This window comes from Amblyomma americanum, chromosome 7, assembly GCF_052857255.1.
Source record: "Amblyomma americanum isolate KBUSLIRL-KWMA chromosome 7, ASM5285725v1, whole genome shotgun sequence".
Taxonomy (NCBI): domain Eukaryota; kingdom Metazoa; phylum Arthropoda; class Arachnida; order Ixodida; family Ixodidae; genus Amblyomma; species Amblyomma americanum.
In genome coordinates this window covers 64,860,664-64,921,286 of record NC_135503.1, presented here as the reverse complement: position 1 = coordinate 64,921,286, position 60,623 = coordinate 64,860,664, and the positions used below count along the sequence as shown (strand labels likewise).

Genomic DNA, 60,623 nt, shown 5'->3' with positions numbered 1-60,623 from the left:
CGCACAGAATGCGAGCGTAATTGCGGAATTCCACAAACAACACAATAAAAGCGTTTCATAGTGAGGATGGGGATATTGTAACGAGAATTATTCACCTAGGTTTATTTAACAGCATCATGACAAACAGATTGCGTTACAAACAAATAAACAATATAAAATCACAGATTGGTACCATTAGAGCTGGTGTGCCCCAAGCTCTATATTAGATCCGGTACTTTTCTTAATTTAGATGAACAATATTATGAATATCCCGAATGTTATCCATGCTGACGATACTATTTTGTTTTTCGCAGACAGTAACCTGGACATATTGCAAGAAATAGCATACAGGTGGTTTAGAGGGCTTGCGGTTTGGTTAAAAGCTAGTTGCCTGGAATTGAACATTTCTTAATAAAAATACGTGGTTTTCAGGGCCAAAAAGACATCTCTTCAAGCAAGCTTGAACTTCACATTCAAACAATCTAGGCCAAAACGTGAATGTTCTATAAAATTTTAAAGCATTGCTTTCTATCAACATCTGCTGTGGAATGTACATGCCGACTAAATCAGTGAGAAAATTTCTTCCTGTGTCGATAATCTGAAGCTGCGTACTCCTTTACCAATGAAATTTAAGCTATTGCTGTATTACTTTTTTTGTTTCCTCTCACGTTCAATATTGCTAGCTTGCATTGGGCACGACCACTGAGACCAATGAAGAAAGTACACTATTTCGAAGAAAAGAGCGGTGCGAGCTATTGGAAACATATCTTTTCGTGGTAGCCCTTCAGAGCTCTTCCTTACACACCAACTAATTAATACAGAACAAGCTTACTAGAAACGTCAGATATATATCACAAACGTTCTGAATGGGAACAAAGGGATTTTTGAAACACATAAATAATAAAGGCTATAGGTTTAGAAGTTCGCAGTTTCATGCTCCGAAATCCCGCACAAATTAAGGATTTCAAAGCTTACTCAAATTATTCCAATGATTTTAATCTGTTACCTACAACCTTTTTCCTTAGCGATTGAAAATACGACCGATCAGAAATTTAAGAAATATATACTCAACATGATCCTTGAGCAACAGGCCTGAAGTATGTATACTCCTTTCCTGTTGTGCGTTTTCTGCTTCTGCTCCCTAAATCCTCTCTGAACTTGATGTCATGTATAAGCACTACTGTGTAGACAGTGTTTCATTTTTTACACTAATTCCTTGTAAGCCATATCGCATTCTTCAACCGCCGAACGTGTATGATTGAGATTTACATTGCCCAACTGCCTTGTAATGCGTATTGAGGAGCGTTTTGATGCGCCTTTTGCCCGTTCCTTCTTAATTCAATTACCTGAATCAGAATCTAATCAATGAAGAAAATGCCACTTCTCACAAGTCAAGTTACACAGAACGCAGAGCCATTTTGTTTCTGCGATAAGGGAGTAATTACTCATTACCACCGACCCAAGCACAGCTACACGGCTACGGCGTACCTAGCAGAATGTTGGATGATGACGTAATGAATGAAAAGAAATGTTCAATAAACATTTTTACTCAACGAATTCTTGTTTATACGGTCGACGCTGAGTGTTTTCGTGAATTCCTAGTCCGCTAATTGTTTGCAAAGATATTAGAAAGCCACAGGGAGAAGAAGGCACAAAAATAAACCTCAGTTGCTTAGCGCTAGCTTCAGACTACTGATGGTGTATGGCTTACGAGGGTATAACGTCCCAAACCGGCTCAGGCTATGAGGGTCGCCGCAGTGAAGGACACCGAAAATTTCGACCACCTCGGGTTCCTTTAACGTGCACTGAGATCGCACAGTACACGGGCCACTAGAATTTCGCTTCCATCGAAATGCGACCGCCGCGGTGGGGATCGAACTCGCGTCTTTAGGGTCAGCAGCCGATCACCACAACCACTAAGCCACCGTGGCGGCTCTCCATTCTGATGAAAATCATCAGATATAGAACTGGACAAAACAAAACGGAGGTTATGAATGCAAGCGAAGAGTCGACACCTGGGAACTTAGATCCACTGTGACCTATATGAGGTAGCATCCACAACAAGGACTCTGAAAATCTTATTTATTTTTCAGCGTGCACTCATCATGCACGAATATTTCAAATATTAAGCTCTGGAGCGACGACGCAAGCATTCTACGACATGGCGTGCATAAATCCTCACTCTTGATCAGTCAGCTCTAGTCATTGGCTAAAATGAATTTCTACACGCGGATCCTTTTGATTCCTGCACGACCGAAGTTCGGTGTGGACAATTTAGCAAAATAGGAAGGAGAAGCCACACGATGAAAATGTTTGGCCATGGTATGACCGCTCTAAGGAGGAGTAGATGACCCGGGGAGTCCTCACACGAGAAGCGTCTTGATGCTGGGTACCAGTCATTGCGCACGGCCACGGTTTACATAATCGTTATGATGTTGTCTTGCTACGAACAAAGCAAGGGCAGTGCATGGCGACGCAAGCATGTGTCCTGAAAATCAACTTTTTGCAGCAAGACATAGCCAGCTTGGAAGCATTAAAAACGAGGACAGATGACGTGACAATTAATCCACGCACACACCGTTGTGTCCCTGTTCTCTTTTTTTTACACGATATAATTAGAAGTGCCACCATGTGCAGCAACAAGCCCACCAGAAGTGCAGTTACGTAATGTTTGTGGGTACGCTGTTAAAAGCGCCAGACTAATCCCGGTTTAAAGACCCTAGGCACTTTTGAACTACTCGCAATGAACCCCAGGTATATTAGATATTTTGTGTAAACATTTCTGCATGCTAAAAGCAAGCTCGTCTCCCTTTTTCGAAATTCATGTCTGATGTTCGTCTTCATCCTAACACAGATACCCTCACGGCCTGCTTTTCAAAACCCGGTCCGAGCCGGCTAACGCGCTCTTCCACGAGACGCGTGGGGGGGGGGGGGGGGGGGGGGGGGGGTCTGAGCGAACGCCACTTGCAAACTCCTTGACACTTCAATCTTACCCTTAAAGCAAGTGCAGGCGTCGGCTGAGGATTAGTCCGGTGAGGTTGTCTCTGAAATCCCGCGCTAGCTGCGTTCCAAGGGACCTGCCCGCCAAACAAAAGACCCAGAAAGCGGCTTAATATTCCTGAGAAGTGTCTGGTGTCCTGAAGATAGAGTGTCATACATAGGCTTGAGTGTGGTGTGAAATCGACAACGTTAAGGCCGCCAAACTTGTGTGTCAAATGATGATCTACGAATCAGCGAAATCAGGAAAATCTGTGTAGTAAGGAAGGTGACATAAATCTGTAATTCTACTCTGTCATCTATGCCGTGTAGTGAAATGTACGTTTCAGAGAGAGGCGGTTTGCAGCATTGTGTTTTCCTGCGAACAGCTCTTTTACAAACAGGGAGCTCTACATTAATTTCATGAAAGCAATGTCTATGGAGGAGCCTAGCATAGCCTCAACAGCTAAAGCAGGTGAAAAATAGCAGCACTACTTGCCAGCTTTCCTAATTTGTTAAAACGCCGCTAGGTCTATAAGGGTTTTCCCCCCTCCTAGTTCGTTGCACACATGAACTTTCTCTTGCCGAGCTTTTCTGGCACTGGTTGACCACACTCACTGCAATGCTTCTGCGCATCCTTTCCCGCTTTCTAACCGATTTTAAAAGCCTCTTGGTAGCATATGCGAAAAAAACTGAAGTTTGAAGTTTATTTACTTTCCTTACAAGAAAGAAGGTTAATAGGGCAAAAAAAAGCTGTGCGAGTAGCATCTCGACGCGGCCCTAGTTCATAACATCCAGCATTTGTTTCCGGTACTACTTAAAACTCTATCACGTATGCTTATCTGCAAATACTTTTAAACAGTTTTGACCTGCTTTTTTTTTGTTCCTTGCCGGTGGTACTGTGTGCATTTTTTGTGTGTATTGTATCTCATCCTGAAAAAAATCCCAAGCTGTTAAGGCATTATCTATAATTAGAAATAATTGACAAAAATAATCGTTAAATTAATAAACGGACATCTATATCAGTACGAAAAGGGTTAATAAATATTAAGGACGCTCGGCTTAAAGGGCACTGAGGAGAACTCTATCATTTTTTTTTTGTTAGCAAAATCTGATAGTTCGGCATTTCATGGCTTTGTTGCCGCTTGTCCGGGCGCGAAAGATGCATTTATTTCAATGAAATTTGGATTCGAAGATGAAAAAGTTTTTCCCGCCACTCTGATTCAAACTCAGGGAACTCTTATGACGCCACGGCAACTCTTAAGACGTCTCAGAACGGAGTGACGTGATACGTGACGTAAACGCAGACTCCGTGATTTCTGCCGGCTAGCGGTGCGGTGCGCAACCGTTCTTTGCCAGCCTCAGAGATTCGTGGCACCGTGAGGTAAGGAAAATACCTCCAAGGTGGCGCCTCTTGTCCTAGGAAGTCATCACGCTTGTACTTGCGAGATTGGCCTGTGGCGGCGACACCTGTATTTTGGTTCTTGCTATTTTCTACATTACAAGAGCTTTGTTTTCAGTAAGGGTGGCGTTTTGGTGATCAGGAGCTGCTATTCTACTGATACAAGCCAACTTCAATTTCTCTTCAGTGTCCCTTTAAAATTTCAACGCGGGTTCAACTTCGCTTAACCCTCTGTGGCGCGAGCTGCCAGATTTTGCCCATAATTTGGGTTTTCTTTCAGCGCCTGCACAGAAGCACAGGGTACATTTTTGACCCTGTTTGTATGGTGCTGCCAGCTCACGAATTAAAACAACAGCTTTTTAATGCGAGAGCATCAGGAGTGCCATGACGGCGAAAACTATCTGGTATCGGCGTTAGCGTCGGCTTCTGTGAGGAGCCTTGGCCTGCCAACTGCGGCAAGTGTGACTGACAGGTTGAAGCTCTGCACCTTTCGCCTGCCGCTACATCACCGGCCACCTGATATCACACTGACTAGCACGGAACACCTGCTACAGTGAAACACTGATGCTACAAAATTCGCAAGGACACTTCAGTGATAGGTGATGGCGATTGGGTTCCAGTGATGGTAGTCGCTTAATGAAGTTAAAATTATAGGTAGTGGTTGTAGTGGTACAGTTGGCGCTCCAGGTTTTAAATCTAAAGCACAAAGTACGAGAAGGTAGCGAAGAGTACTTCGACATTTCCTCCACATCAATGCGATTGAACGCTCGTCAGATTATTTTATAGTTTCTAGAGTTGGCATTTGATGAGCGCAAGATCAAGAGCAGTGGGGGAGCGCACTAGTGGATGCTTGGCACCTGCAAGTTTCCTCTTGGACGCCGTCATACCTGGTGCTTCTCAGATATTCCTGGTAAGTTTCTCCATTTCCATCTTTCGACATCAATGCTCCTAGTTTATAGAAAAAGAAATCACCGCTATATACTCGCCGGTACTGACCAACTATACGCATACGCATGAATAGGTGCCCGCCAGCAGCCTGCACATATATGTGGTTTCGATTGCCGCTGGGTCGCCACCTAATCAATGGGAACACGTTCAGGCGGCGAAAATGTGTTGTATTCGAAAACAACAAAAGTGAGACAAAGCCTCGGCACCAACCACTACCCCGTGCGCAGCTCGTCAAGAAAAATGCGTCGATGATGCTCCGCTACTTGGAAGAAAGCACACACCAACTACGAGTGCAAACCATGCCGAATCCCGCTCTGTATCCAGAGCTTTGTCCTTTTTTTACAAACTGTGGTTTCAATGAGCAGAGAAGTAATGGTTCAAGGACAGCCTATAAGGGACTCAAATACAATAAATATTTCCCCATGTTCCTTTGAATGAAGCCAGAGGCTATTTTTGTCCCATTTTTTAAGAGCGGCTGTTGCACTGGGGGGGCAGATTTGACCTAGTTTTTTTAGCGCCACTGATGGACGTCCAAGCTTGGGAATTGTGCTCAAAGTATGGTGTTGTTCTTCCTAATTCACGGCGGCGCAATTTACAAAAAAATTTTTTCTCAAACTTATTGCCGCCTACAAAGAATCAAGGTACCTCATGAAAAGTGTTGTATTGTCAGCGTCAGTGAAACTGGAAGATATCTTAAACGCGAACAGCAAAACGAAGAGATCTGGCTTGAGGAATACTCGCCTTGACTTCTTTGTGGAAATACCAAAGAAACCCTTCTCTAGATCTCTTTCAACTTTTCATATTTTAGATTTTAGTAATTCTGTGTTGTCGTTGCAGTCGCCACGTTCGAATTTAATTTCGCGCTGATGGTACTTACAAAAATTTTACTAAGCTTCATCTATCCGGAAAAATGCTTGTGGCAAAGCTATCAAGCGCATTTACAGCGCTGAAAATGCTTTCAATCACTTCAGTCTGCTCTTATACTTTATTTATTTCGACCACTCCTAAAGGCTTCCTTTTGAGGGTACTACAGTAGTGCGTGCGTGCGTGCGTGTGTGCGTGCGTGCGTGTGTGCGTGTGTGCGTGCGTGCGTGCGTGTGTGTGTGTGTGTGTGTGTGTGTGTGTGTGTGTGTGTGTGTGTGTGTGTGTGTGTGTGTGTGTGTGTGTGTGTGTGTGTGTGTGTGTGTGTGTGTGTGTGTGTGTGTGTGTGTGTGTGTGTGTGTGTGTGTGTGTGTGTGTGTGTGTGTGTGTGTGTGTGTGTGTGTGTGTGTGTGTGTGTGTGTGTGTGTGTGTGTCTTTTGCGCGCGCGAGAGGGTAGGAGACATTGCAAGGCTAGAAAACCCGACAAAAGTGCACAACCCAAAAAGGATAGTAGTCATGAAGCACTTAAAATTAGATAATCGAAACTGCATGCCAACAAACGTAATTGAGTGGCGGTATAAAAATACAACTGCGAGATAATCAGGTACACCGTTGAGAATTACACGGCATGATAATAAATTAAAATAACAATAAAGTGCGGCTGAGTAATTCATTATAGATATTCAAAAAGACAAAGGAAGCTAGCTTAAAATCGGTAATTTCACATCTGATTACTGAAGTCGACCTCCTAATTGTTGTACTTCATCCTGAGCGGAGTGCTTTTGTTTCCGACAGTGGCGTTCTCACAGAATGCACCACGAAGAATTTCTACACAGAAAGGATCGAGTATCACTCAACCCCAGCTCACCATAAGGTGAGTGCGATGCCACGGGAAGAACTCGTCTAAGTACTTATTTATACCGTGCGTGACAGACCCATAATTATGTTATCCTTTGAATGCAATATTACCACTCGTTTGGCGAGTTTTTCATTTTTTTCTCTTGTTGCGAAATGATCGTTCAGCGTTCTAAGTGCTTTCTTCTCGTTATAGTGATTGCATTGCTACTAAGTTTCAGAACCGCTATTTCGATTGCAAGCTTGTCGTTTTTTATGTGATACAACTGTAAGAAATTTTCAATTTTTTATTACGTTTTCGACTTTCGTACAGTGTTATAGCGTGCCTTTATTTCTCACTTCGGCGAACCTTTTCACCTCTCCTAACAATGGCTCGGAGAACGACACGTAATTAACATATATATGCGAAGATAGAAGGATCGATACTCTTACAGGCCACTAACTTCGATTACACCCTATCTAACGCACGCAACGGGTCAGCTAAACGGAAAATGCAGCCCTGGCCCTGTATCCTCCATCTTCTGGGTTTGATTTTTAGCGTGCAAGGGAGGTGGGGGACCTACGACACCTCGGAAGCCGAGGAAAAAGCACCCATTCGACGGCACTCCACGCTTTTCGAGCACATTTATGGCGTGAGAGTGATGGTTGCCCACATCTTCAAGGATATTTATTTATTTGAAAATAATCCAGGCCACCATTCATGGCCCATACAGCGGGACTATAGAAGTCATATAAACAAAGAATGGCTCAAGAAACGGCAGTTCACGAAGTTTCAATTAATAATACTAAAACATGTACAATACTTAGCCACTCTAAAAAATACTTTTCAAGAGCTTTTCAAGGAGCCTTTTCCACTAGAAGAGTAGAAAAGGCCCCTGAAAGAGAATTCCAATCGGAAATGGTGCGCAGGAAAAAACTGCTTGAATACCTCAGTGCCCGCTAAAATTAATATGGCCTAAAGACCACTACCATAGATACACTGTGCCTTGCAGTCTTAAGATCATGCACGTTAAATAATGAGGACATAAGACAGTTCGTACGGTATTCATTAAGGTAATGATCAGTATCAGGCTTCAGTTAACCGAAAGAGCAGGCGGGCTTTCGGTGAAGCTACTCGACGAAACGCCATTATCATCACATCAATTAGGCAATATAGGGGTGCTCAGGATATAACCAGGCTCTATATATAGCCTTCATAAGTTACGAGAAAGAATGCATTTTAGTTAGTAAATGCCATCATTCATGCAGGCGTTGCGTAGCCGGGGTCCAGAAGAGGGGTATATTAAGCTACTCCGAAAAATCTGCAGCTGCTCCGCAGTGATCATATTCCTTCACAGAGAACAGGATAAAATACCACGCATGAAGGGTGCCTGGCAACGATACAGTCCTCTTCAGTGGTATTCACCGCGTGTTTACAGAAGGTATTTAGTAAAGTGGGTTGAGAAGAGTTGGTGATAAAAGATAATGGAAAACACCTCATCACACGCCAATGTGCTCGTCAATTTTGTCTTGTCTTGTAACTCAGAAGTCAATTTACAAATCACCATCAATAATCCAGGCAGGCAAATCAAAACGGCGGGTATAAAAAAATATGAAGAAATGCAAAGTTCGTGAGTTCGGGAATATTAATAATAATAATTGTTTTTATGGGGAAAGGAAATGGCGCAGTATCTCTCGTATATCGTTGGACACCTGAACCACGCCGTAAGGGAAGGCATAAAGCAGGGAGTGAACGACACTTTACTCTAGGCCGCGAAGGACTAGAAGTGGTAAAAGAAGACGTAATCTTTGCGGAGGCAATTACCGCATATCCTAACCATGATATTGAAATATCAATGCTAATTAAAATGGGCTGGAGTGAATTGGACAGGCGCTCTAAGGTTGATGAATAGCAGTTATCCATAGCAGTTAGCTGTGTCATAACAGTACTAACCTCTGCAGCTGAAGCGTTGGTGCTGAAAAACTGTTTAAAACTTTAAATGACAAAACAGGTAGCTATTGGTAGAAACATTGACCGCTGTAAATTTAACAGACACTAATAGAGCAAAATGGGTTGAGTAACAAGGGCCAGCTGACGATATCCAGGTTAAAATCAAGATGAAGAAGTGGGCATGAGCAGGGCATATAATTAGAAGGGTATATAAGCGTTGGTCTCTTAAGGTGACGAAGTGAATGGCAAGAGAAGGCAAGCGTAGGAAGCGATGGCACGCAGTCAGGTTGGGGGATGAGATTAGTGTGTTTGTGGGGATAAGATGGCTGCATCTGCCACAGGACAAAGCTACTCGGAGTGGTATGGGATTGGCATTTGTCATCAAGCGGAAGTAGTTAGGCTGATGGCGATGATGAAATAAACCTCCCTTCAGCTTGTAACTGAATATAGTATTAACAAAATAATGTTAATAGAATCTTGGAAGACTGCCCAGCCCTTTTTTCCCTAAGCTGCCATGCAGAACACAATGCGTCGCACACATGCGACGGCTTGTAAGAGGGGAAAGAAAACATGAGGTATCGGTAGTTTGTTCGTTACTAACTAAAATAATAGTTATCGCTTTCCGACGTTCAGAAGAACAGAAAGGGGCTTGAGCACGGTCCATATGAAATGCTTTACACGTGCGGGCACAGAGATTTCAGCGAAGCACCAGTGCACACAATGCCTATTGTAGAAAACTGAGCTAAGACTTCTGAAAGCCCAAAGAAAAATGTGTAAAAGCATTGCCTGCTCTTGCTCAGATATACGCTCAAGTTAAGACAAAATTGTATGCATTTGACTTAGGCGACAATGGGAGGAAACCTGTTTGGCTAAGAACAGCGCACAAACGCTGGCGCAAGTGGCTATAGACAAAAAAGAGCAAAAAGTGAGGTTGGAAAGTCAGGAGCTACGGAATGCTTTTTATGAACTTTTTTAAGTACTTACTTCGAACATTTCGTACCTGTGATACTTCCTCAGGTGCCGAGCTTATAAGACAAAATAAAAAAATGATACAAAAAACAATGCCTGTTTACGATATTTATGTTGCATTCATAGAGATATTGTAGATTCTGGATGTTAGCCTAAACAGGTTTGATGTGGACAATGAAAAACCGAAACCTCTTTCCAAATAAACATGAACAATGGAAGTAATTTTTTGCCTGTGACACGTGACTAAAAAAGGACGCTGGGATTGAATACCAGAGCACTATATATACTTGATCTCGCGCACTGCTGAAATTAGAGCCGCTCGCCCAGTTATCTTTCAAGAAGAGGCGAAGCGGGCTTTTCCACCATGAGCGGAAAGGCTCTGGCGGTAATCTTCTGCGTTCTCTGCAGCGGTGAGTGTTTTACCTAGTGCAAAACCTTGCAGCGTTTTTTTTTTCTGGTAACAGAAACCACGCATAAAAGCATAGAACTGGTGTCGCTTCGCTTAAAGGGGGAACGTAGAACAAAACGCGCAATCAACAATAACAGTGTTTGTACTAGCTGTATTAAGTATAACTGCATGGTATTCCTTAGAATACTTGCGTACTGAACGAAATGCGTTGGTACCAGATCGCTTAGTATGCTGGTCGTGCCGCTTGCTATGCATAAATATTAATGCATATTGCGTGTAATTGAAGACAAATTCTGATTTATTTCAGCTTTCTCGGCGAGAGTTGCTGCGCTAGGGCAATCCCAGGAGCATGTCTCACTCTCCTTAACCGAACCGGCGGTGACAGTCGCAAGGGTCACTCCTGAGGTGGTCACCACAGGTACAACCGTTACCACAGGCACTACCGGCCCTGCAGTGGTAGAAACGGTCACCGGAGGCGGAACTGTCGGCTCAAGCGTGGTCGGAGGAGTTGCAGCAATTGGAACTCCATGGGGACCAGCAGGCTTCTCTACCGGTTACTTCCCCGGGTCATGGCACAATGGCCGTTTTCCGTACTTCAACAGATATCCTGGTAGTTTTGGTTCCTGGGGTCCTTATGGTGGCTCCCCTGGGTCTTATCTAGGCTACCCAGGAAGCTACTACGATCCAAACGGCCTATCAGGCCTGTATGGAGGATACCCGAGCTTGTTGACAGGCTATCCCGGCTACAGCCTCTCGGGCCTGTATGGAGGGTATCCAGGTTATGGCGGTTACTTTGGTCGTACTTCAGCTCTCGGTCTATCTAGTCCATGGGGATACAGAGGTGCACAAGGTTTTCTTGGATATCCAGGGTCACTCCTCGGGGGTTACCCAGGGCTATCTGGACTTTATGGACCCTATGGGTCCCTAGGATCTCTATCAACACTTTACGGAGGTTATCCGGGCTACGGACGCTTGTCTGGTCTTTTCGGAGGTTACCCTAGCTTCGGAGGACTCTCGAGCTTGTATGGTGGCTACCCAGGGGCTTTCGGTGGGCTTAACGGACTTGGAGGGCCACTAGGAGTTCTAGGCCGCTATCCTGGACTTTCTGGGCTTTATGGACGCTATGGAACCTTAGGATCTCTCTCAACTCTTTACGGAGGTTACCCTGGTTATGGGAGTTTGTCCAGTTTTTACGGAGGCTACCCTGGCTTTGGAGGACTCTCGAGCTTGTACGGAGGCTACCCAGGTCTTCTGGGCGGACTCAGTGGTCTTGGAGGCCACCTAGGACTTCTTGGCCGCTACCCAGGAATATCTGGTGTTTATGGACGCTATGGTGCCCTAGGGTCTCTCTCAACTCTTTATGGAGGTTACCCTGGATATGGAAGGTTGACTGGTCTTCTCGGAGGCTACCCTGGCTTGGGAGGACTGTCGAGCTTGTATGGAGGCTATCCAGGACTTCTAGGCGGGCTTAGCGGGCTTGGTGGGCCACTAGGACTTCTTGGCCGCTACCCAGGACTGTCAGGACTTTATGGCAGCTATGGCGCCCTAGGATCTCTCTCAACACTTTATGGAAGTTACCCTGGCTATGGAAGTTTGCCCGGCGTCCTCGGAGCATACAATGGCTTGACAGGAGTCTCGAGCTTGTACAGAGGCTACCCGGGAGTGTTGGGCGGGCTTAGCGGACTTGGAGGGCCGCTAGATCATCTTGGCGCCTATCCAGGACTCTATGGTGGCCTCAGATCTCTCTCAACTCTTTACGGAGGTTTTCCTGGCTATAGAAGCTTGTCTGGTCTTTACAGGGGCTTCCCTGGCTTGGGAGGACTGTCGAGCTTGTACGGAGGCTACCCAGGCGCTTTAGGAGGGCTTGGCGGACTTGGAGGGCCACTTGGGCTTCTTGGCCGCTATCCAGGTCTCTCTGGTCTTTATGGACGCTATGGAACCTTAGGATCTCTCTCAGCTCTTTACGGAGGTTACCCTGGTTATGGAAGTTTGTCTGGTCTTTATGGAGGCTACAATGGCTTGGGAGGACTCTCGAGCCTGTACGGAGGCTACCCAGGTGCTTTGGGTGGGCTTAGCGGACTCGGAGGACCACTAGGACTTCTTGGCAGCTATCCAGGACTCTCTGGAATTTACGGACGCTATGGGGCCCTAGGATCTCTCTCAACGCTTCACGGCTACCCTGGTTATGGAAGCTTGTCTGGTCTTTACGGAGGCTACTATGGCTTGGGAGGACTCTCGAGCCTGTACGGAGGATACCCAGGTGCTTTGGGTGGGCTTAGTGGGCTTGGAGGGCCACTAGGACTTCTTGGCCGCTATCCGGGTCTCTCTGGTATTTACGGACGTTATGGTGCCCTAGGATCTCTCTCAACGCTTTACGGTTACCCTGGCTATGGAAGGTTGACTGGTCTTCTCGGAGGCTACCCCGGCTTGGGAGGACTGTCGAGCTTGTACGGAGGCTACCCAGGTGCTTTGGGTGGGCTTAGCGGACTTCGAGGACCACTAGGACTTCTTGGCAGCTATCCAGGACTCTCTGGAATTTACGGACGCTATGGGGCCCTAGGATCTCTCTCAACGCTTTACGGTTACCCTGGTTATGGAAGCTTGTCTGGTCTTTACGGAGGCTACTATGGCTTGGGAGGACTTTCGAGCCTGTACGGAGGCTACCCAGGTGCTTTGGGTGGGCTTAGTGGACTTGGAGGGCCACTAGGACTTCTTGGCCGCTATCCAGGTCTCTCTGGGCTTTATGGACGCTATGGTACCCTAGGATCTCTCTCAACTCTTTACGGAGGTTACCCTGGATATGGAAGGTTGACTGGTCTTCTCGGAGGCTACCCCGGCTTGGGAGGACTGTCGAGCTTGTACGGAGGCTACCCAGGTGCTTTGGGTGGGCTTAGCGGACTTCGAGGACCACTAGGACTTCTTGGCCGCTATCCGGGTCTCTCTGGAATTTACGGACGCTATGGGGCCCTAGGATCTCTCTCAACGCTTTACGGCTACCCTGGTTATGGAAGCTTGTCTGGTCTTTACGGAGGCTACTATGGCTTGGGAGGACTTTCGAGCCTGTACGGAGGCTACCCAGGTGCTTTGGGTGGGCTTAGTGGACTTGGAGGGCCACTAGGACTTCTTGGCCGCTATCCAGGCCTCTCTGGGCTTTATGGACGCTATGGTACCCTAGGATCTCTCTCAACTCTTTACGGAGGGTACCCTGGATATGGAAGGTTGCCTGGTCTTCTCGGAGGCTACCCCGGCTTGGGAGGACTGTCGAGCTTGTACGGAGGCTACCCAGGAGCTTTAGGAGAGCTTAGCGGACTTGGAGGTCCACTAGGACTTCTTGGCCGCTATCCAGGGCTCTCTGGGCTTTATGGACGCTATGGTACCCTAGGATCGCTCTCAACGCTTTACGGTGGTTATCCTGGCTTCGGCTCATTTGGTCATTTGGGCACGTACGGCAGCACTCTTGGCTACTCTGGACCTTTCGGCAGCAGGCTAGGTCCTTTTGGAAATTACGGCGTCTCAGGTCTCTATGGAAGCGGATATGGCCCGTTTGGATACTTGGGCCCGTACGGCACCACTCTTGGCTATTCTGGACTGTATGGTAGCAGACTAGGTCCTTTTGGAACATACGGCACCTCAGGTCTGTATGGAAGCGGATATGGTCCATTTGGACACTTGGGCCCATACGGCAGCACGTTTGGCTACTCTGGACTGTTCGGCAGCAGGCTTGGTCCTTTTGGGGCATACGGCGTATCAGGTCTCTATGGAGGCGGATATGGCCCTTATGGGCACTTCGGCCCGTACGGCAGCACCCTTGGCTACTCTGGACTCTACGGTAGCAGGCTTGGTCCTTTCGGTACATTCCGCACCTCAGGTCTCTACGGAAATGGATATGGTCCGTATGGATACCTGGGTCCTTATGGCAGCACCTTTGGTTTCCCTGGAGTTTACGGTAACAGGCCCGGTCCTTGGGGATCATTCGGGTACGGCAGCCCATTGGGCGGCTACTTCGGTCCCCAGGGTCCTTTTGGCCATACCTACGGACCTTTCGTTCAGCCTGGTCCCTTCGGAACAGCAACCGCTACTTATGGTCACACCAGCGGAGGAGCAGTCCCACTTCCTGGCGGCGGTGTGGGCACGCATGCCACGGACACCGAGGTTAGCCACACAGTCGTTCCCACTGAAGTGGGACCTGCCGTGACCGACACAACTGTCACTAAAGTTGAACGAACAAGCACAAATGAAGCACCACTTCCATCGACTCTACCTTCCCTTCCCACAACTGTGGTAACCAATTCGAAGATGGGGTAAGTAGTTCTTAGTCTATTCATTCTGTTGGGAGAAATGTAAGAAAGGTGTTAAAGAGCGCTAGATCGACTAAATTCTTTCTGTGATATCGCTTTGCAGCGGTACATATTTGTTTTAGATTCTTAGGCACCTAGCGCAAGAGCTATATTAGGTGTAAAATTAAGATTGAACGACAGTGTCGCTGGGAAAGTCCTATAAGTGTAATAATCGCATTGCCCTAAAGTTATGTGAGAAGGGGCGCACTAAATTTGCTGAGTTATGATCGGTGCTCTGGCAATGATCTAAAAGGAATTTCGTTCTCTTCGCAGTCTGAAGACGATCGCTGGGTAACAACCTATAACGGCATCATAATTGTCACCACTAGGTAAGCCATTTTTTAGCTGTTTCTATAGTTTGAAACTTTGTTGCAAGCGCAAGACAACCTTTCGCGCAGAATTTATTGATGGTGAACCTGAACCTCCCCTCGAAACCAGGCCCTCCTTTGAAATGCAAGTAAATAAAAACAAATAGACTCTCCGTTAGTTTGCTTTTTAAACGTCAGTTGTTCATTATATTGAAATGTTTGGCCATCCGCGCTTTAGAAACGTTACCAGTGCTTTTGGCCAGGTAATCCACTACCTGTTATTAACAAAACTTGGTTTAGCAGTGTCCACCGCGCCCTTGCAGATGTTACCAGAAAATGCTTGTCCAGATGAAACTATAGGGTTAAAATAGGCAGCTGTGGTACTATTATCCAGGAAGAACTTATAGCAGTTTGGGCTCCGGATTGGTTTAAATTTACCCCGTCACTATTTATCGTGCCCATGAGTGACTTGGAATCTTCCATATTTAAAGCTTCCAGTTTTCATTATGCAGAAGACAACCCCGTTTCTTATCAAGCACAGAGATTACGAGAGGATAATTGACTCACCACACGAAAATATTTGTCGGTCGATCTCATGGTTCAAAAGCAATGATATATGTTGGTAATAAAATGACCAAAATCATATGGCACAGAAATCCCTTAAAATTGTTTTCATCTGCAAATATGGATTAATATAGCATTCCTTCTTGTCACTGCAAGCCAGTATATTACGTCGACGCAAGTACACCGAAGTGATCTCCACATCACTTCTTCATAGGACACGTCCTTAGCCGACCGCTAGGAGCCTTTAAGGGCTTTTGTAACTTTACTGTAGCTTAAAAAACTCTAGCCCGGGCGCAAGTAAACAGCTGCAATAAATGTATTGTCCACTCTGTTTTGTGATAAAAGCTCCCACTCACAAGTTTCGCTTTGGAGTTTCGATTTCGTCGACCTTTTTATTCACTGCGTTTAAAGACGGTGGTCTTGAAACATTTTTCAAATGTAAAGTTCAAGACAACCTATGTTTCTTCCTGCGTCTAGCGTAGCCAGCGTGTTTTATTTATGGTTTATGGGCAAGTTTGACGTTCCAAAGAGACTCTGGCTATAAGGAATGCCGTTGTGGAGGGCTCCGCATACTTTCGACTACCGGTGGTTCTTTAACTTGCACTGACATCAAACAGTACACGGGCCTCGAGCATTTCGCCGTCATCAGAATGCGACTGCCTCTGCCGGGATCGAACCTGCGGTTTTCGGGTCAGCAGCTCAGCATAATAACTACTCCGCCTCCGCGGCGGGGGGAGGGGGGAGGGGGGTTATCGCCGCAAAGTGCGATATCAGATTTGGGAGAGCAGCCGTCGCGCCTGCATGCCTGTTTCGTTTAATAAGCTTCCGGGCAAAATGTTCGGGTTTACTTCGCTTAGTGCCCTAAAGCGACTGTTAAATTCTTTTTAGAGCTTATTAAATTTGTTTCCAGTCACCTGAACACATAGCACAATTTGACGCCTTTTATTAATTATATTTTTAATCCCCTCGATCAGTTCTTATATAGCGTTTAGGTGAATTTAGAACTTTCGCAGCAAGTGGTTTTGCTCTTTATTTAAAGCGCGTAATAAACGTGCCAGGTAATTGCTAGCAACGCTCTTCCTAGTCGCGGAAGCTCTTTTAGGCTTTGTCTGTTCTGCAATAATTTGGAGTTTTCTCTGTGGTGCCACAAGAAAATTTTTTTATACTTTTCGTTCTTACTGTTGACTTACATAACTTCAGTTGTGTGCAATTATTTTTGTCGTTTAGTGACATCCATCCTAGTTCTTCTATTACATTATTAAAATCCGATGTTTCGTGCTTTTTCTTTTTCACAGATGTTGAACTCAAGATATTGTTGAATATAAAAAACTACCATTGGAAGATGCGACGGTGCCTTTTGAAGCACGAAAAGGAATAAAGGCTACTTGTGCTTAAAAATAAATTGCTGCTAAAGCAGACAATACATGCAAACGTGGCGATTCACTTCACATCCTATAATTATTAATGCATCACAAGCGTCTGCATATTCGCTCTGGCTGGCGCGTGTATTTTGCATTTTTGGTCATCCGATTGCTCCCCGAAAGAAAAGTATCCTTGAATATCACAAATGTGTTTGTGCCTGTAATGCCTAAGTGTAATAATCATAAGAGTTAAAACAAAGAACGTTCTCCGCATCCTTAAATATTTAAGCGACATATGGCGGCCCTTGTATTCCACAAAGGAATGTTATCACAACCAGCATAGACATATCTATATAAATAAATTTTTAAACGAACCTCCCGTTGCGTCAAGCCAAGAATACCTGGACAAGTACTTCTAGCTTGGGTCGATGCTACCGCCTGCTGTGCAGATCAAAAGTTACGAATAAAATTTAAAACGTTAGCTACATCTCTTTGCTTTTCCACGGTCGTCAAAAGCTGTGGCGAGCGCAAGAATCATCTACAGCGCACAGTACATCATGCTCGAGGAGGATCTCACTGCACTGTGTAGTTTTCTCAGAATTACGAATGAAAACATTCCCATTCACCAGTGTTCACGGCCGGCGGCCAATAGATCGAGCCAATTATTGATATCCAGGAAAGTTGGGCATCTTTTTCTGGCAGTCCAAGCAGTAGCGAAAACACCCATCAACGAACGATAATTAATAAGTGTCAGATTGAAGCTAAACACTGCTTTTCAGGAAAAGACAGATTGGAGAGAAAGTTGATGTAATTATACGACCGATTACTCCTTCCCGCAGTATTAACAGCATGGCGGAGGCTGCAGTTTTTGATTAAAAAACTGCCGCAGATACAAGCCGGAAATGACGTACCGGAACTATTAGCTTAGCGCGCTGTAGCAGTGCAGGATTACATCCAGCTTTGTAATGAGCCACAGTTGCAATAGCAGTCAGAATACGTGTGTTTTCATGCATAAGTTGGAGAGAAAAAAAAATATAAAAATGGAATATAACACTCTCAAATTGATGCTTTTAAACCTATTATGGGGATTACAAAGCAGAGAATGCTCGAGGTTTGGACAGAGAACGTCGATCTAAACAGGATTTTAAATGAATGACTGGATCTTGATAGGCAGCGCTTTACGATTCCGTTAAATTGACACACAATGTTTCTGCCGTGTTGATAAGAGTTGGATGTGCAGACTGCACACTGGCCCAACAATCAGGTGATGCCGTTTCAGTCTTGGAGCAACACTTCCTTCGCATGTATTGGCAATCTAAGGTCTTAACTCTTTTTTGTACTAAATAATGACGGTTCTGTGTCTTTAACGTCATTAATTTCCAGAAAGTATGGTGTGACGCACTTCAGCATAACTAACTTCATTTTACGGTAACAGCTGCTGGAGGCAGTTTCTATGTCGTTGTATGTTGGAACCGATAAATAGTGGAGTCAACTTGGTATCAAACAAAATGTGGAATAAACTTGACTTGCGAAGGACATGTGGGCCGATGTGCGGGCGCTTGCTTGAATGTTCTGTCTTCGTTTGTTTATATATTTAGCTGGTTTACATCTTCACATGCTCCAAGTGGGCGCGGACATGCTTGTTAACATGGAGCGACGTAAACGGGATCACTAAAGCTACTGTCGTCACTTCGTTTCGGGGCGGGGCGAGAAGTACGGAGGTTTTTTTCCGCTGGGACCTCCCCACTGTGTGTGTGTGGGGGGGGGGGGGGGTGCACTTATAGTGTCCGAGCTCGTCTGGGCGTCCTCGTTGATAGCAATTCATTGTGAAACACAGTTCCCACTTCTCGCAGAATTTTGTATGTTTTAGGAAGAGCACGTGGAGAGGAGCTCAAATATAAATGCATTTCATATCTATTCATCCTCTGTTGAAACCATTAAATTATTCTGGTATGTTCGCTATGAATAAGGAGAGAACAGAACACTCTTATTCGCGTTTTGGAACATTGCGGTATGCACTGGGTGTACACTGCTCTTCAAGAGCCTTAGATGCAGCTTCAACCTTGACCCTAATCACATTGGAGTAGGACGAAAAACGTAACAGAATGTGGTTGCCAGCATTGTTTGCCCGTACGTCATGGCCCACATCCTGCACTATTTCTTAAGTGTCTCAGAAACTGCATGTTGAAATCCGTTGCTTCTTCATAAGGATACCCAATTAAAATTCAAAGTATCAACAAGTGCCCCCAAAATTCAAAATAAGCTTGGGGGACACATAAGCTCAATTTTAATCTGAATTTTTATTTCAATCCTTTCTTGTCCTCACGTACTCAAGCCTGTTTCCCTTTTATTTTTAGTATTTATACATGAGACCCTGCTTGAGATGCCTCTTAAGTGGATGGACATTAACAAGTCCTAATGATGCTGCGAACTGTTTTTATTGCGAAAAAATTATCGTACATCACAATTGTTCTACGCGTTTGGTGAAAACAAGACTGCAGTCCAAATATGGTTGTCTTAATTATGTCCGAGCTTAATTCTGCCCCCGTTAGAATTGCTCTCAAGTAAAGAATCCGAGCTCATCTGGGCATCCTGGCTGATTGCAATTATTTGTCACACACAGTTACCACTTCTCGCAAACTTTTGTATGTTTTAGGAAGAGCTCACGGAGAGGAGCTCAAATGTAAATGCATTTCCTAGCTATCATCCTCTGTTGAAAATATTAAATTATATTATTCTGGTATTACTCAAACCTCTTATTATTTTGTTCAGTGCTTTACGAATTTGTGAGAGTTAACCGCAAATAATTGTTTGGCATACAAGAACGAGGCTTTTATATTTTTCTCTATTTCAGTCAGAAGTAACAACGAGAGTTCTGTCGAACACACCGTCTACATCCTTACAGAAGTCGAGAGTAATCAATATATGGGGCAAAAAGTCTCGTAGGAATAATTAAAAGATGACTTTCATTCACAGGTAACTCGGCTCTTAAGTTTAGGCAAATAGTGTTTTTTCTTACCGTGTTTTTTTATATTATCTTAAGAAGTAGCAAAACGCAGAAACTAGCAGCGATTCGACTAAATGCTATTTTCAAGAAGTTGAACGCCGCCTCTTTTGCCTTAAATATTGCTTTTCATGACCAGTACCTCCAAACGGTCAGTGCAAACAACAACCATGCGATTGTTTGCACTGTTGAGAATTGGGCCGGAAATGTGCTAATCACTCCCGCTGAAACTTCCGCTTTTCCTTGCAATGTACTTCCGGTTGTACTTTGTGTGGTGCTGACCCTCTGGACAGGTTTTTTGCGCAGCTTCAGGTGGCTTGTCTCTGGATCACTGCAAGGAACGCATGTGCATGCGTGAGATATGTGGTACCCACAGGCGCTTGTGCACTTACGTTCACCTAGACACACATGATCCAGAAAATTCCGCGTTATGTACAACTACTTTTCATACACTCCCCTTTAAGATTTGCTAGGTTACCCGGAAATTACTCGATGAGCCTGTTTTCGGCTGGAATAGGAGCGTATTAATTTTATTGCATTGCATTGCATTGATTGCATTGTTTTTATACTATTTACATTTTCTGGGTGTTGTTATTTGTTTTACTCTGGAGGAAATTTTTTCTGTAATATCTATTTTCACTGTATTCTATTTCATTGTTTCTCCTAATAAACCCACTCCCCTCTGTAATGCCTTTGACCCTGAGGGTACAATAAATAGATGAATAAATAAATATTTGCACACAGGCGTTCCTGTACGCTGCACAAGACATAATGATGAAGTTAATTTCGTACAAAGGTCCGGTGCAAAATACGCATCACTGGTATGCATGCGAAGGCTTAACTGCCATTTGGGATTCCTCTGAGAAAAAAAAAACGGAGTTTTTACTCAGGTTATGTGCATGCGGTGTTCTCGCGAAAGCTTCTGTAGCCTACCTGGAACATATACACGGCTGAAGGGTACGTAAAAACATTGGTAATTCCTTGGTCATGTATTTTCTAAATTTTGATTGGTCCGATATTTTAGTGCAGTGCATATTTTGGGCATATGATATTTCGTAGTTTAAAATGAATTGCTAATTTGATTACAAATCCACCTCATGAAAGATATGTCAACGCTTCATAAGTAGCGCGTAAGACTGAAATAGAGCTAAATCTCACTGTAGCCTCAGCCGGCAACTCACCTCTTCATGAGAATACGCTTCCAGATCATACAGAGATCATGCTTCGGCCCATCTTTTCGACTTGTGTTTCCCGGCGCGATGTTTATATACGCTGGGTCAAACGACGAGTATCTCGGCCATGGTTGTTTGGTTCCTGGTATCATAGGTCGGCTGCACAGGAATCCAATAATTCCGTTTACAAGAGTATTACGCAAGAATTTATTGCATCAAGCATATTATGTTTCTTTTCGGCTAGTAATTCGACATTAGCATCTTCCCAAACGCAGTAATACGTCTACAAAGGAAAGGTTCTTGGCAAGAAAGGAAACAAACTTCGCAATATAAAAAAATTTGTCTTGGTCCAAGGATCTCGATGAATCCTTCCTGGTCCCCTGCTGTGCCATAGAAACTGGGCCTCGTCTTTGGTCTCTACAGCCGAGCGCTAACCAATGAACCACCACAAAGAGCCGCCTTGTAAAAAACTCGTTTTCGAATTATTCTGGCTGCATCACTGCAAGTGATGACGTATATTACACATATTCAGTTACCTTTTTACTTTGTTTCAAACCACTCGGTTACTACGAGCTGGGTTTTCATGTAGCCAACATAATCATATTTCACCGAAATGTAGGCACATGAACTGCGTCGTTCATAAGACAAAATTAATTATACCTGGTTAAAATATAGTGAACTGTCAGTTATTCAAACTTAAACAGACCGAAAATTTGTTCGAAATTTGCCGAGCTTAATCGTGCGAGTCTTTTTAACGTTTTAAACGCTGCGCTATGAAGCAACGTTAGAAAGGCGAAAATTGCTATTGATAATTCAGACATTCTTTCCAAAATAAGTGTTAACAAAATTGTGGCCAGTATTGGAATGACTAAGCAGATTTTCTTCTAGTTTTCACTTTTGAAATATTGGCTCTTTCCACATACCGAATGTTAATGCCGTATGAAACAGCTTTCGTGGTCTGTGCAGTGAAAATTTGTTTCTTTTTGCTATCTGAAGACGAGCTTATAGCTGCCTGCATTTGCAAGATTATACAGAAGACCGCTATACTTCAATAGTGTTTTGTTTCAACGTGCGAGCTGTCACATTCAGCGCTTCAGAGGCCGTCGTAGGCGGGAAAGCCTTTCTTAAGCAGTGGCTTCTACAGCATTGCTATAATACGCACGCCCCGCGGCGAGTCACATGTAGCTCCGATCTCTGATCACGTGGCTCCCTCTGCATGTGCTCGCTCTGTTTTCGCTGTCTTCAGGTTGGGTGCGCTCTACCTGTGCGGGCTGGAGGGGGGGGGGGGGGGTGGTAGGTGCGTGACCAAACTCTGCTTGCAACCTGCCGCTAGCTTCGTGAAATCTTGGCCGCCTTTGAGTGAGACGCCTGGTCATGAAGCGCCCCAAGCAATACGAAACACCTCTCAGACGCCACACGTCGCCGGGGGGTGAGAGCCCGAAGACATGCGGCGGGTACAACACACGTAGCATGCGCTTAGAGCACGGCGCATGAACGCGCTGCCGGCTAACACCTGCAGACCTGCCATATTTAATCGACAAAATGGGACAGTATTTACGACAACTGGAGTCATGCGGGAGACTGTAATAAAGAGTATCGCCTGTCTTTGAATTTTGCTTCTGCTAATTGCCAATGTTCCAGAAACGAACATTCGCTTAAACCTCAGTGCCAGTAAAGGACATCAAGGTATTCTTCATCCACAAAATCGCGAACTCTGTGTTACGCTTACTTCAAGATTTTTTTTTTCATTGAAATGATTCGACAGCAAATAGGCTGTGACAAGGCCTAAAATATGTCTGTTTACCACTAATAATTCAAATTCTTTAAATAAGTTGATGGTAAATATTAAAGTTGAGAAGCTTATCACAATCATCAGTCAATATGCGAAAATACAAATTCCGAAGAAGGGTGTATTTTGAAGGGGAACCAATACTCGAGTTTCATATGTTCCAGTTCTGGAACATTGGTACGTAAATGATTAATATACTAGATCAAGAGGGGTCAAGTGCATTAGAGGAAATCCGAGTTTGCAACTCACTGAGTTACACATGACGAGAGTCCCGCATATCCATTTAGTTTTGAGGAAATCATAAAGAAACATAATTACAATAAAGTTTTAATCTGAAAGCACTTTCAAACCCTAATGTTTGCTTTCTACAGACCGCAAACTGAGCTCATTCGAAGAGAAATAGACCGCAACAGTGGGAGGGAGAGAACAGCACTTGTTCAAAACCGAGCGAAATCTAATAGTGCTGCCTCGCTAGTGAATTGTGTAGCTTTACTATCGAATCGAATACGAATAGTGGAGCGAAAAACCGGATCGAACTGAAATCTATAGTGACAAAGCGGAATGGAAAACGTATAGAATATTTTTACAAATATTCTCAACTTGTGGGAATATGCGTTTGTAATAAATAATCGGGCCAAGCTGTGAAGCGCAACGCCACTACTTTGTTACTACGCTATTACTTGTTATTTGTTACGGCGCTATGATGCAGTTATAGCTATACCTGTCAGAAGACATAAAACCGCTCACAGCTACATGATATGCAACATTAAAATATTATGTTAACGCTATAGACCTCATGCCACACGAATAGGAATATTCTCAGTTGCTACTGAGGATGGCAACGAATAAACTAGCACGCCATCTCAGTAGAAGAGAGGGGTGAGGGCCACGTATCAGCCATGGCCTCTGAGATCAGGTATACAGCACGGCCAGCTAGGCCTGCATGAGTACTGCGGCTCCGCCTGATCTTGGACGTCACGTATGAGCATTACGAACGCCACCACGCGAATAGACCGCGTCAAGGGGCTAAGGTTTCTATATCTTATCGACCGAGCGCGGCAGCGACGGTGTTAAGTTGAAGCCTGCTTTTCAAACAGGCGCCAATAAAATGACCCTAGGGTGTGCACTATTCGCCCTTCATGCAGGGTTATTCGAAAACTATTCGAGAATACGGTAGAATATTCGATTTGTTTTTAAATAATTTTGAGCGTGATTCCTCCAGCGATTCGAATAGGTGATATTGGATTCTCTATTAAAATTCCCAATATTCGTGAATCCTTAAGCCATCCAGCTGGTTGTAAACTCACCCAGTCTTGACAAACTGTGCCACTGACGCCACCATTTCCTTCATGAAAGCCTTCTCCTGGCTTGTGTACTTGAGTCGCTTGAACAATTCGAAGTCCTTATTGTGAACGCCGGGAAGGAACCTGCTTTCGTCACCGTAGAACACAAGGGAACCCAGAGTAAAAGGAATGTCATCTCCATGCGTGACCTTAAACCACGAAGGCCAGAAGCTGAACGAAGGTCTGTAGTCGAACACGTATCTGAAGACAGGGATTTTCTGTTCGGATGCCGCATCTGCAAAGAACGTGGCGGGACACAGGAACAGACCATCTCCGAAAATATCGCCCAGAACGGGGATGACATTTTTCTCTCCGTGATCATACGACAAGTCCGAGAAGTAGGCTTTGGTGATTGTTTTCACGTCAGCCACAGGTATCCGAAAAGCTGTGCGAATCGCTCTCTCAATCGCCGATCGAGGATCAATTATTAGAAGGTCCTTGAAGCGTGGCAGCATCTTCATGACTCTATACAGGAACAAGGTGCCTTCGTTGTTCGTATTTCCTATCATGATCCCTTTATTCTTCATATTTTCTTTCCAAGTGCTGAGAAGAAACGGGTCCTCCGGTAGGTATTCGTCGCCATAAATTGGTCCGTAGGAATCCTTCGGGAAGTCGCTACCGTAGAGATGATCTATTAGGCGGTTCTTGTCTATTTCTCTTAAGCATTCCATAACGGGCCCCAGTTTCTGCTTACTCAAGTCTTGACACGTTAGATTTCTGCCCAGTTCAATAACTCTGTCTACCGAACCAGAATAAAATCGGGTCAGGATATTCATAGGGCTACCACTAAGCAGCATCATTCTCTTAAACAGTCCAAAAGATTGTGGCGATATGGCGTGGAACCCGGCGGCAGTTCCTCCGGCGCCGTGTCCGATCAGAGTTACCTCGGAGGGTTCGCCGCCAAAGTTTCGGATGTTGCGTTCGACCCACTTCAATGCAAGGTTCTGATCCCACAGGCCCCAGTTGCCGGAGACATCTTCGTTTCCAGCCGATAGAAAACCGAAAACGTTGAGACGATAGTTGAAGCTTACAAAGATAGTTTCACTCAAAGCCGCGAAGTTTCCGCCATCGTGAGTGAAGAGGCCTGAGTCGCCCCACTGAAAGCTGTCCCCGTGAAGGAAGACGATCACAGGCAGCTTAGTGTCACATACAGCATATTCGCACTCCGCTGCGGGCTTTCGAATGTTGAGATACAAGCAATCTTCCGAGTTACTGGCGTAGTCAAAGCTCACCTCGTCTGTGAGATAGTAGACGGTCTGAGGGCAAGGCTTCGGCTTCTTGTTCGCTGCAAGTGTTCCATTCCATGGCTTAGCGGGGACCGGTTTGCTGAAGCGAAGGGCGCCTATCGGGGTCTCTGCGTACGGGATCCCGAGATACATGTCCACTTCCTTGCCATCAATTGTCTCCCGCACTCCGGACACGAGACCAGATTCAGTTTTGATAACAGGCGATTCAAGGCTTGTGGAATCAGAAATGCTTATTACCAAGCACGCAGCGACAAGCCACAGGAAAAACGTGCGAAAGTCGCCCATGTTCGGGACCACAAGAACCTCGCTGGTCTGCTTTGACCTCGCTAATGCGAGCGCTACCCGGTGCGTTCGTAGGTGTATTCACTGTTACCCGCTCCGGCTGATCTCTCGCAAGTTATGACTCGAGCCAAGTTTTCCATATCTTGGGCATCAAGACAGTACGCAATGGCTGTGAAGGGCACCGCAGTACTCCGGCGGAGCAAGAGATCGGACTTTTGCCAGGCGAGCGCTACTTGCGGGATTGCTCGTTCTGACGAAAAGCGGAGTTCTTTTCTTGATACAAATAAATGGTTACTGGACCACACCTTTATGTACGACCAGATGAATGCGTTGGGCACATTCTATTGATGAACCAGAAAACAGTGCTAATCAATACCCCTGAAGGCTAACTGCTATCATCGAGCCAAATTTCTTGCTGGCTTAGCATGTGAGGATACAGTGACGCACTTCTACAACCGTGACAGCACGCCGCCAAGCCGGATCAGTTCTGGATTACGCTTTAGTCAAAGTTTTCTGCTATCTCGCGTTTGCTAAAATAAATCAAGTATTATACTTTCTCGCTCTTTCATTTATCAAGTAAGATCGAGTAATATTGCCTAACGTGCATAATTTTAATATCAAATCTCTCAGAAAGCAAAGGAACGTGGAGTTCTTGGGAGCTGGCTGTATGGGGCATTTCGCTTCTGAAAATCAGCCTGTTTTTTTCTAATCTTGCAACAGTGGTTCTTTTGCTCCCTTAGAGACAAGTTTACATCATTTTCAGGATTGGAAATGGTCACCTTCGGGCCGAAGCAGAGAGGCTGCCCTACTTTCGCATTTTAATTTTAGAATTATTTAGCGCTATCATGAAAGCAATAAGTTTAACCATCCATTACACGACCATGCTGGCAAGCACACCATCTCTTGGAGACCGAAAAAAACTTTATCTTCAAAAAAACTTTAACTGCAGATTTGCTTAAGACAGATCGAAGCGTTGATAGCCCCGTCAACTAATCGCATAACTAAAGCAGCAAGGATTACATTGCACTGAATATTTCTTTTAAGTTTGCAAGCTAAACGCTTTGTGTTTGTACCAAAATGTTTCTTGGCGCATTCTGCCGCCGATCACTGGCTGTAAAAGCGCCTTGTGCCTGCCCACCTTAACCAACAAAAGGTAGCGTCTTGTAGGTGACAGCAGAAAAGGGGCTCATTTTTTTTAATTTTTTACATCTCCCGATCTCCTCAGGTAACGCGGCGATTAGCGCCGTCAAGGCCACTACTGTTTATCTAAGTGGGTTTGTAAAACATGGTTATATACGAGAGTTGCGTATTTGTTTTTTTTTTGCCCTAAGGGGCGTGACAACATTGTTGAGACTAATTGGGATTTCGTCTATAACTGTATTTTAATTGTATGCTCGAGGTAATTTAGCGGGGCGTTCTGCAAGTGAATAATCAGTCACTTTAGTTACAGCATGTATTTTATGCTTATACACGTATAATGGATACATTTCTTATACATTCTGGAGCAAGCATAATTTAAAAATAGCGCAAGGAAAGAAAAGCATGCAAAACGAAAAGAGGACGACTACATACAGCCGTTTCTGGTACGTTTAGCCGTATACATAAGTTTGACTTATTTTTCTACATGCGCTCTGTTTGAAATTCATCATTGGTTCTTTTTTTTTTTTCAGCAGGACTGAGAAATGTCCCAGTCCAAAAATGTATACGTCCATTTTTTAAACCGTCCTAGCCGGACGAACTTGTGAAGCTTACTGCTGAGATTCAAAACTTGCGCAGCTCCAAGCCTTGTACAGCTCCATGCCTGGGGCGCCCCATCTAGCAAACAGGCTCCGCTGTTTCTTTTCATTGTGCGACAACAACAGGACTCCAGCAGCTAGGCTTTTTTTAGATCATGAAACGTTCGAATCATCCGATTTCTTCTGGAAGGCAGCTTTATTCAACAGCGATAGCCGGAGCGCCTGTAATAGCTTTATATCCTGTCGTTTCTCTCTTTCTAACGACTCACAGGAAGCAGTAATATAAAATAGAAATCGTAGTTGACAGACAGAATAAATTTTTATGGTTACATTAGATTCAAACCTCAAATACGCGCAAAGGTATCATTTATTTATTTGTTTGTTTACTTATTATTTATTTATTTATTCCTTACATACCTCCAGGAAGGCATTGTGTGAAAGGTGTGCAATAAAGATATACGTGTATAACAAAGCTTAGACGAAGCAATGCTTGTGCAGGCAAAAACACCCAGCGCCATGGCGTTCTTTGGACAAAAGCAGTCTTTGTGCCATAAAAAATTATCATTAACAAAACAACCGCTTAATACGTAAGTTTCCAAACTATGAAGTTCATTTATTATTACAAAAAAATATCACGACCGACACGAAAGCCATGGAGAAAGTACTGTGCATCACGGAACACAATAAGTAAAATAAAAACAAAATACGCACGTGAATCAAGTAATATTAACTAAATCATGCACATTTCGAATAACACTTAGCGGATTAATCAGCTTCTTGTTTCTGAGTCGAATAGGGTTCAATTATTCGACGTCTGCGATTCAATTTTGAGTGGCACCGCTGATAAATTTGAAGTTGTTAAAAATATATATGTCAGCTACGTATATCAACCATGTTAGCGACTTATGCTTCGAAAATGATGTCGTCGGCCATGCATATCTTTGCGCTACGATTCTAGTAAACTTTTCTCCAGTATCACAAGGAAATATACAGTAGTAATAGTTTTACTTAGTTAATTTTTACGGGTGTGTATTTCTGTCAAAGCCTTCAAGCACTCCATTCATTTCCACCCGAAATAAAAATAAATAACACCGTAAAATAAGGAGAGAGATTCACCGCATGACGACAGAAGGGTGAAGTCGTGCTCTTAGTATTTTTTTTTTTGCTGATAGTTCATCAGTCTCATCATCTGGCGCCCGAGGCAACAACGCTCAATGTTCTGACACGGAATGGAACTGATTCCTGGCTAACACCTGTCGGAACAGCTTCCCATCATGATATGCAACGCAATTTTATCCAACGAAACAATATACAACGAAATGTCATGATAACTAAGAAATGTTGGGTCCACGCATTTGGTACTGGGCCGCTAAAAGGCGTATCGTGTGGAAGTCCAAACAAAGAGAAAACTTTGCGACTGAATATACAACACAGAAAAACAACTTTTATTGGTCATAAAAAACTTAAGCATGAATTGATGTGCACAGACAATACGAATACAAAACATGCGATGGTAATGTAATGCGCAAGAAATAAACTTTCCGGAGCCATTGACACTTGCTTCTCCGGCCCTTGTAGCACCTTTTTGCTGGCCGCCGACGACGTCCTGCGTGGTGTTTTCTGGGGAGTGCGCTTATTTTGTTGTGACTGGGTGGTAGCCTTTGGTTCACTAGAGGAAATAATCAACATTCCAGTTTACCACAGCACGCAAAGAAATGAGTATGGAACTGTTTCTGCTGACCATTAGCATAAAATGGGACGCCTTTCTGCTACGTCGTATCAGGGTAATCCTTTAAATTTAATGGTAGCCGAATTTTAAATTCCGATTCTTTTGGAATTTAAACAATTCATGCTCCCTAGTCGACCGGCTAAACTCATGTCAACAGGTTACTAGTTCCTTAATAGCAATAAAGTCTTTTGCACGTTGTTTCATGAAATTAGCATCATAACTTATTTTGCAGACGTTCTCTCTAGCCCTGATCAGCCGCCGTATCACTCACTTTAGATAATATACATACCTTGCAAAAACAATTAAATCGAAAATTTATAGCGTTAATTCTAATTTTATACCATGTTGCTTCCTTCTAAAGAGGTTTTCAACCGATTTTACGTCCCCAACCTTAGCATTCAAACATGTTTTTGACTCAAAAGCAACTGAATAGCAAGGTTGCGATGAAAGGCGAGAAAAATAAGGCATCTCCCCCTCCCCCCCCCCCCACCCCCCCACCCCCCTCGGCGATAAATTTTTGATGCTGAGAGTACGAAGCAAAATCTAAAATTTTCGACAAAGAGTGCCTCAAAAATGTTTAGCGCAAATAGGATCTTACCTGCATGAGTGCCGTATAGGCACTCTGTTAGAAAAATAACACTCAGAACATGCGGTTTTTGGATGTAAAATCGGATTTTCTGAGGTATGTAGATAGCACAAAAAATGTCCGCATTAAACCTGTCGCTGCAAATAGCACTGCGATGCTTCTTTCGTGTGACGCAATACAACAGTTACCCACGTTTACTACGCAACTTCAATGGAGCTTCCAATTTTACCGCGGTATGCCGCAAGTCGCGCCAGTCACTTTAATCACACGCGGATATCTCGTTTTCATCTTATTGCACTTCTTGGCCTTAACAATACTTTTCATCCTATTATTTTGAAATTGAATTAAAAAAAGCATAGATTTATGTGCCTTATGCAACCTTTATGTGCAACTTAGACTTATGACGTGTTTCGCGATTTCTGACTGTGGCATTATTGTTGTCTTGACCAAACCTCTGTAGTATTTGCTTATACTACTAAATATGTATTTTTCTCGCTGCCTTAGTACTTTTTCCCACCGATTCGCTTATAATCATACGATGCTCGGCTATTTGTTTACTTACTCCTATGCTTAGCTCTGCCTTTCAGAGCGGATCTGTAGTTTTTTTTATTTGATGACTCCCCTTCTTTGTAATGCGTCAAAAGGTCTGCAGGACTTTTGATATAAGTGAGTGTATCACCTCCTTATACATGTGTATGAAAGCAGCTTACTCCTTCAACAGTACACTCTTCCAGACCATGCAGAGTTTCTTCTTCGGTCCGAACTGGCGGGTTGTATTGCCGGGTGAGATATTGATGTACTCCGGGTTCGACGAAGAATACATTGGCCATGCTTTTTGGGTTTCAGGTACAGTCGGGTTTCTAAAACAAAAAGAAAGGTAACCCAATTTAACACAAGTATGTCAAGTATAACATGGTGTTCGTCACTATCTTCTGTTTTATGGCGTTCACTGACAAGTAGCAACGCTCTAGGCGTTCAAGTGGCGCAGATGCCTGAGGACCTTCATCTTTGAATCTGAGCAAATACAGTTCCATTTCAGTTTATGGAGTTTAACTTCCTAAAGCAACTCAGGCTATCAGGGACGCCGTAGTGAAAGCCTCCGGAATAATTTCGACCAAGTGGGGTTCTCTAACGTGCACTGACATCGCACAGTACACGGTCCTCTCGAATTTCGGTTCCATCGAAATGTGGCCGCCGTGGCCTGGATTGAACCAGTGTGTTTTCGGACAGCAGTCATGCGCCCTAATCACTGAGTCATCGCGGTGGCTCCTTGAGGCTATTCATATGGCCGCAAAAGCCGGAATGCTTTGCTGGGCAAAGAGGTAAATATGTTTTTAAGGCGTCAGTCTTACTTGCCTTATTCAGCGAAAACTCGCTGTGTGCGTGCGTTGACACTCGATGGTACCCATTAAAGATGGCACCCTCATGCAAATTGGAAGGTGGCGGTCCGGTTAATGATTGGTCTCGTGATGTTCCTCGCGACAACCTGGATCGCCCAAATTCCACCGGCGGCAACCCCTGCCGTTCCATCCCGGGCAGTGGCGCAACGCTTAACCACTGCACCACTGAGCCAGGAGAGTTATGATGACTCAAAAGATCTATGAGTGTTAAGTACAGAAACACCAATTTTGCATATATGAGCATTAAGCCATTAGCTTCGCGTCCTACCCTTAAGGCAGAGAGCGGGCTGCTGTACGGCGGCAACTGCCTCGCAAAGTTTGCGCGGATATCTGAAAGGGAGCGGCGACGACATAGAGCCATGCAGAGGTAGAATTGCCAGCTGCGTGGCATCCGGTTACATCACGTCGCAGCGCGCGCCGACTGCGTTCACAACAAAGTGACGTGGCAAGTTTACACCTTCTCACAGGTAAGCAGTCATAAGTGTCTCCACTGACTTTTTTTTAACAATCGCTTTTCGTCTTGAGATAGCCTACCTAAAGCTGCAGTGCGATACCACTCGACGGTAAAAAAATGTCATTTTCTTAGAGTGAGAGTTTCCTTTTATTCGGTGAAGGTGAAAGACATCTTCGGTAAGGGTTTTTCATGAAAGAGGAATTTTAAGCTATTTGCCGACGAAGCAAAACTGATTGTACATTTTCGGAAATGTTTCAACATATGAGCTGTAATAAAAGAACCCACTATCTACTGGCCAGTGATCCTAGCCACACCATTCTACGTACAATGCGAACTAAATGTATTCGAGAAAGCATATCTTTCTTTATGTCAAATAGCACCACGTAGCTGTCCTGTCATCGGACTCAACGGCAAACAAGATTTGAAGTTGCCTTCTTTGGCTACTGTTTTAACTACAGATGAGGGTTAATGATACAGCATGCCCCAAAGAAGATTTTTGCGGTGACCAGCTCCGCATTAAAAGCAAAATAAAGGAGCGCACATTAAAAATAGAGCACACTACCACATCACAAGAAGCAAAAGTTTACGGACGCGTTTCCACTTTCACTGCTCGCAGCTAAATGTATTCGAAGCATTTTCAAGTCTAATTGTATTCGTCGAACCTATTACTGCATGATTATTACAAAGATTAACTGATTTAACACACTTACCCTGTTTTGACGAACTGCGACATCGATGCCACCATCGCCTTCATGAAGTCCTTCTCCTTCTCAGTGTACTTTAGGTTGCCGAATAGGTAGTAATCCTCCCGCCGAATACCGGGGTCAAATCTGCTCCGGTCATTATAAAAGATCATCGAACCCAGAGTGAAAGGAAGGTCGTCACCGTGGGCGACTTTGAACCACTCAGGCCAGAAGCTGAATGACGGCCTGTAATCGAACACGTATCTGTACACGGGAATCTTCTGCTGTGACGCCGCGTCCGCGAATATTGTGGCGGGACACACGAAAAGACCGTCTCCGAGGATATTGCTGAGGATCTGAAGGACTTCGTCTTCACTATGCTCGGCTTTGGAGTCCGTGAAATAGGCTTTCACAATCGTTTTCGAAGCTCTCAGGGGAATTCCCATAGTAGTGCTTATTGCTACAGTAATGGTCGACCTGTAGTCATCCTTAAGCAGGTCTCTGAGCTGCGGTACGAGCTTCATGGCGTTGTAGAGAAATATGGAGCCTTCGTTGAACGTGGTACCAATCATTATCTGTTCGCTCATGATCCTGTCCTTCCATGTGCTGAGAAGAAGCGGGTCCTTCGGAAGGTATTCGTCACCATAGACCGGCCCATGAAAGCTCTTCCGCAGATCAACGCCGCTTAGCTGTCCCAGCAGCAGGCTCTTGTTCACTCCTCTCAAGCATTCCATGACGACGCCAAGCTTGCGATCGCGAACTCCGTCGCACGCTAAATCCGAGCCGAGTGTCATAACACTCTCGACGGAGCGAGCTGACAAGCTAGCTACGACGTTGATCGGGCTGCCGCTTTGGAGAATCATCCTCTTAAACAGCCCAGAGGCTTCCGGCGATATGGCATGAAATCCGGCAGCAATGCCACCTGCGCTGTGTCCGATAATGGTGACTTCTGTTGGGTCTCCACCAAACTTCTTGACATTGCGTTGAACCCACCTCAGCGCTAGGTTCTGGTCCCACAGGGCCCAGTTTCCAGCAACCTCCGCGTTTCCGGCTGAGAGAAAACCGAACACATTGAGGCGGTAGTTGAAGTTGATAAAGATGGTGTCAGTAAGAGCTGCAAAGTTGCTGCCGTCGTGCATAAAGAGGCCCGAGTCGCTCCACTGGAATGTGCCACCGTGGATGAAGACGACAACAGGAAGCTTCGTGTCGCAGGCGGTGTCGTTGCATTCTGCCGCCGGCTTGCGGACATTAAGGTACAGGCAGTCTTCCGAGTTTTTGGTGTAGTAGAAGCTCACTTCGTCCGTTTGGTAGTGCACGGTCTGCGGGCAGGGCGTTGGCCTCTTGTTGACTTTGAGAGTTCCATTCCATGGCTTGACAGGAACCGGTTTGCTGAAGCGGAGAAGTCCCACAGGAGGTTCAGCGTATGGAATGCCCAGATACATGTCGACATCTTTGCCGTCAACAGCCTCCCGGATGCCGGAAACAAGACCAGAGTCGGTTCGAATCAGGGGCGATTCACGAACGGTGGCACTGACGATGTAGGTTGCCAACAAAGGTCCCAAGATTTGCTGGTAAAAAATGCGACACATCACCATGATCGTGGACAGGCCATCCGCGGTCGCGGCTTGCACCGTGACAAGCGACGATCGACTGAACAGTTATTTCTGGAAGTCCAATCATTCTTGCCCGCTTCAGCCTCCTAAGTGGGTCAATGCCGCATCTTTAATGCAGGACGTGGTATTCACTATCGGAAGTATCGATTCTGTCGACGCGGAGAGGGGGTAGATTTCGCTTCGATTATACAACTGTTAGATAACAAAAGGCACCATACGGCGTAGCTTGGAGCCAAGACGTCTGCGACATTGAGTTAGTGCTAGCGTAACGAAAATAAACAAGTTGGCTGAGAGAATCTTTCTGTGATCTACACTCACGTACACGCAAGCCCGCTTCAGAGAGCTAATACAAAAGAAGTTTGCTTCGCATTTTATCTTTGTTAACCTCTCAGGCCGTCGTTAGACAGGGCTTAATTTGACCTCAAAACAATTTGATGTGGGATATTATTCGGTCAAGGGGAAGCTCTTTTTATTTGTATACAGATTGCTTCCCTCAACAGTTTGCCGTGTATCTGTGACATTATCGCTCCTTAGTTACAAGTTTTTCAGAAAGTTAGTGGTATCCGAGTCTGATTTGGAAGGCAAAAAAGCAAAAACGAGCAACAATGACAAAACGTAAAAAAATCTTTTGGCTCACCCGTGCATATAGACGGCTGATTATACGTAAGAAAAAGTGGTTCATATTATCCAAATAAATTGAAATCCCCGTAAGCCTAAAGTTAAAAATGTATATTTTATTCGTCAGTAAAAAGACATAGCTCCCGTCACCTTTATTTCCTTCTGAACAGAATGCCTAATTTTTATGTCGCAACGTTAAAGCATTGAAGCCAGGAGCGACATTCAAGACATTAAACGGGAATGAATTGAACTGCGCGCCGGGCGCGTTTCTGTGCGGGAAAACGGTCCGGTTCAAGTAGCTGACTTCAAATATGGCGGTCACTAATGTCATACTAACTTTACGGTAAACTAAGACGTAAACTGCTTTTATCTCCCAAGGATGCAGGGCGCCATAATATCAACTGCTTGCAGAGCAATGATTCCAGCGAGAGACAGCGTAGACACTGACAAAATTGGACGCAATTCGCTTCACTAGAAAGCCCGAAACCTGACATGGAGGTCAGATCGCAGCACCAGATCACTAGAAACTTACGGACGGTCTGTGCGCGCTATCTGAAGCGATCTCAGACCTTGTCCTCGTATTCAGGGCGAGCCTACGGCAGCGCGACCTGCAACGAAGGTCAAGCCCAATTTAGCCAACGATGCTCTGCGAAAGAGCGGGTCGCTTTTTGGCAGTCAACAGTAAAAGTACATTTAGATGGTATACCGACTGGTGGTGAAATTGGGAGTTCTATCACTGTAATCTTGTACAGTATTTTGCAGTTTTCTTTAGCTATTCTGATCAGATCGACCTTTTCGACATGGCAGCTTTCCTGAATACACGTCCTGTTGAGGAGGCTGGAAGAAAGATGCTTTTTTGTTTATAAAGAATGGCTTTGTGACAGACTTTTACTTTACAAGCAGGGCGTTAATATTGGGATCTGTAACTTAATGTTGTCGTACTTTAACCGTGCAAAAAACAGGGACGCAGGAAAGAATGAATTGAACAAGACGCGGCCTTCAGCTGAGGTTTGCTGTAGCGACACATCACGGAATAGATAGCAGCTTAAGCATGAGCCAGTCAGACAACGCAAAACTCCTTACGGCAGTCTACCATGCTGGCGTTAGTCGCGCGTTCTTGCTTCGAGATATATCAGCTCTTTTTACAGACAGCGAAAGAGATGTTTTGCAAACGCGCTTTATAAATTCTCTTTTTAATACAGTAGTTTTAGTATATTTCCCTGCTAAGTTGAGAAGAGAACGTTTTCAGGACGTGCATATTTTTTAACTGAAGCGTTCAGCCGCGGCACCGGCGCCAATTATCGGTCAGATGCTCACTCCCGCCAATACTTCTGCGTTCATGCACCTATCTCTTCTTCCTACGTAGCATCTCCCGTAGGAAAGCGGTATTCGGAAGATAACCGTGCTTTGGCACGTAACAAACCTGTAGGCGTGTCTTCTGTGGCAATCCCCCCTTTCTGCCTCGTTCACCATGTTGCACATCCCGGCAAGGCACGTAGGTGCTGTGAAATCATTGTTTTTCAAGCGCTTGATATTTTGATGGTCTGGGGAAAAAAAAGCATTGCCGTGTAAAACGCGCAGACAGGTGTGTCCGTGCAAAAGCGCTGCCATCTATCGAACACTACTTTCCTGCGAGGGACGCTACATCAGAAAAACCGGAGAGTGCCTAATTTGAAGATTACGAGGGCATAGCGCAGCCATAGAAGCATTGACGGGGAGTTGGCCCACAATTGTCCCCGGTGCTGGAACTACACGGCTGAGATTCAAAACACGCGCATCTTTGAAATGTTTCCTTCCGAGCTATAGAACAAAAATGTATGAACCTGTTGTACAAAAAAAGAATTTCATAAGTGCCTTGGCAAAGCATCCCTATAGCACTCTGAAAAAGAGTTGCGCTATCTCGAAGAAAGAACGCGAGACACACACCAGCAGTGTAGACTACCCCTATCAGTGTTACGTTTTTTGGCTTGCACGTGCGTACGCTGCTATCCATCACCGGGAACAGAAGAGTCCAGGATGCGCCGCTGCTGCCTCAATTGCGTCGCTTGCGTCCCCTGCGAATCCTGATCAGTGTTACGTTTTATGGCTTGCGTTACGTTTTATGGTTTTATGATTAGTGTTACGTTTTATAGTACACTGATCAGTGTTACGTTTTATGGCTTGCACGTGCTTACGCTGCTATGCAGCACCGGGGAACAAAACAGTCCAGGATGCGCCGCTGCTGCCTCAATTGCCTTGCTGCGTCACCTGCGTCTCCTAGTGGCCCAGAAAGGTCCAGTGCTCCTCGCGGTCCTAGTGAACCTAGTGGTCCAGTGCTCCTCTGGAAGCGTCGGATCTGCCTCTCTTGTGCTTGGTGCGCGAATGACCACGCGATGAGTCGAGAAGCTGGCGAGCATCCTGGCGTATGCAGCAACTGTGGCAGAGCTCCGGCAAGCTGCATTTATTTTCGAATTTCACCGGTAACTCCCCACTGTAGTCTGCTGGAGTGCTGCTTAGCATAATAAGGCGAAGGATTTAAACATCATTCTAGGGAGATTTTCGAACGACCGCCGCTCTAGCATCACTTATCTTTTGTGCATGTAACACTCAAATTGTGCTTAATGGTTTTTAGCTATCAGTCACGCTACATTGGCTGATTAACTAAACCTACTACTCGCGAAAGTCTGCACTAATTATGGAAAACAAACAACATACTTTTGAGCCGTCTCTGTTTCGAATTCAATGCAATTCGAAAGAAAATCCCAAGAAAACTTACATTCATTTCACCACTCACTGAAAACATATTCTACCCTGGTTCCATCTGCTGATAAATCTATTATTTTCCCGCTTCGTACGTTATTTGCCGGTGTTAACGCACGAGCCAAGGAATTGCATGCGTATCTTACCTGTACTATTTTCATTTTATACTTTTCATCGTTCTTGTAATTTTAGTTTTTGCAAATATTTTTCTTTGCTCTTTTGCATTGTATTATGATGTTTCCTTAGTTTTCAATGCTGTACTTTTTACATACACTAATTTATTTGTAGCTCAACCGCTGTGTTTTTTTTTTCTACTTTTGAACAAGAGGTCCTATAGAAGATAACCCGGTTTTGCCACGTGACAAACCTGTCGGCGTGTTTTCTTTGGCAATTTCTCTTTTTTGCCTTGTTCACCATGTTGCACATCTCGGCAAGGTTCTTAGGTGCTGTGAAAGCATTGTTCTGCAAGCTCTTGATACCCCCAGGACAGTTTTACTTCGGGACCTCCTTTGTATCGCTGTGGACGCCGCTGTGGGTCAGCGGTTATGGCGCTCGGCTGCTGACCCGAACGACGCGGGTTCGATCGCAGCCGCGGCGGTCGAATTTCGATGGAGGCGAAATCATTGAGGCCCCTGCGCTGTGCGATGTCAGTGCACGTTAAAGAACCCCAGGTGGTCGAAATTTCCGGTGCCCTTCACTACGGCGTTCCTCATGGCCTGAGTCGCTTTGGGACGTTAAATTCCCACAAACAAAACCAAACCTTTTCAAAACTATAACCCCATCTATTGAACGTGCCGCACATTGAAATAAGTGTGATAAATGAATTATTCAAATAACTAATGTACACGGCGAGACAAAAAAGACATATCGCCTCCAGCGTTGTTTTTTTTTCTTGCACGTTCTCTCGTTCTGAGCACTTAATCCGTCTCCGGCAACACAGGGGCGAGCAAGGTTGTCAGAGCGCTCGAGCGTACCGCTGTGAAGCAAACGAATAAAAATTTTAGAGCATGTACAGACTTTCAGAGCCAGTACTTGCCCTCAATCGAAGACGCATGCATTTACAAGCAATGAAAGCCTCAGCATCGTACACCTAATGAAGCAGCTTCGCTGGTATTGCACTTTATTCCTTCCGCTGCACACCATTCCGGCGCTCTAGACAAGCTTGCTTACGTCTGTACATGTGACTTGTCACTAAAAAACCTCACTTGAATCCGGGTCCTGTCCTGTTCCTTATTTCCTCCGTTACTCCTTGTTTCTGCGGTTAAAATATGCATTGCTATTCGAGTTATGGACTAGCCCGCCTCTGTGTCTTAATGCAGTCACACATGGCACTTCCGAAAGCACATAATTCATATGTATCATTAAGTGCCTTTCAGGCTCCCTTACTTTCATCTTTATCAATTCTTCAACAAGCTTCACGGGAAGTGTTAATAATGTGCTAATGTGAGCCATCGGCATGTAAATGACGGATCCCCGAGAGCGTATAACGTGAAACTAAGTGTATCAATCACAGTCAATAAATAGGTAATGAGAATTGTGCAACGATAAGCTCTCAACATCGACATTTCCAATATTCTTTGCTACATGTCATAGCCTAATTATGTTGTTCAAATGGTGTCAACTCGGATTGACAGCATCTGGACCTAATTTTCACAGGATTCCTTGTCCAATTTGAATACCGGTGGTTTATATTTAGGAGCACTTTGAGGGTTATCTTTGTTTGCTGGGTCAACTCAAGTAACACAAATTTTCTATGACGTGAAATGGAGTCTTGTGTTCAGTGACAACCTTGCCCCACCTGTTTTCATAAACGATGGGTGGGATCGCCGCGCAAGAAAGCGAAGAGCAACAAAATGTGTCCTTATGACAGCTCACGTAGCACAAACTGAGATAGAAGTCTTTAAAGCAACTAATTTCAGCAGCTAGTTCAAGCAGATAGTTTAGAAGATGTTTGTGACGCGACGTTTGTACCTGCGAATCGTGTTTGTTTTGTTCAGCGAAACGTAGAGTTAGTGCCTATGGCCCACATCAATCTTGCGCTGTGAACTGCACAGGAACCCTGCTGTACGCTGCAAGCAGGGCGCTGGTATCAACTGCTGCTATTCTGTATAAATCAAAAGTAACAATATCAAAACAATACGTTTTTTTATGATAAATAAAATATATTATTCGGTAAAAACGGCACATCAGCACCTCTGGTTCTACTAAATGGGGCATCGGAGAAAAACAGCATCCCTGAAAAAAGATTGTATCATAGTATCTGATGAACTTGAATGTTTCCACAGAAAAAAAAACAAGCATTAGGACACAAGCAGCTAAAATGCCATTCGGGATATCCTGAGACGTGCTACTTCAGTCGCGCTGATTTGCGTATACAGGTCCGTGCTGGTTAAGTCGCAAAACATTCTCTAGATGGTGGGTACTCGAAGAAAAAAAAATGCCTATTGCACAACCAGCCTAAACCAATTCAAAATTAATAATGTAAGATAATTGAAGCGGAATGTGAACATTTCAGCCTCTTGCTCAGCCTGTGTTGCACGCGATTATTCCTTCATCACGAGGTAGATTTTATAAGCCACGAAGTTATTGTCGTAAAGGCTGCAAACAGATCAGTTCACCGATAAACTCACAAGGAATTGATCTAAATTGTGTTCACTCAGATGCGGGATGCACCCACTGCTTGGCGTGCTCATGGTGGCTTCGTCTTAACTACAAATTGTTGTCAACGTTTCCATTTTAGCTTTGGCGCACTGCAAACAAAAGGCGCAGAGCTCCTTCGTCCATCCGAAAGTCGAGAAGACAACAAAAGCAAGGCGAATCAATTATCTCATCAAGAACGAAAGTAAATTTCTTATAGTGACTTAAAGGTGTGAATCAAGCCGTACCCATACATGTAAACGAGATAAGAGGAGCATTGTGATATTATTAGGACATGAAGACTCATGGTTCTGCTGCTCTTCAAAAGGAGCACTGCTTTGAACCCAGGGCTGGAGTACGGGACTTGGCTAACATTGTGTGCGCAAGGAGAAAAGGACGCGTAAGCAAGTAGGTAGAGATGTAGTTCCTGAGTGCTAATGCTGGACAAATAGAGGAGAGTGGTCGAATAACACTCGTATAACGCCGCACGCCGCAGCTGGTGCAGGAAAATTAAACGGGCGGCTGGACGGGCGGTGCCAGGTAAGGCAATATAAACAACCACATTAATAGAGCGGTCTTCAGGCCCACACCCGGTGGTGACTGCTACGGTTGGCTATCGATCTTGCACCGACATCAGCCATCGGATACATTACAGAGTCGCTTCGTTCAATCCAGGAAGAAAGAGCGATCACCAGCGTCACCATCCGCTCCGCCCAGATAGCAGCAGACTGCAGAGGCACCGAAAGTCTAGTGAGATGCTACAGCTGCAACAGCTGCAAGGAAGAGGATACAAGCAACGAGACGCACGTGGAGGCGGTCGCAATTCCCTGAGATCGGACGGAAGCACTAGGAAATGGTATATATTTAGGACGCACGCAGCACCGTAGAATCGTCGCACGAGAAGGGGAAGATCACTGTGGAACCACTACACAGCGATGGCGCCAAGAGGTCCTCTCTTTCATGGTCGCTAGTCGATGGTCCGTTGGATGTATCCGCTCAGCGCTCAAGCGAATGGAAGAACGCGCGATATCTCCCGTACAGACAAGAAACCTCACGAAGAACAACAGAACCACCGGTATAACATGTTAGATTCGCGCGAAGAGCGCCGCAGGACGAGTACCCGGCGGCGATGGGAAGTTCTCAGGGTACCACCCCATAGGGGTGGCGCGAAGAGCAGGGAGAGGAAACGAAGGTGCAAACAATGGCCCGAAGGACCAGCGCACAAAAACAACGGGCAGAGTAGAAGAAGGACGACGTAGACGTCAGCGCTTCTGTCTACGTCGTCCTTCTTCTACTCTGTCCGTTGTTTTTGTGCGCTGGTCCTTCGGACTCCATGGATAACCAACTAACCCAACAGCAAGTGTTGCTAAAGCAATGGCCGCCATGCAGGTGTGAAGCCGGACGAGCAGCGAAGGATCGGCTGCTGAAATACGGTAGAATTGCGGATGTGTTACTTGCGAACATGGGTGGCCCCAAAGTTAGCGCCATGATGAGGAACCTGCACATCATGAATCAGGCTTGCAGAAATGCTGAAGAGAGCGCGCGCCGTTTGAGGAGGCCGCAGCGATGGTAGAGACGTCAAGACATCCACATGCCCTCTGAACAAAACACCTAGAGGAAATAACCAGCCACAATTAGATTCCTTTTTGCAGAAGCTTCTGTTCTTTATTTTATGCCTTAAAGAGGGCAGTGATAGAAGCTGTCTTGTACGCCGTACACCATGAGCCCGAAAGGCCCGCCGAAATAGCATGCTTACCCTCCAGTACTTCTGTCGTCTATAAGATGTCCTAAAGAGACATGACAGAGAACCAGTCTTCTGTCCTGTACTCAGCACAAATCCAAAAAGCCAGCCAGAATTCGATGTCTTTCCCGCCAAAACTTCTATCGCCTGTAAGGTGTATTAGAGAGGGCGGAGATAAGGCCCGTCTTCTAAATTTCTATTCTAAGCGTGTCGATAGGATGGATCGAATGCTGGGGGTAAAAGACCTCTCGAAAGAGTTGATTTTGGTGGAAAATCCCTTTTATCCATTTTGTCTCTAGATAGACGATTTTAAGACCTCGCGTGCTGCCTGGGAATTGCACGGGAAACAGCGTCGGGCATGCGTCTTTAATTTTTTCTTGTACGTCAGCGGAGTAGTATGTTGTCATCAAGAACACTTGACCGCACCAGTGGGCCAATGCGAGTGCGAATGGCTCAGGGACGCAGGTTTACAAAAACATGCCATCCATGAAAGCATGACCCAGGTGCGGCTCAAAGTGGGTGCACCACGAGGTGGTGTAGCCGTCGCTAGCACATCCTTAACTTAAAAGAGGGCGAACATTCAGGACGTTTTTTGGAATGACCATAATCTTATCTACCCGATTCTACGGTCGAAGCCTTGTGGCAAGCATGCAGCGAGTATGTTTGGGAGCCAACATAAGTGAAGTGAACCAACTCCTCAGGTTCGAAGCTGATTTCTTAAGCAGCCTGGTTTCCTTTTAATTCTAAGGAGATAGTCGCCTTAGAGCTACTTTAAAACACCCACAAACCATTAACCCACCACCACTGCCTTCCTGTTTTGCACAACCGCGAAAATTTGAAAGTTCCGGTTTTTGATTCTCATTCATCTTCGTAAATTTTGTACAACACGAATATATCCGGTCAGGCGTTCTGTTTTTTACAGCTCCAATATTTTGGGAACACAAAGTGACACCGTCCCTCATTTTTGTCCCATACAAATGAAACTTTCGCACAAAGTAAAGCGATTTGAAATAAAAGCTGCCGAATTCCCAAGTCTGGTGTGTCAGCCGAAAAGCACATGCCCTTAGATTATCGCGAGTCTTTTTTAATGTCATCGTAGAGCGAACCCTTTTAAAATATGAGTTGTTTTGATGTAATTGCCAACTTATCGATGCCGATACTAACCACGCAGAGCAGCCTGCTCGCATAAGAATAAAAAGACAAGTAACGCAAGGGGCAGACCAAAAGCACACACTCTCAGACGTGGCGACGGCTGCAGCCAGTGGTGTTGTCGCCTCACTTTTATTGGCCAGTATGAGAACCAATCTCGTCGTCACACGAGTTGCAGTGCCTTTCGCGAGAGGCCGTGTAGCGTCTGTCGCCTTACGCTTGTGCAAAAAAAAAAAAAGACGAGCTACGTTGCTTTTTCGTTGGAAGTCCTTTCGAAATAACAATCCTATTGCCACTTTCTCGAATGCGAACAATGCATAACACTGCAGTCCCACTGTGGCTGTGGTCTTTCCACGGACACATGCTCTGGCATGGCTTCGGCCAGCGCGCTCTTTTGTCCGCGAAAGATTTATCACGCAGGCCAAAAGCGCGTACCAAAAGTCTTGAAGTTTTCCAGTAACGTTTCAGCGCATTGTGCGACTTTGCTCTCCTTTGTTCAAACAACGCCATCGGACACGCACGATAAGTCCGTCGCTATTGTTCGGTTAAGAGATATTTTGGAATATGCCTACATGTGGATTGTCTCACCATCCAGCACGCAAGCTCGTGTTTGCAGGCGAAAGCGTTCACTTTGAAATCTGATTATGTCATAGCCTTGAACCTGTTTGCCGAAGCAGCAGCAACAGTTCCTAGGAAGTGTGTCCTTGTGTAGACCTTGGTTCGTCCTACTGAAAATGCTGTGGAGCCTAGAAACGTACTCTGCGGTTAGTTGAACAGTTGAAATTCCTTGTTAACACATTGTCATCCTGCTGATGGAGTGCAAAACAAGTTTTGTTCGTTGCTGGGCACAGGAGGGCGCTTTTTCTTGGTGCAGATATTGTCCCAAAGCACTGCAAACACTCGTTATGGACAGGTGCGCGCGCACCGAATGAAGGCGCTCTCTAAGTGAGCGTTAAAGACACTAAAAATTCTAGATTTATGTAGCTGGCAAATGAATTACTAAAGGAGCCTTCCACTCGAGCTATCTGTGCTCACACAGATAGAATTCTCACAGTCCTCTTACACCACTTTCTGCACCTTCACTATAACAGTTTTACGTTCGTAAAGCGTGTAGTGCGGCCAAACAGGCTATTACGTTGTGTTCAAACTGTAGGACAGACCTGCGTTCTGCATTGCTCCAAAACACTGACCGAGTGGCACGAGGCGTCCCACAAAGTCAGCGACTTAATTTTTGATCGACAGATTCCCAGGCATGCGTAAGCCACTGAAGAAGTAGCAGTGAGTCGGCCGTTGCAGAGACTGCGCGTAACCTCCACTCCAAAGCAAACTAACGCTAGAATGCTCAGAAGCGTCGTTGAAATAGGTAACACAAGTCCTCGAAATTCACTTCTATGTATCCAATATTCTATATATTGTGTACATTCGTTTTTCAAACTGATTGCCTTTTTCTCACTTCGTGGATAAAATATCGATTTTAAATTGAGAGGTTTAACTCCCCGAAGAGAAACATGGGCTATGAGGGACGCCATTCTAGAGGCCTCCGGAATAATTTGCAGAGGTCGCCATCATCAGCCAATTTTGCAAGAAAATTGGTGAGCCCACATAAATTTTTGGGCACGGGTCCCAGAGAGTATGGTACTTCACCACCGACTTAAAAAAAATAAACTTAAGGGGACACTTAAGCCCGGCCTTTAGGTTATAAGGCGAAAGCGTCAATAGGTTCCTTCAGCTTGGGGTCCTCTGCGCATCACTTTGCATACACTGTATTTCTCTATTGAGCATTCATAGCTTGAGGCGGGTCCTCATGCCACCCCTGGCGTAGTGGTGCAGCGGTTAAGCGATTCGCCACTGCCCCAGGAAGTGGCTTTTTCAGACACAGCAGAGCCTCTGGCGGTGTTTGTGAGAGCAAGGTAGCTGTCTTCGAGCAACTGCTCGCGCCCACTCATTAATTTAACTGCCACCTGCACGGTGGGTACTTTGCTCACAACTCCGTGTACAGATTTTGATCGCACCACAACATTACGTGACCTGATAGCCAGGTGGGCCACCTGCTTTATCGTCCACAGCGCCGGGTTTCCTTAAGAACGACGGGAGCCTTAAAGCTGTCACGCTAAATGGTGGCATCACGTGTTTCGGTAAGGACGTCACTAATTTGAATTGACGGGCGTGGCAGAGTCTTACGCAACAGTGTAAGGGCCATGATCTGCAGAAGAGCTAGCATAGGCGTTTTCGGTCGCTTTTTTTTACCAAAAAATCCGGATTGATCGAACAGATGGCACTTACAAGACGCTCCCATAGTCAGGGAAACCTTAGACATCAATCAACGAAATGATCAGGCAGGCTTTCGTAAAGAATATTCCTCAATAGACCATATTCACACTATCAATCAGGTGACATAGAAATGAGCAGAATATAGCCAACCCCTAAATATAGCCTTTATTGATTATGAGAAAGCATTTGACTCCGTGGAAACCTCTGCAGTCACGCAGGCATTGTGAAATCAGGGTATATAAAAGTGTCTTATGTGAAAGTACTGGAAGATGTCTATAGAAACTGCACAGCTACCATAGTCCTCCATAAAATCAGCAACACAATTCTAATAAGGAAGGGCGTCTGGCAGGGAAGCACGATCTCGTCAATGCTTTTCACCGCCTGTTTACAGCAGGTATTCCGAATCCTGAGTTCGGAACAGTTAGAGATAAGGGTTAACGGAGAATACCTAAATAATCTGCGATTCGCTGATGACATTGCCTTCCTGAGTCACTAAGGAGATGAACTGATCAGTGATCAGCAAGTTAGACAGGCAGACCAGAGTGGTGAGTTTAAAAATCAACATGCAGAAAACCAAAGCAATGTTAAACAGTCTAGCAAGGAAACAGCAGTTCACAATTGGTAGCGAGGTGCTGACCAGGTGAGGATCAAGTAGTGACCGCTCATCCGGATCATGAGAGGGAAATAACTAGAAGGATAAGAATGGAGTGGAGCGCATATGGTAGGTTCTCACAGGTCATGAATAGCAGTTTACCAATATCCCTCAAGAGAAAAGTGTACAACAGCTGTACCTTACCGGTACTCACCTACGGGATATAAACGCAGAGAGCTATGGAAAGAAAAATGATAGGTGGAACGTTCAGAGACCTTAAGCGGGCAGAGTGGGTGAGGAAGGAAACACGGGTTAATGATATCCTAGTCGAAATCAAGAGGAAGAAATGGGCTTGGGCAGGGCATGTAATGAGAAGGCAAGATAACCGCAGATCCGTAAGGGTAACGGAGTGGATTCCAAGAGAATGCAAGCGTAGCAGGGGGCGGCAGAAAGTTAGGTGGGTGGATGAGATTAAGAAGTTTGCGGGGATACGGTGGATGCAGCTTGGAAACGACAGGATGAATTGGAGAGGCATGGGGAGGCCTTTGCCCTGTAGTGGGCGTAGTCAGGCTGCTGCTGATGATGATGATGACGATGATGAGCGAGGCGCCAAGTGCGCGGGCCGTGGGCAGCCGTCTTCCTCCTCACCCTCATATAAACACGCAGACGACGACGAATCACGTTACTAGCATCGCCTCTCAAGCTGCTACAGAGCAGACCCATCGCTCTATACCCTCACCCTTGAGCTGCAAGTCAAAAACGCTACTACTAGGCCACGCAGGCACGTTCGCACGGCTTGATTAAAGCAGGGCTTCATATGTATGTCGTGTAGTTTTCCACATAATGATTGTGATTGTGAAATAGGAAACAGTGTCTCAGTTTTCGTGGGCAAGAGGAACCGCTGTCCCGTCATACCCTTAAATGCTGAGGTAAAGTGGGCCTCTAACTTTTAAATCGAATCTTCTCGGCGATGGTCTTTTGCTGCGGCTTACACGTAAGGACGTAGTCAGACAGAGCGAGATAAATAATGTTTACACATGAATTTAATTGTAGAGGGTGCTCCTCATGTCATATCAGGTTGCACATCGCTCAGCACACGTGCCTTTTTGTATTTTGTAAGGCTGCCGTTCGCCACAAACTCCGGCCTCGTCGGCGTCGTTGTGAGAGAAAAAAACAAGTGCCCCACCTTCCACCCAGGCCACGTGACCATGTGACATCATCGCCACCTGTCTACCTTGGCAGGTGGCAACGTGCTGAATTGATTGTGACCAAACTGCTCACTGTGACAGGTGGCAGCTAAGTGAATGATTGGCCGGGAGGGGTTGCTTGGAAGTGGCAACCTGCGTCTCACAAGCCACAACAGTCCCTGCGTTTGAAACAGCTACTTGCCGGGGCTGTGGCTCATCGCTCCACTGCTGAACCACTGAGCCAGATGTGCTGTTAGAACTCCCCGCTGTCTATGATTGCAACGGAGCGAACAACCAATACGGCATATATGGGCATGTAGCCAGGACATAGGCGAAGATATACGCTGTGATGACCACAGGCCATTGAAGGGACCCATTGACGTCATCGCCTCACCCCTATAAGGCGGAGCTTAAGTATCCCCTTAATGTTTTGGTCTATCGAAAGGCGGCAGCCGCGGCAGGTTGCCCAAAGTCCCCGACTTTGGGCTTAACAGACGGACGCCAAAGCCAACAAATAAGCACGGCGGGGCCATTTTCTGTATAAACACAAATATATGCAGGTGAGCCGTCTTTGCCAAAAGTAATCAGTAGACATGGTTTGCTTCTCACCTGCATAGTAGGGTTTAGTGTTTAGGGGGTGTAACGACTGAAACCGACTCTGGCTATGAGGGATGCCGTAGTGAAGGGCTCTGGAAATTTCGACCACCTGGGGTTCTCTAACGTGCACTGACATCGCACAGTACACGTGCCTCTAGAATTTCGCCTCCATCGAAATTCCACTGCCGCTGCCGGGATCGAACCCGCGTCTTTCAGGTAAGCAGCTGAGTGCCATAACCAGCATAATAAAACCCTTACAACATTCATAAAGATCAAATGGTCATGGAAAGTGAACACAAGTGTTCTCCTTAATTTAGTGAGATCTAGGGAGTGAGCATAAGTACTCCAGTATACTAATGACAGATAAACCATGTAGCCTGGCTACTTTTTAAGACGGTACACTCGAAATCCTGTTTACAACTACAAATTTGCACTGCAACCAAATGCCCAAAGTAGCCTCTCTATTGTTTCGACCCCATATATTTATTCTTTCTCCTGCCCTTTTTACTCTATCCAGCCCCATTCAATAACAGGGATAACCTATCCCTCCGCATACGCGGCTGTCGTACAATGTGCAATAGGGGTTGATATATGCTCCGTCTCTGAAAGTCTGATGTGCAACGTTGCCGCAATCATATGCTATCTTTCGAGCTATACGAAACATGGTGTTCCAACATTCGGAATACGCTCAAAAGATGGCAGCACTATGCCTGAGACGCACGTTTAGTCGCTCACGGGTTCTGTCGGTAGACAGTGCGACACCTTCACGCCATTAGGTACCTGCTTTGTAACACCTGTAAAAATGAGCTATCACTTACTATCAAAAGGAAAGAAATCAGGCAACCCTCTTTTAAAATTCTTGTAATGTCACTTGGTGGATGGTGCTGCTGAGAAATCAAAATGAACAGATGGGCTGGCTGAAATCAGGACGGTTTATCTGCTGGCTATTAAAATGGAGATGCAGGCCGAGATTGCTATTAGTTTATTTATTTATTTGTTTATTTACAGAATACCTGCGTCACCTCTAAGGCATTATCGCACAGGAGACAGTTTGAAAACAACGTGTTCTTTTCACAGAAAAAGCAACAAGAACATTAAGCGAAGTTAACATGAAAGTAAAACTAAACAATCAGTGAATGTTATTAAAGGTAACAGATTGCTTGAACAATAGTAAGACAAGAGTAGGTTCTCAGGAATACAGACGGCAATAAAAATAGCGATTATCAAACACTAAAACACACTCTTCCGGCAACAAGTTCCACTCTTGCACAGTTTGTGGAAAGAAGGATTTAGAAAAACTGTTTGTATTAGAATTGTATTCGCGCACCTTCTTGGAGTGGTTGTGGTGAGTCGAGACGTAACTGGGCTCCAAAAAGTGGCTACGGCTATCAATTCCTATTTGATTATAGAAGATGCGGTGGAAAAATTTAAGTCGCAAATTTCTTCTTCTGATGTTTAACGGTTCCCAGCCCAGCAATAATTTTATCTCAGGGATATTTTGGAAGGGGTTATAATTATTGGATCCCAAGCGTGCAGTCTGATTTTGGAGTTTTTCTATATGCCTGATATGGGTCCCAAATAATGGAGGCGTAATCGAGGATGGATCTCACGTGCAAGAAATAAAGTGTGTCTTTAACATCTTTTGATACTGATTTGAAATTTCTACGAATAAAGAACAACATTTTACATCCCTTAGATATTGACTGCTGGATGTGTGTGTTCCATTTAAAGTCTGCATAAAATAAACACCAAGGTACTTGCAGTCTGAGACGCTTTTTATGGTTATGTTTTCAACAGCGTAATGTGTGCGAAATTCGAGTTTTTTATTTGAAAAATGGACGTGATTACATTTATTAACATTCAGATTCATCTGCCAACGCTGACACCAATTTACTATTTTATCAAGGTCGCTCTGCAGGATAGACACATCTGAGGGTGAATTTATTTCCCTGTAAACAACGCAGTCACCCGCAAACAGTTTTATGGGGGACTGTATGCCATCTACAATGTCATTTATATAGATCAGGAATAAGAGTGGCTTCAGAAATTGAAATCGAAATACTTCAGGCAACGCGCAATCCATCTTCACGAGCAGGAAAGGACCAATAACTGCCACTGACGCTACTGCCCAAGGTTTCTCTCACTGGAAACCAGATATTTTTCGAAATTTACCTGTTTCTTAAGGGATTGTTCATTGTGTAAAAGTAAAGCGGGGTGGTGGCTGCTCCACGTTGTTTGCGTCATGGTATTTTCGCCGCTCGCTGCAGCTGCGATTTAAGCGACACGATTTAGTTTTCCTGAGCGGCACCTGCTTTGTTGCAGGCATGACTCAAGGATCGAGTCTTCTCTTTCCTTCTTGTTTCCATGCGGCGGCGAAGTTTTCTCAGTAGCGGATTGCATAGATCATCCGTTACTGAATAACGGGAAACGTAAACTGAACAGCCAGCCCAACAAGATGCCTGTTGATGATGATTATGGATTTTTATCGCGCAAGGGCATCTATGTCCAATGAGCGCCATGGCACAATGTGTTGTTTCGATTACTCAAGGTAGGGTCGAAGACCCATTTTCCAAGCATTTCACCCTTCACAAGCCGAGCACCACGCCAGGGAAAAGCTTGTACCCATTGTATCACCGGTGGGGGCCCGGCGGCACTGGGGATCGAACCCCTCACCTCCCGCATGCGAGGCGGATGCTCAACCATTCGGCCACCGCTGAGGTCGCCATGATGCTTGTAGACAGCTTCATCTTTGCTTTATAATCTTCAAGAGATGAAAAAAAGAAGCACGTAATCTATTGAGACTTACTAAGCAAATAAAAATATCGCTACCACAGCCGTATTACTGCAGTATTTTCCCGGCCGCGGAGGTCGCATTCCGATGGAGGCGATATGCTAGAGGCCCGTGTTCTGTGCGAGTGCACGTTAAAGAACCCCAGATGGTCGAAATTTCCGTAGCCCTTCATTACGGCGTTCCTCATTGCCTGAGTCCCTTTGTGACGCTAAACCCCATAAAACCAAAATGGCAATGCTCAGAAAGCAATTAGCGCTTTTAAGCTTCCCCATGCACAATAATGCCATAACTTTCCTCTTATCAATGGTTGATATGACCGTTTGAGTGACACATTTTTATGTTGCTTGAAGCATTATTTTTTTATTGTTTGAAGTATGCCTAATTCCACTAAGACATTAGAATAGAATTCTGCGTATTTATTTTTACCGTTTCTAACTTTCTACACCGTGCGGGTCTCTAAAAACGAATGTTTGGCAGATTGCATCCCGGGAGGCTTTTCGAGAGCGAATGTTTTCTCTCCTTTTTTGATCAAAGAAACGAAAATAGCAAAAAGTTCTTCTGAGTATTCCATATTCTTGATGAATATTTGAAGTACTACTTAAAAAAGAAACGTTTAACATCAATTAAAGTCCGGTCTGTGCAGCGACATGATATGCCATGACCCGTCTCAGTGGCTCAGTGGCTTTGTCGTTCGGCTGATGATCCCAGGGTCGCCTTTCGTGGGAGGCGATGTACAAAAACGCCCTTGTGCTGTGCGCTGTCAGCGCACGTTAACACGTTCACTCCGGCAGCGGTTTTCAGGGTCTTAATCTCTGCGCGCCGGTGCCCACCGGGGAGCAGCCTTAGATTTTCTTTGAAGCTGCGTTACCCACAAATGAACCTCCAGTGAAGTCATCTGATTAGAACCGACAACAGATCTGTATGTTTCTCTGGGTCTATGAAAAATATTGGGGGCTTTCACTGCTTCATAACGCCACTGAGCATTCGTGACGCACAGTAGGAATACCCTACGTGACCCACCGATAAACCACGGACATGCGAACGTGTTAATACAACATCAAGCAGACTAAATCATTGCGGAGTCCTCCACTACGGCGCCCCTAATAGTCTCAGTCGCTTTGGGACGTTAAAAACGCAGAACACACAATGCGATACACTAATGCGGCCAGTAGTGTTTTGGGTAACGTTAAATATATACCTAATATTTAATTTTTTAAACACAGGCAAGGGAGTGTAGTGCGCTGGCTTTTATGAGTTTCTCAAAAAGTAACGCATAGCTCAGCGATCTTTCCAGATATCATCTGGCAAAAACCTTCTCACAACGACTGTAAAATATAGAAGCTGCATTTTTTTCTTGGCTCATTGTGAATGTGCAAGCGCCCCCCCCCCCCCCCCCCCGCTCTTCATTCTTCACGAACTTCCCAGATTGACACCTTTTCTGGCCAAGATCTGACCACTTTCTGACTTATGTGTACCTGTTTCTGGCACTTCGTCATCGTCCGTTTCTGGCTTTCTTTCGTTGCTTAAAGCGCGCCGGCTTGCTACTCTGCCCGTTTAAACTACCCAACTTTAGCGACATTGCAGGAGGAATAAATGGGGCTTTTTAGGCTGAGTACGCTGTGATTGTTGAACGCTAATCACAATATCATGAAATTTTTCGCAGCTACGAATGAATGTTGATAGCATATACAGATGTATGCTGTCTGAGAAAAAGGCCTTATAATTATATTCTTGCATCTGTGCACTTGTCAGACGTTCTGAGCAGTGCAGCCCTCTATTGGTCAAGCTGCTAAAAGGGTTAATGTTAGTCCACGTCACTGCATTGACTGAGACTAGGAGCTGTGGCGACATGAAGCCTTTTTTTCTGATACAGAACCTAAAAAAAAAGCGTGCGCGGAAATTCGCCACGTTCTTTCCTTTGTGCTTCGGCAACAAGAGCTGCACATGAATTTAATCCACACAGCTGAAAAAACTATCCCCACAGGAGCTCTGCAGTGGTGCGAAAAGAGGCAGAAAAGGAGAATACGGCGCCAACTTCCAACAACATTTTTTTTACCCTCGTGGTCAAGGGGTGTGAACAATTGAAATTGCAGCTCAGAGCCTGGCTTCGGCATTCTCATGAGAACAATTCATTGCCGTGTTCTCAACCTCGACATAAGGCCCGTAGAAGGGTATCTCATAGATTTGCAATTGTGCGCAGTTCGAGCAATGATTTGGAAGAGATGAGAAGGCGCTCCTTGCATTTGCAAAGCGAATATAACTCTCCTAGAATTTTTCTCTATGCCTGAAAAGCTTGTCGTTTCTTCTTATGAATGCACAATAAAGAGGAAATTATTAAGATATTACTCTTTCCAACCGTGTGGTTGAAAAGTGCGATTAGGTAGTTAACTTGTCGTTGTACTCCATGCATGTGACAGTAAGGAGAACATATTTACTGGCTAATATCAGAGAGGGCGGCACAATTAAAAATTTCATGCTGCCACATGCAGTAGGACGTTGTAGCTTTGCGCTGGCCGGTTGAAAAACAAATACATGTAATCATCGCCTGGCATTGTGTGCTGAAAAGAAACCAGATACACCAACCACAAAGTATACATGCTTCATCTGCCAGCTTTAGATAAGTTTTTGAAGCCAAAAGGCTCTGTTAAAGGCCAGAACATACGCTGCTTAACATGTGGTAATTTAACGCATATGGAAATATTTTCATCACTACTGAATCTGGTAAATCGCCAGGAATAAATTTCGACAAATCATCGATAGTATAATTCCTCAACAGGAAGCTCCAACAGCCCTCACGCCAAGGTGTTAGTTTAGTGATGAAGTTTTAATTAGTAGTTCGGTAAACCGCAGTAAAGCAGTGCCGATGCAAGCTGCACAATTCAGTGACTCATTTTAACAATGTATGCTTGGTGGAAACCGCAACTGACAGAGGTTCGATTGGCCTCAAGAAAAACATTTGCCCTCCCCACACCGTCTTGCGACAAAGCGGGCTGACAGTCACCAACAGCCATCAGTGGACGCAGTCGTAGTCGATATCATATTGCTGGCTCATCTGCCATGTTACGCTCTATCAAAATATTGCACTTTAATTAGTGCTTTGTAACAAACGTGTCGCTACTGAATGCACTCAAAGCGTTTACAAGCCTTCGTATTTTTTGTAACCACATATATTGCACTTACTCATGAATTACTCAAGGGAGCGACAAAACTGCGCTATTGTCCTCCTACAGCTCCATAATTTATTATAATATATTGTATCTACATCACTAGCTTCTACGCATGCCCAGCACTTCTGTACGTACCACTAGTGCCATCTCTAGGCCGCCATGTAGCGAACATAGCGCTACTCAGTGGAGATATGTTAAACTTGTAACCTAGGTTGATGTGTGGTGCCTGAGCAGCAGTGTCATGTGTTTGGTTCCGTATACAGCTTAAAAAAGTTTTCGTGTTGTCGCGAACGAACGGGTGTGGCTGAACATTTGTTCAATGCCTCGGTAAGTGCCGCCTCTACCCCTTCCGTGTTGGGGACAGGGCCACGCCTCTCTCTCGCCGACCAGTGCTTCGTCACATATCGCTTGGACGCAGGGACAGTATCATCGCTCACTCTTCGACTTTATTAGATTGGCATATCTGTTTTCATACATTTAACCATCTTTTTCATTTCACCATCAATATATGTCCCTTTTATGCCCTGAGCCAATAAATAGTGCTTAAAAAATGTTTCACTTCGTTTCGCACCAGGAACTACATACGCGATTTCCTCGTAGACAGAACGGCAACTATCAGAATGGGGGGACACACACAGGAGGGTATTCGACTCGGCAACAAGGCAACACCGCAGGTATTGGTGTTGTCGCCGACCTTTTTTAATATTCCCATGCTTGGCATCCCCGCTCAACTGAGTGAAATCCCTGGGCTAAATCACATATTGTACGCAGGTGACCTGACCCTGCGGATGTGCAGCGGCAGTGATGGTGAAATTTAACAGACGCTTCAGCGAGCAATCGATGTTTAGAAAGATACTTTGAACTGATCGGGCTAAGGTGCTCGCCCGAGAAATCGTAAACGCTCTTTCTCGCGTCATCAAGCCAGCGTAGGCGTATACAGCACGACGGACCGTATAACCCGGGAATCGCACCCAAGGTCAACGGTAACCCTATACCAAAGGTTACAAGCATTAGAATTCTGGCATTATGAATTCAGGACAACGGCAAGAACTCAGAAACTGCTCAGAGGCTAGAGGCTAGGACCAGTGAAATATGTGAACTCCTGAAACGAATCGCAAGCAAACATGCGGAGATGAAAGAATCTAACCTCCTTAGGCTTGTCCAATCTTTCATAATCAGCATGATTGTCAATGTGGCTAAAGAGCAGCGATGGCGTAGAGGTAGAGCATCCGCCTCGCGCTCAAGAGGGCCGGAGTTGGAATCCTGGTGCCGCGCAATTCTCCACAGGGTTTGAAAACAAACCGTGTGACGATGGAACAGCATAACCAGGCCCCAGGCCTGGGGTGCAGCCTGATCCCGATGACCAGAATCCACAACGCACTCCCTCACCAGAACAGGATTTGGCCACTCTGGTGTAGTACTTCGCTACAACCTAATACGAAAAAACCAATTAACCCTCGGCCCTCAGTCCCCAGCTGCTGCGAGGCAACTGACCACAGCGGCGGTCAGACCTATGACGCAGCGGAGGGTGTTAAGAATCTCTGGCTCCGGACAGGCCGCCATTAGAATCTGAACCTGGCACCTTTTAACCCTAGAAACCTATCTAGTGAGGCTAGCCTAGCAGTGCTGTTCGAGGAACTAGCGAGAATTAAGTGGGATGTCATAAGGCTTGTGAAGTTCGGAGGACAGGTGAGGCATATACAGTTCTAAAGGACGGACACATACTGCCCTATCGCGCATTAGCGGATAGACGGGAACTAGGTGTGGGATTCTCATTATTCAGGATATAGCTGGCAACGTAGAGGTGTGCTATAGTATTAACGAGAGGGTGGCAGCTATCACAATCAGGCTCAATAGGAGGTATAAGCTGAACGTGGTGCAGGCCTATTCGCCTACATCCAGCCATGATGACCCAACCATTCAAAACCTCTATGAAGACGTGGAATCAGCAATGAACAAAGTAAAAGCACAGCAAACTCTACTGATGGGCGACTGCAATGCGATGGTGGGCGAGAAGCAGGCTGGCGACCACGCGGTAGGCGACTATGGGATAGGCTCTAGGAATAGCACGGGAGAGTTATTAGTCGAATTCGCAGATAGAAATATTTTACGTATCATGAATACCTTCTTCCTCAAACGAGATAGCAGGAACCGGACCTGGAAGAGCCCCAATAGTGAGACTAACATTGAAATAGACTTCATACCATGCGTTCAACCTGGCACCGTTCAGGATGTGGACGTCCTCGGAAAGGTGCGCTGTAGCGACCACAGAATGGTAAGGTCTCGAATAAAAAAAAAATTAGACTGAAGAGAGAACGGAAGAAGCTAGTGAAAAGGAAGTCCATGAACGAGTTAGCGGTAAGAGGAAAAATACAGAAAATCAAGATATCGCTGCAGAACAGATATTCAGCTTTAACTGGGGAAGACGATCTTGATGTTCATACAATGAAAGAAAATCTGAGAGCCATCATTACTGAGTGCGCAGTAGAAGTAGGAGGTAGGACGTTTCGATGGGATGCCGGCAAGCTATCTCAGGGACGAAAGATCTGATTAAGAAACGCTAAAGCATGAGGGGGTCTAACCTTGCCGACAGAATAGAACTATCAGAGCTATCAAAGTTAATAAATAAGCGCAAGGTAGCCGAAATAAAGAAGTTTAATATGGAGAGAATCGAGCATGCTCTAAACACCGGGGTAGCCTATAAGCGGTGAAGAGGAAACTAGGCATAGGTTAAAACCAGGTGTATGCTTTAAGAGGCAAGGCGGGCAATGTACTTAGCAATGTGGATAAGAAAGTTAAAGTAGCCAAAGAGTTCTTCACAATCTGTACAGTAGCCAATGAATGTAATCAGAACTTCAATGAAAGAAACAGCAGCTCACAGCAATGCGTCATCCCGCAACAGTCATTAATGATTTCTTCGGGATCCTTCAGAAGTGATGATAAATTAAGGTAGCATTATGTGAAGAATTCCTGCTCTAATTCTGAGGCAGAAACACAAGAAGAAAATGTTATCTACGTAGCATCGAACAATCGCAGAAATATTCGAAGCCACCGTCCGACTTGACCACTTCAGCGCTTCTGTCATCGTCAGTTTGCACTGCGACCACGACAGTGGCCAGGAGTCGTATTTTCAAATAATTAATTTCAATTCCTGTGCTATGTGGCTCTTCGTCGATCGAGAGGAAACATCAACACATGGGGAAGCAAACGTCCAATCACAGACACAGCAGGTCTGGTTGCCTGGCCTCCCGCCGCCCTCCCGCCGCTGCATCCAGCCCGTCTGAACGACACGCACCATGTTGCAGTAATTCAGCGCGCAGCCGAAGCTCAGTTTGTTTGCCAAGACTGTACAGGCGCCTGTCAAGCGCGCCAGCAGTGTGAAAGGCGCCTCCTGATGCGTCATTCGACGGAGCAGGCGCCGATCCGCCAATACGACGTGTAGGCAGGACGCGTTTAGTGGCATATCCTGCGTGTTTCTGTAAAGACCTGCGTGGCGTCTTCTCGTGCATCCTGCGTGACGAATGCCAGAGAATGAAATGAATGTAAAATAAAATGGGCTGACAGAAAATACGACCTCAGAACAATGAGCAAGTCTTTCCAGGTTTTTGATGGCAATATGGTGTGGGTGTCGGTTTCTTTGCACTCCGCTAATTTTTTAACGAGAAATACCTTATTACTTCCCAAAACCTCAATCAAGTTCTGATTACTAGAAATCACTTTTCTTAGGCTACATTTCTACTCCCGGAATAAAAATATAATGCGTCGCTATGGGGGAGCAACTCCTAGCCGATATAACGCCACCCTGACTCCACCTGTAGCCGACGACCTCAACCTCCAGTAACACCATTGGTGCTGTAACATTGTACCTCACAAACAGAGCTGGCAGGGTGTTTGCCACGTAAGAAGTTTCTGAATATCATACGTCGAGAGCTCGTCAATAGGTAGAATACTCCTCAATATTTATTTTGTTTTGCACCGTGCACAGACCATGCATGTTGCGTCATGTGCTACTACGGCGAAGTGCCCGCGTGCCTTAGTTAATGAGTGACAAAGAGAGCCATGGTCTTGAGAGTTGAACAATCTTGCTGCGCACAATTGTTCTAGTTAGAAAAACGAATGAAATTGAGAACTTAGATAATCATAGCTAACTGCTGAACTTGCTAAACAGATATCCGTTGTTGGACGACTCAAACAGCGAGTTCAATATGTAGCCTGTAGCCGAGTACTGTGATTGAAATTTTGCTGAAGTGCTGTGGACCAGAATTGTGTGGAAGGTAGGTTACTGGTTGCAGCAGTTTTTTTTTTTCAAGGAGCACATTTATTGACGCACTTTTGATTGTGTTGTGAACTTATTCGGCTTGGCGCTCAATTATAAGCAGGTTAACCTCGCCATTTGGGTGAATAATTACGAGATCGATTAATTAAATTAAAAGACGGTTTACTTGCAGGAAGTGCTTGTTTGTAGAAGAGCTGGTAAAACGGCAGCGCGAGTCCTGACAGACTGCGCACAGCTCTGGCGCTATGCGCTGACGGTGCCGCAGCCGCTCCTGCCTATTTGCATGAATGCAATATTTATAATGCAATGTGAGAAAAAAACATGGCATGGTAATTTACCCAAAAACAAGACGTGGTTAGTAACAAAAATCACTTACTGGTCGAGACAGTGGGACGTCACGGGGCCACCACAGATGGTGGTCCCGTGACAGGGCCTAGTTGGCAAGTGCGCTGGTAGGAGGCAGTTAGCGGGTGGCATGGCCAAGCATTGATTCTTTAAGGTGAAGGCGCACTGTATAAACACAAGAGCTTACAATACAGAACAGGAAAACGAGACAAGTAACGTGTCGAGACGTTACCAGTCTCGTCGTTTTGTTCTTTGTTATAAGTTCTTGTGCTTAAGTACGGCGTGGCCGCACCTTAAAGATGAAAAACCAACTAGCCACCATTGCAGCATTGCTTAAGCATTGACTGGTCTACAGGGTGTGTGAGGTCATGCATCCACATGTCACGGCCTAGTTGGCAGGTGCGATGGTGGGCTCAGCGGCATTGGGCAGCTGCGCTTTTTTGCTGCATACTTGCCTAGACAGTTCTGCGTATCAGGTTGCAATGGAGCCAGAATTGACGCCGCGTGGCCCTTCCGTAGGAAAATAACCCCGCAAGAGGAGAGGGCGGCCACGAAGCATGTCGCTTGATAGGGAGCATCAGTGGCTGCACAGGCGCTGCGTAAGCGGCCAGCAGCTATCACAGAGGAAAGAAACCGAGAGCACTTCAGGATATAAAAGGACACTAAAGGCATACATAAAACTAAGCAAGACACATAAATTATTCCTAGCGAACCGTACCGACGTTTATTGTACGAGGAAAGGTGGCTGTGTTGCTGAGAAAACCACGAACGAAAGTCCCGAAATCCTTCCAAAATCCAAGCACCTACGAAAGATGAACCGCTGCGGGACGTCTTAGCATTCCTATTAATCAGAGGCGTCACTTTCAAACACCGGAAACTTGGCCTGAAAGCGGCAACCGAAAGTCAACGCTCAAGCGGTGACGGTGGTATGCCGTGCAAGTGCAGGCCACCTCCGGTCCCGTACTACTTGTTTAGGCTCTCTTTGTGCTTGAATTATTGTCACTGGATGACGCAATAATGTATGCATCCAAACTAAAGCCGCTGCAGCAGGGAAAATTAATAATGCACTGATTGTCTCGTTTACAGCGTGCTCACGGCGGCGAGCGCTGGCTACCCAAACTTAGAGCTTACGCCAAACACTGCCAATTTATTGCCAGTGTTTTGTAAAAATTAAACAGTAAGCGCAAATGCAGCGACATAAAGGCACGTAATAATAAAGAGACCGCATGAAAACTCTGATCCATTAAGAAACCACAGATTAAGGCTGACCACAAAGAAGAAGGTAAGGCACGGGCGGAAGCGATAAGTATTGGGTGGAGGCAACATAGATCAAACTCATTTCCGTGGTTCAGCTGCTTGTCGCAAGCCAGCAATGGGTGGATCTCCCAGGCGACACATTTTCAATGTACCTGGACCCCACTACACGGTGTGATCACTCTGCGCGAACCACAAGAAGGAGATGCCACTCAAGGATTACAGTAAATGAAGTTGCTCAAGTGAATTATTTGATGCCTACCAATTAGTCACCACTTTCACGTGCAACGCAATTTCTGCAAGTTGTACCGTTGACATAAGGACACAGCACGGTGAAAGTGACGAAGACGCCAGAAAACCGCATGCCACTCGTTTTAAATGCTGCCTCAGTTTATCCTGCTTGAAGAAGGCGTGCTGACCAAATTAAGCGCAAGCATTGCTTTTCTGATCACGTAATGTTGATATTTCATAGACGCTACACCTATTCAACAAAAAAGCAATGTTGTTGACTTTTGTCCACACAATGTAAAGAATGATAATGAACTTCGGTGAAACTTTATTTGTTCACTAATTTCTGCACAATTTATATTGAATCGTGCCTAATGGCAGTCAACGCACGTAATTATAACTTAGGTCAGGCCTAATCTGCATTGCCCAATGTAACCAAAGGCTTTCTGTTTAGTAAAAACAAAGCGCCTTTTAAGACATTGGTAATTCGCTCGAACACTCCCTTTCATGTGAGAAAACAGCGCCATTACTAGACTGTCCTGTCAGGCCAACGCTTTGTGCAGGATTCTTTTGTGTAGTGATGCACTTTTTGTGTTGGAGGAATTAATGTCTCCATCTAACTGAACATCGCATGTGAACGTGACTAATTGCACAGTGCACATATCAAATAAATAGCCACAATAATAACTGAGAAAACTTTACTGACTGGCAGTTCATCACCTCCACACATCGGGACACCCCACCCCCCTATGGAACAGTATTGCTGCAAGCAGGGTTTTATTGAGTCCAGAACGGGCGACTGAAGCGAGCTGAGTCTGTTTGCCGAGTTGCAGCACGAGACACCTCTACATTTTTCTCTCATCTTTCTACTAATCTTACATGTTTCTCCTATCTTCTGCGTGATCAGCATGGCCTCTTTATGGCCGTCACACTTCTCCTGGTGCCACCAAAGCACGCAGGACGAGCTAAAAAGTGCCGCGCGAATGGTATGGATTCAAACGGACATAATGAGTCAGTTCAGTTCCCGCAGAACGGCAGCCGCTGGCCATAGAATAAGTGAGCTGGCTAATTTAGGCTGTGATAATGTAGAGTCC

General features: G+C 45.2%; 3 protein-coding genes across 3 annotated transcripts; 1 reads left to right on the top strand and 2 right to left on the bottom strand.

Annotated features, from left to right (window-relative positions):
- The first annotated feature begins 10,188 nt into the window (after positions 1 to 10,188).
- LOC144099249 (uncharacterized) lies at positions 10,189 to 16,969 on the top strand. Its single transcript, XM_077632422.1, has 4 exons — positions 10,189 to 10,330; positions 10,637 to 14,630; positions 14,940 to 14,995; positions 16,834 to 16,969. Exons 1-3 carry the CDS (start codon positions 10,285 to 10,287, stop codon positions 14,959 to 14,961), a joined length of 4,062 nt encoding a protein of 1,353 aa, XP_077488548.1. The 5' UTR covers positions 10,189 to 10,284; the 3' UTR covers positions 14,962 to 14,995; positions 16,834 to 16,969.
- Positions 16,970 to 18,740: 1,771 nt separating this feature from the next.
- On the bottom strand, positions 18,741 to 25,817 carry LOC144099248 (acetylcholinesterase-like). The gene is made up of 3 exons (XM_077632421.1): positions 24,172 to 25,817; positions 21,085 to 21,234; positions 18,741 to 20,234 (listed from the first exon to the last, which is right to left on the bottom strand). The coding sequence occupies exons 1-3, from the start codon at positions 25,737 to 25,739 to the stop codon at positions 20,033 to 20,035; spliced, it is 1,920 nt and encodes a 639-aa protein (XP_077488547.1). The 5' UTR covers positions 25,740 to 25,817; the 3' UTR covers positions 18,741 to 20,032.
- A 3,073-nt stretch (positions 25,818 to 28,890) lies between these two features.
- Positions 28,891 to 33,994, bottom strand: LOC144099247 (acetylcholinesterase-like). Its single transcript, XM_077632420.1, has 3 exons — positions 32,352 to 33,994; positions 30,498 to 30,647; positions 28,891 to 29,141 (listed from the first exon to the last, which is right to left on the bottom strand). Exons 1-3 carry the CDS (start codon positions 33,917 to 33,919, stop codon positions 28,925 to 28,927), a joined length of 1,935 nt encoding a protein of 644 aa, XP_077488546.1. The 5' UTR covers positions 33,920 to 33,994; the 3' UTR covers positions 28,891 to 28,924.
- Between the last annotated feature and the right edge of the window lie 26,629 nt (positions 33,995 to 60,623).

Excerpts from the sequence above, each read along its gene's own strand:
- LOC144099247 (XM_077632420.1), bottom strand. The coding sequence starts at position 33,919 with ATGGTGATGTGTCGCATTTTTTACCAGCAAATCTTGGGACCTTTGTTG. Across the intron at positions 30,648-32,351 it reads TCGCAGTTCGTCAAAACAGG|AAACCCGACTGTACCTGAAA; the intron begins GTAAGTGTGTTA and ends TTTTTGTTTTAG. Across the intron at positions 29,142-30,497 it reads AAGAGTGTACTGTTGAAGGA|TGAACCAAAGGCTACCACCC; the intron begins GTAAGCTGCTTT and ends TATTTCCTCTAG.
- LOC144099248 (XM_077632421.1), bottom strand. The coding sequence starts at position 25,739 with ATGGGCGACTTTCGCACGTTTTTCCTGTGGCTTGTCGCTGCGTGCTTG. Across the intron at positions 21,235-24,171 it reads GCACAGTTTGTCAAGACTGG|CCGACCTATGATACCAGGAA; the intron begins GTGAGTTTACAA and ends ATTCCTGTGCAG. Across the intron at positions 20,235-21,084 it reads AAGCGTATTCTCATGAAGAG|TGATCCAGAGACAAGCCACC; the intron begins GTGAGTTGCCGG and ends CGTTCCTTGCAG.
- LOC144099249 (XM_077632422.1), top strand. The coding sequence starts at position 10,285 with ATGAGCGGAAAGGCTCTGGCGGTAATCTTCTGCGTTCTCTGCAGCG. Across the intron at positions 10,331-10,636 it reads CTTCTGCGTTCTCTGCAGCG|CTTTCTCGGCGAGAGTTGCT; the intron begins GTGAGTGTTTTA and ends GATTTATTTCAG. Across the intron at positions 14,631-14,939 it reads GTAACCAATTCGAAGATGGG|TCTGAAGACGATCGCTGGGT; the intron begins GTAAGTAGTTCT and ends TTCTCTTCGCAG.